At 38.6% G+C, this 59,921-nt stretch overlaps 2 protein-coding genes across 2 annotated transcripts; one reads left to right on the top strand and one right to left on the bottom strand.

The window, feature by feature from the left end:
• Positions 1-699: 699 nt before the first annotated feature.
• Positions 700-10,846, top strand: rab35b (RAB35, member RAS oncogene family b). The gene is made up of 6 exons (XM_079638604.1): positions 700-1,048; positions 4,168-4,218; positions 6,071-6,194; positions 7,719-7,843; positions 8,840-8,964; positions 9,861-10,846. Exons 1-6 carry the CDS (start codon positions 997-999, stop codon positions 9,987-9,989), a joined length of 606 nt encoding a protein of 201 aa, XP_079494730.1. The 5' UTR covers positions 700-996; the 3' UTR covers positions 9,990-10,846.
• A 7,859-nt stretch (positions 10,847-18,705) lies between these two features.
• bicdl1 (BICD family like cargo adaptor 1) lies at positions 18,706-59,460 on the bottom strand. The gene is made up of 10 exons (XM_079638603.1): positions 58,660-59,460; positions 56,001-56,216; positions 39,755-39,871; positions 31,656-31,802; positions 29,782-29,961; positions 27,793-28,011; positions 27,571-27,714; positions 26,093-26,223; positions 24,848-24,968; positions 18,706-20,104 (listed from the first exon to the last, which is right to left on the bottom strand). Exons 1-10 carry the CDS (start codon positions 59,053-59,055, stop codon positions 19,937-19,939), a joined length of 1,839 nt encoding a protein of 612 aa, XP_079494729.1. The 5' UTR covers positions 59,056-59,460; the 3' UTR covers positions 18,706-19,936.
• Positions 59,461-59,921: the final 461 nt, after the last annotated feature.

The raw sequence follows: 59,921 nt of genomic DNA, 5'->3' as shown, positions 1-59,921 counted from the left end.
CAGGATTTGCTGTTTGGATTTAAATATGCAGATGACGTGTTATCTTATTTAATATACATTTTATTTCTATCACGAGGTATCAGTTTTTGGTCAAGATCTTGTGGTGTCAATGCAAGAGTCCAGCACTCTGTAAAGTCTCCTCCAGCACATCACAAACACTTTCAGTGAGGAGCCGATTCATGTGTGGAAATTATTCTTCATGCATAATCACTGCAATAATGATCCAATCAAATACTCTTAAGCATTTGCCTATTTAAATCCAAGGCAACTCTTTTTTTTTTCTTCTTCTTTTTTTTGGCCGGGCATATAAGGGTCGTTCACAAATAAAGATGCGAATATTAAGCTAACCTCAAGAAAAAAACGTTAAAAATATTTTGGAAATATTATGCATTATGTAAACCAGGAATAAAGTATTATTGTTGTTGTAGCGTAGAAAATGTTAACGTTTTGCAAATTAAAAAATGACATCCTGAAACTCATTCTTTTCAATTAAATTAAAAAAACAAACATTTTTACATATTTTATTCGTCATTGACCTATTTTATGTTTTTATTATCGCGACGCGGGCTCGTTGTCGAAAACGTTTTTCAAAAGAAAATGTACATCCTGTTTTAAATTAAACATAATTGTGGATACCTTATTTGTCATTGACCTATTTTATGATTTAAAATAAATCATAATTTAATGAGCGTGACTGACATCCTTTGATCCTTTGTATATTTGGCTCGTTGGCGGCTGATACGTCATATGGCGTCGGCGCGCTCTGATTGGTCCGTTAGCCGCGCTGGTGCAGGAGGAGGAAGCGCCGTTTCCGGTAATGAGCGACTGACTGACTGACTCCTGACACCGACAAACCCGCTGCTTTCGGCATCTATCGGGGTGAAATTGTCCGCTCTTCTCCGGGCAGGACCTCAGACGGGTTCCAGCCAAGCGTTCGGCTGGAGAGAGGCGTAAAGCTGAAGTGAAGGCGCGGGGTTTGAGCCACACTCCACCGGCATGGCCCGCGACTACGATCACCTCTTCAAGCTGCTGATCATCGGGGACAGCGGTAAGAGACGCCGGGGCTGCGGGACGGGAAGCGGGCCGGGGCGAGGCTCTGTGGGGGTTTGAGTGTTTCATATTCGAGCTGTGAGGTCCGACGGGCTGTAAATGAGCGCTGGTCTGATTTAATGGACAGATGAGCGTGTTTATGTCACAGTGCCGCTGCTTTATGTGCAGATCGGGCTGATCACAGCAGACAGGCCCGAGATCCACAGTCTGATCTGCTGCTCATCACTCTTGCTTTACCATCATTTATTCAGTCCTAGAACAGAAGTGCATTGATGTAAGTGACCACAGAGAGCACTTCATGTCACACTTCATGTGTCTGAATCTCAGTGCATTATTAGATAACACGATATCAAAGCAAAAGAGAAACACTTTACAATCAAAACATTTTAAAAATGATACAATAGTAGATCTAGTTGAAAATGATTATGTGGCACTTGATGTGGCACACATGTTGATTTCATACATGTTCATATTCAAGGCTAATGAAGAAAACTGAAGGTAGTGGAGGGAAATATTCCTGCAGGATTTGAGATGCTTCAGACATGATAAAGGGGTGTCCCTGATCTGAACACTTCAAGTGTTGCTGATTTTCACACAGAAATACTTGATTTGGTTGTGGTGTGTTTTATTGTGTGTTAGCTGAAGTAAATGAGATGATGTGATTGCTTTATTCTTTGCACTAAACCAGAGTTCTCAAACCGGTTCCACGGAGGGCCTAGTGTATGGAGGTTTTTGGTCTTTCCCTTCAATTAGTGCCCAATTAAGACCTAGACTACCAGGTGAGGGGAGATCTTAACCAATTAGTGACCTACTCAATCAGTTTGGTTCAAGGTAAAAGAGAAAACCTGCATACACTAGGCCCTCCGTGGAACCGGTTTGAGACAACTGCACTAAACTAAGTAAAGGCGAGTGTCCTGTTTTCAATGGACGTTTAAAAGCGCAGCAACACCTCACAGTGGTTTGAGTTTGTGCACCTGGCTTTGTGTGAAGCAGACACACACACACACAACCTCAATCAAGTTTGGATGAGCTGTATATTAGTATTTTTGATAATTTCATACATTTTGTTGAATTCTGATGTATGTGTATATATATACACACACATACATACATACATACATACATATACACACACACACAAACATATATATATACACACACACACACACACACACACACACACACACACACACACATATATATACATATATATAGTATATACATTAATTATATATATATATGTATTTGTTCATGCATTCACTGGGAATTGAACCCATGATCTTGATGTTGCTATACTCCTCTCTCATCTCTTTTTCTTATATATATATATATATATACACCACACACACACTTATTTAAATAGGTTTTTTTTTAGCTTAGTCAGGTAACTCATACAGAATTTCTTTACTGTCATGTTTTAATACTGACAATTTGTCAGTCAGTCACCACAGCTGTCCATACATGCATGAAGGATGGACGCTGGCACTGACCGTACAGTAGATGGACACACAGGCCTCAGTGTTTCTGTCCTCTGAGGGCTTTTATTTGACCTCTAATAAAGGGGCCGGGTGATATGCTGCAGATCTGTGGTCGTCTGTGAAGAAAGACAATCTGCTGTGTTCTTTGATGGAAGGGCTCAGTTTGGACACTGGTGATCTGCCATGTAATATAAGATTTCAGGTTTTAAACTATTTTACAATTACTATATTTAATAGCGGCTAGATTTGTTCGATTGTGTGGTCTTTTTTGAGAGAGTTAAAATATTTGTCTGCAGAATTAAAGTGCAGGTCGTCCACTGCAAGTTCATGTTTAAGTTAAAGGATTAGTTCACCCCAATAACTCACCCCAATGCCATCCAAGATGTGCATGTCTTTCTTTCTTCAGTGGAAAATAAATAAAATTGAGGAAAACATTTCAGGATTTTTCTCCACACAATGGACTTAAACCGCAACCTAATGGTTGAAGTCCAAATCAATGCAGTTTCAAACGGCTCTGCACGATCCCAGCTGAGGAATAGGGTCTTATCTAGCGACGCGATCGGTCATTTAAAAAAAATAAAAGATATATATATACTTTTTAACCACAAATGCCCGTCTTGTACCATCTCTACGCTACATATTACGTCATCACGTTGGAAAGGTCACAAATTTTTTTTATTAATAATAAATTAAAACCAAGATGTCGGACGATTTTGAAGTTGGAGGAGAAAATTCGATTAATTTTTCGCCCTTCCCTACCAGAGTTTTTGAACCAGAGGACACAGACAAATAACTTAGACAGATGACGTGACCCGTGACCTCTCCAACGTGATGACGCAATGCCTGGCGCGTTGCAGACCAGCACAAGATGAATAATTGTGGTTAAAAAGTATATATATATATATATTTTTTTTTAAATGACCGATCGTTTTGCTAGATAAGACCCTATTCCTCAGCTGGGATCGTGCAGAGCCGTTTGAAACTGCATTGATTTGGACTTCAACATGTTGGTTGTTTCCCTCAAAAATTTTTATTTCTTTTCCACTGAAGAAAGAAAGACATGAACATCTTGGATGGCATTAAGTAAATTATCAGGAAATGTAAATTTTGAGGTGAATAATTCTTTAATTATACTCATTCTCAGGAATATGTGTTGCCTTTCTATAGCTCTTCACTAAATAAAGCATGTAAACTCTTTTATCCTGTGTGTTTGTCATGAGAGGATGTTTGCTCGGTTTATCTTCCTTTCTGAGAGTCAGCGGTCGGTGTGTGTGTGTGTGTTGGCTGTAGTCTCACACGGCACGTCCACAGACCGTGATCTGTATTCCTCAAAACACTTATATATATGTCCTGTCCTGACACCCAGCGCCTGCAAACCCACGAGAGCTGACCAAAGTGACACGCTCCTTTTGCAGACGGTTCAAATGCTTGTCTAAATGTTCAATAATCTGCAGTCAGTGTGGATTGTATTGCATTGTTGGATTTGAAAGCTTTGTGAGAAACCACATGGTGAACAGACGTTAGCCTGTCTGGTTTAATGGAGCCAGTCTTTATCATATTCTGCTGAAATCTGCTGCATCATATGTTGCATCATTTCTTTTCTCATTGTTTGGTTTTGTTTGTTTGTTGATGGTTGCAGGTGTTGGAAAGAGCAGTCTTCTGCTGCGTTTTGCAGACAACACTTTTTCAGGTAAGATCAAGATTGCATGAACATGTCCAGTCATATTTGAGTATGGACTCATGATATTTTTTGAAGCCAGGAATGTGATAATGTTACAGATGTTGTTTGTGTTTTAAATTTTGTTATTTAATGAACAAAAGGTATAGTGGACAAATAAAAATACTTCCAAGTTCTTGTTTGCAGAGTTTATTTTCATGAATTAATTTATAGAACTTAACCAATTCAAGTAACTATATAATAATAATAATATAATTTTATGAATCATACACTACCGTTCAGAATTGTGGGGGTCAGTAAGACTTATCAACAAGGATGCATTAAATTGGACAAGTTGTTACAGTTAATTTTACATAAAAATATATATATATTTCAAATAAATGCTTTTTAAAAACTTTCTATTCATCAAAGAATCCTGAAAAATAATTATCTTTTATTATTATCTTAATATTATTATATATGGTTTGGTTTCCAAAAAATATATATATGATATTAATCAGAAATGTTTTTTGAGCAGCAAATCATCATATTATACTGATTTCTGAAGGATCATGTGACACTGATGCTGAAAATTCAGCTTTGATCACAGGAATAAATTACATGTTAAAATATATTCACATATATTTTATAGACGGAACCAGATTAGCTGACCCGTACACGCTCAGTCAATGATGGACGATCTGACAGGATTAACGTTAACGCTGCTTCCTGTCGAGTGGCCTGACTTCTACAGCGACCCGATAGAGAAACTGAGCATATAGAGAAACTGAGGGCATATACATCTTTAGATGCCGATGACTATGTGACTATGTGAATGGTCACGTACAAGACTTGTGTGGTACGAGCCGCAGTTCTGCCGAGCCAGCGCCAAGGCCAGAAGACGACAATGTAAAGAGTGACATTACGGTGGAATTTTAATGATGTGAATATTTTCTAGAAATAAAAATTCCAGATACAGCATATTAATTTTTTTAACTATGTATTTGATTACCCTTTCTTAGGCCGTCTGTCCACCAAAGCGTTTTTAGCCAGCTGAAAACGCTAGGCGCTCTGCTGAAAACACAGATCTATGTGCGCTTGAGAGCGTTTTGGCAGTGTGGTTTTTTTTCCAGTTGAGACGCTTCGTTGCTATGATACAGAATATCCGTTAGTCGGAGTGGTATTAGTCCCGCCCCTCCTCCACTGTGATTGGACGGTTGGGTAAAAAGTGACAGTGATGAGCGCTGCGTTTTACCCAAAGTTGAACATTCTTCATCTCGGCGTTCTGTAAAAAACGGCGAGAGCTTCAGCGTGAAAAAGACGCTCAGCGCCTCGTTATGCTCATGGCTTTTTAAAAAACGCGGCGCTCCCATTGAAAACATTTGAAAAAAATCACCAGCCGTGTGAAAAAAACGCTTTGGTGGACACACGGCCTTAGTCAGAATCAATCAAAACAATGTATAATCATAGATAATTCACAAATAATCACAATAATTTAGAAAACATGCGATAACATTTCAAATTGGAGCCTGTACTCGATTCTTGCACCCAACAACACAACGGGATGACATTTATTAATAATAATAATAATAATTTAAGCTCCTTATGTAGTCCTTATGTTAGTGTACATGGCAAAGAACATTTTTTAAAATATTTATCACTGTAAATATTAGTAGGGATTATTCAGTAGTCTCATAATTTTGATATGTTTTGATCGTTGTCATTTTATCAGGTCTCATATGATGTGTAGGCCAACAGTGTGCCTACAATTATTTTCTGTACAATATTTGTAGAACAAATTAAAGGGGTTGAAAAGCACAACCTAATCTATTAAGATAGATTAGTAGATGCATACATTGTTGATTGGTGTTATATTGTGTTGTAGGTAGTTACATCACCACTATAGGAGTCGACTTCAAGATCCGGACGGTGGAAATTAACGGAGAGAAGGTGAAACTGCAGATATGGGACACAGCCGGACAAGAGCGCTTCAGAACCATCACGTCTACGTGAGTCAAACGCATGAGCCGATCAAACTCCTGCCATAGTTAACCATAATACAAAGAGGTTTCTTTAAACATTTTCAGATTTCGTACTCCGCCTTCTTGAGAAAATATTGTATCGCCAGAACTGAAACATGCTTGATATTGTCTGACAGGAAGCTCTCAGTAATCAACCCAGTAGATATCAAACCAAACACTCGGTCCGAATGAATTAAATCTGGTATTTCTCTTTAAAAATGTATTAAAATAGTGCTTTCTCTTTAGCTTCAGTAATAACATGTTTTATTTACGAAAGTGAACAATGTTTCTTGACGACTGTTTTTCTGGGTGTTGTGTGTACGAGCGTGGCTCTTCACTAACAGAACACCTCAGGGAATCTGTTTGAAGTTTCTCATTAGTTGTGTAACGTTTTATAGCCGCTGTTTGACTGAGAATCCACATCTACCATTGGCACTCTGGGACTGAAGCTTTCCATGGGTTTTATTGCACAGTTCCTTCCATGTGGCAAGAGAATCCAATCATTTGCAAACGACACACTGGTGAAAAACACACCATTATAAACGTAATTTTTGTAGAGGCTTTCATACAGAAAATGCTTAAAAATCTGGAATCTTTAACCAATTGAAACTTTCAATCTATTTTATTAAGGCATTATTGGTAAAAGCAGCTTAAACTGAAAACATATGGCTTACATTAAAGTATTCAAAACTTTAAACTACATTTTTGCCCTTCAAAATGCATTTGCACTGTTGTTAATGTGGATGGTCATTACGTAGCTAACAAGAGAATGTACTTCTCTTCATTAGTGTCTCGTTAGTGTACATGTTCCTGCATGTTTATGTGCTTTGATCTGCTATGAAGGCAGAACTGTGATGGGATCGGCCAATGACAGAAGGGCTTGGTCACTACAGACCTCTCAAAGAGCTCTTTGTGTGCGCACTTGTCTTTGTGTCTGTGTTTGGAGACAGAAGATGGCCTGTGCTTTTAAGTGTTCCTCTGTTCACTGTTGGTTCCTGCTGGTAACTGAAAACTAAACTCTTACTTAAAGGGATAGTTCACTCAAAAATGAAAATTAGCCCATGATGTAGTCACCCTGAAGCCATCCTAAGAGTATACGACATTCTTCTTCCAGACGAATACAATCGGAGTTTTGTTAAAAAATTTATATTTTTTTGGAAGTCCATCAAAGTGCATCCATCCATGATAAAAGTGCTCCACAGGGCTCTGGCGGATTAATAAAGGCCTTCTGATGTGAAGCGATGTGTTCGTGTATGGAGAATATCCATATTTAAAAAGTAAACTTTATTTACTTTTATAATGGATGGATGTGCTTTGATGGACTTCCAAAAAAACATTTGACTCCCATTATAAAGCTGGGTAGAGCCAGGACATTTTTTTAATATAAAGAAGAATGTCGTATACACTTTGATGGCTTCAGGGTGAGTAAATCATGGGCTAATTTTATTTTTTGGTGAACTATCCCTTTAAACTAAACTAAAGTCTTTAATACTCTTGCTTTTCCATTTTCAGGTATTACAGAGGAACCCATGGGGTCATCGTAGTGTATGACGTCACCAGTGCCGAGTCTTTTGTCAACGTCAAACGATGGCTGCATGAAATAAACCAGAACTGTGATGACGTCTGTCGAATATTAGGTCAGTTCACCATTGCAGGCTCTACACAATACTCTACAAGTCCACTTCTATATTTTGATTTAATGTTATGATTGTTTTAAATCTTTGCGAATGAAATGTGGTGTAATTCATTCTGTCTGCGGCCATATTTTAAGGAGCTCAGGGTTATGTCATGTTATTACCATGATGAATCTTCTGAAAAACTAATTTTTTGGCATTTTAGTTTCAATAAATGGTCAGGGTGGACAGGGGGAGGGGGTGCAGTTAGTAAAACTCTTATTTAAAAAAAAAAAAAAACATCCAATTTTCCATGATATGAAACCTTTAGTACATTAATTATTAAAAAAGGTGATTCATGCTTTTATTAGTTTGAGGTTGGATTATTGTAATGTTCTTTGTTTAAATCAAAGCTCAATTTCACAACTTTTTAACAAGGAAAAAACGTTTTTTAACAAATACATCTAGGTATGCACACATCACTCCCGTACTCTACACTTTACATTGGCTTCCAGTGCAGTTTAGAATAGATTTTAAGATTTTGTTGTTTGTTTTTAAGGCCCTAAATGGCCTGGCCCCGGAGTACTTAACTTCGGTCGTTACGGTCTTCAAACCAACTGGTTTTAGAAGTCCCAAGGTCGAAGTATAAGCGATGGGGTGATCAGGCATTTGCAGTTTCTGCCCCGAGACTCTGGAACAAGTTACCCCCTGATATTCGTACAATTGCAGATAAAACTCATTTTAGGTCTAAACTCAAAACTCATCTGTTTAGAATGGCTTTTAATACGCAGTAGTGGTGTGACAATTTCCTTTTTCCTGTTTCTTGTCAACTTTTTATTTTCTTTTGTATTTATTGTATGATGTTGTTTTAATTTTATTGTATGATGTGAAGCACTTTGGATACCTGACGGTTGTTGTAAAGCGCTATGTAAATAAATGTTGATTGATTAATTAGTAGAACTGCCAAAGGTGACTTCTCTATTAACATCTCTCTCCACTTCTGTCATGTTCTTCCTTCAGTGGGCAATAAAAACGACGACCCAAACTCTAAGGTTGTAGAGACGAATGACGCACAGAAGTTCGCAGAGCAGATGGGCATCAGTCTGTTTGAGACGAGTGCAAAAGAGAATGTCAACGTGGAGGAGGTGAGTTCCTCAGGGGTCTGTCTTAGGACCATTCAGATTGTGCTGTAAAAACACTTAAAACACTCCTGACTCACAAATGCGCAGCTTCCAGGCCTGGAAAAATCACTGAAATGTAGTTTTGCTCTGTTCTAGAATATTTTATTTCACAGAATGACTACTTTAATAATAGATTACTTGTGCACATCCCTAGTTTAAAGAAAACTTGGCGCATTGAAATTTAACTAAACATTGAAATAAAATAAAACAAATTTTTGACTTAGATTTATTATTAATCCCCGAGGGGAAACTAAGGTGTTACAGCAGCAACAGAAATCAAGACAACATGCATAACAAAAATAGACGATACAATCAATCAATAATCTCAATAATCTGAATATCTATTAATTACAAATAGATATGGTTTACCATACAACGATATGGTACCATATGGTTTACTTAACATAACAAATTTAAAAAACGCTTCCAATTTCCTTACCCACATACACACTCAAACCCCCAAAACAATGCCACTCAACTCCTAGTCCAAGCAAAACGATAATATGGACTAAAATATTAAATATATTATATAACTTCTATTACATAAGTACATATACACGAATACGCAAACCATACAAACCCGTATACATCCCTATGCATATGTACATGCCTAAATATTAATTTCAATATTAATCATTAATATATTTCAATATTAATTTCAATGTTTAGTTAAATTTCATATATATTTGTATAGGCATGCGTGTGTGTCATCTATTCATCTGTCATCTACAGCGGCTTCCAACACGGCTCATCCATTCAGATTTTATAGCTGGATGTTGAATAAAGTGTGTTAGTGTTTATTAGAATCCGTGCTGGACTGTACGGTAACGTGTACGTGTGTGTTTCTGGTCTTTGTGTAGATGTTTAACTGCATCACAGAGCTGGTGCTCCGGGCAAAGAAAGAGTCTGTGGCCAAACAGCAGCAGCAGCAGCAGAATGATGTGATTAAACTCGGCAAGAATAGCAAACGGAAGAAGAAGTGCTGCTAGTGCACGAACAGACGTTCCTCTGCACGGCGGTCGGCACATGCGCGCGGACTGAGCGTCTCAATTACGATTTCACAAACACACAGGGCGGACAGAATGCAGTCCTTTCTGGACCGAGACAAACCACAAAGACTTTTTAAAAGAAAATGTACAGATTTTATCGGAGTCGAGGAGTTTCATGTGGAATTCGTGATATTTAATAAAAGATCCTCCTCCTTTATTGAAGGACCAGCAAGCTGACATGATCGCCAAACCGTGCAGGTTTCTGTATGCTTTCAGAATTACTCTATTATCCACCATCTCAGGAGTGATTTTCTTTTCTTCTTCATCATCTTCTCTTTCTCTCATTTTTGTGGAATGCCAGTGTTTTTTTCTGCAAGAACAATTAGGCCTTTTTTTTCCCCCTTTTTATTTTTTATGAAATCATGTAATTACTGACATTCACTCATCGTGGACTACACAGATGCCAACAATTTTTTCAGTTCTAGCTCATTTTTAGACCATATTAATCAGTGATGCGTCAAATATCAGTCTTTTGATTCTCTCACTTGATCTTTCTCCCCTCAAATCTGTTCCTTCCTTTCATCTCACAAAAAGAGCATGTCCATGTTTTAAATGTGAAATTAATTATATTTTGCATAAAGAAAATGAAGTATTAGACCAATACACTTAAGCGCATTTCCCCCCAAAATTCTCATTTTACACAAGTCATATTTGTAAAATATTTATACGTCATGATAGTATTTGTTGTACTGCCTTTAATACTTCTTTAAAATAGTATTTTTTTTACTGTAATGCATTAAAACATCTGGATGCGTTACAGTAATGAACATTAGGAAGAGGACCGAGTCAATCATTATCATGGGAAAAAAAAAATGGCCTTGTAATAGGCTTCATGCAAAATATAGTTGATTTTTTTCCTTTAGATTTAGGGCCGAACATGTTTTCATGAGATTAGTTATCTGGCTGAAGTCTTCAGGCCGAGCCTCTGACATTCACACGTCTCTTGCCGCTTCAGGCTTGTGTTTTCTGCTTTTGTGCTTCCCGTGAAGATGAGGGCAGAAGATACTGCCATAATCTCAGACGGTATCATGACAGAATCGCCCTCTCGTTCAGTGTTGCCAGACTTGTAGTCTTCATACGGACGCTGGAGTCGCATCTTTGGGTTTGTGGATGCACCGATTGAAGCTGATGTTAAGATCTCATTGTTGAGTGATGTAACACGTCCATACGAGGTTGTAACACATTGCTACATTGAGTCCTGTATGGAGCACAAGATCCTCAACACATCTGGACGCAGAAGACACTGATCCAAGCAAAGTAAAGAAAAAAAAAACAATTACCGTGTTTATGCACAGTTGCAAAGGGTATATTGCTAATATCAAATGTAATATGTTTTTATATGTGGACAGGAGATGTTATGTTAAAGTGTTTAAGCCAAAGGGGTGAATCTGTTTGTGTTCATCCCTAAACGGACACATTTCTTGAATTTCTTTTTACTTGACCTTTAAGAATTTAGTGTTTATGGCAGATTTAGCTTTGACAGAACCTATGAGATCTCCCATTGGCGGTCTCTATGGCGGTGAATCTCACCAAAACGTGACCGTGCCGCAATTCAACCCTAAAGAAAAAATTTTTCATGAAGAAAAAGAAGCCTATTTTTATGCAAATTATTCTTTTCTTTGCATTAAATTGTGAATGTTGTTTTATATAACGCAATTAGTTTTGATCTGCGTTAATGTCATTACAACAAATAGTATTATAATATATAAATGCTTCACAATTGAAATATGCAAAACAAAGAAAAAAAGATAGAGCTTCATTGGTGCATTTTTAATATCGAAAATGTAATTTCTTCTTTTGAGTTTGGCGCTCTTGAGCGTTTTTGTGAGATTCACCAATAGGAATACTTTGATTTATTAGTATTAATCCAGTAAGCCAAAACACACCAGAAGCCCTAGCTGTGCTGTGAGCCAAATTCAACCCAGTCATGTGACTTCTGTTCATCATATATATGTGCGTATACTTGCGCGTATGACATATTAGCACATGTCCATGCAAACTGTGCTGGTTGAAACACTTTTTTCAGCTGTGGTTATATTATACACTGGAGAAAAGAAATGTATTATGGACCTCCCCTTTATGAATTAAATCATTAATAAATATTTTAAAGAATTAATATTTGACACAAGCATTTTTGTCCTTGTCTTTATTAAGCATCTTCATGTTCTCAAGCATTCCTCGTTCTTCTGTCCTGGTGTTTCTTGCAGGACTGCAATGATTCCTCCGCTTTATTTCCGAAATAATTGAGAAACTTTTGCATTTGCATTTTTATTGTGATACATCACAGTGCGTTCCACGTCAAGACATTGGAAGCTTTTTAAACATGGACATGTTTATGTTTGCATTTGTATATAACTTGGTATTTTCAAGGAATCTGTTGAAAAAATAAGAATTTGATCATTATAAAAACACACACCGTATTGTACTTACTATGAGTATAAATAGCATACATTTATGGAAAGTATAAAATCTTCCTTATTTACATGTTTATCGTGATATTACTTACAAATGTACAGATAAATACACTTTTGTCTGCAGTCTTTGCCTGGAAGTGAAGAATATTACAAAAGACTTAATATTAGCTGTATTTTATTTTTTATTTTATTTTATTTGACACTGTTCTTTCCATTATGTTTCTTCTTTTGAGAGATCAGTAGCAGACGATTTAATCTGATGTTCTGATCGGCATGAATAATTCAAAACAATGAAAATGTAGTGAGGATCATGTTAACGTTTTAGCAGCCATTTTTTAAAAGAAGATTTACTGCAAAGAGAAATATATGTAGTTTTTAATTTACATTAATTTTCAGAAAGTGCATTTCGGGAAAGAGATGTGGCACTAATGAAAGGCTGTGAGAACAACTCATTTGAGCTTTATACAACATTACTTGACAACTCTCATCCTACTCTTATCAAATAAGTTTTTCCCCATTTTCTATGTAAAATAAGCTTTTTGGTTTGCTTATAACAATCAGATCAACAGGATCAGGACAGAATTGCTTAATACTCAATATTTCTATTAAAATAATCGTATAGAAGGTTAAGTGATTGTTTTTGTCTTATGAATGAAATCTACACAGAAAGACGTGCACATAAAGGAACAAGTGCGGCTGGTTTGAGTGACTGGTGACTTTTTCGAGAGATTGTTCTGGAAATGGGAGATGGCTGTGGGAAACACAGATATAAGACAGACTGGAGAGACTTGCAAAAACAGTGTTTAAATGGCAAAAGGACAGATAGTACAAAGTCAATGTAACATGAGACATATACATAACTGTGTAAAACGCAAGAAAAAACTAAAGAAATGACAGAAGAGACTCATTGAAATGTTTTCACACAAACAATAACAGAAAAAATAAGAGTAATACACTGAACGTGGAGCGATTCAGGCTGTGGCTGCTGTCTGGAAGATTTAAACCACATCAGTGATTTATGTTTGACACACTGCTAATCATACATGTTTAATTCATAGCTGTCAGTCAGGAGGAGCACTACAGGAGTCCATCAAAACATCAAAAATACGTTTTTGTTGTTGTTGTCATATACATTAGCATTAGTTTGTATCTGCAATTTTCTAAACTGGTATTTGCTTACACTGTAAAAAAAAATGTAACCTCTCCAAGTCAAAATATTCTAAAATTTTTAATTGGCCCAAGTGAAATTCTGTAAAATAAATTGAATTAATTGTTGCAATAGTCTGTTAACATTGGCTCAATGAGAAATAATATGTCAGACGAAGTGAAAAATGTAGATGTTATCAGTCACTAGAAAATTTTGACTTGGGGATGTATTTTTTTTTTACAGTGTATGTAGTCAATGAAATTCAGAGTAAATGTCATTGAGAAGCATTTTAACAAGAATGTTTATTTACATGCACATATGCATGTATTTAGTTAAAGGGGAACATGGTAACTCTAGCCATTTCTTCGCATTTCTTCAGTTTTGTTGTGGCATGTTTTCTCCACAGCTGTGGGGGGGCGTATATTTCACAACACGGCCGTAAAGAAACTCGTTCGCGGCGCCCTCCTGCTCATGTGCATTCGTCATTACCAACTTTATCGTGTGGAGCTATGTCTATCGAGGTGGGTGATACCAGAGTATTGTGTCTAATAACGGGAGAACGGCCACTTTCAGTAAACTTCCGGCTTCTGAACTGGTTGCAGTTCCACTCTGGTTCCACATGAGGGCGCTCACAGAATGAATGGCGGTCTATGGAGCTATACCCCTCAAAATCCACTTTTCTCAGGATATCATTTTTTGTCTAGTAATTTGAATGTTGTATTCGAAAGGAGATGCAAAGAAATGACACATTGCTGGGTGTTAGATATTTTTAGAGTCATTATTTGCTTTAAAAAGTCTTTTAAAATGTCAATGACGTCATCGTACGACCAGAGAAACTGCTTTACGGCAATCTTTCAGTCACTTTGGTGCTTTCGCGCACTTTCTTTTCTCTCGAGTTGTCGAGTTGTTTCTCTCTCAAGCATGTTGAACTTGCAAAACCGACAATCAAATCTGAGATTTCTCAACGGCAATCGGGTGAAAGAGACAAATTTAGCCGTCTAGCTCCATAGACTCACATTAATTTTGCACTCGGGATCGCCCCCAGTGGAACTCTGGTGGAACTACAACCAAATTTCGGTACAATAGGACTTCCCCTACAATGGGGAAGTCACCATTTTCACCAGAACAGGTTATTTAACCATCCAAATGATTTCTAAAGGGTTTTATTCAGTTGAAATAGTTGCAAAGTTCCCATTTAAATAAAAATGCTTAAAGGTGCACTATGTAACTTTGTTCAAAGTCAATACACCTTCAATCCTTTTTCCAAAACTTGATTTTGTCTTCACTATGGTAAGGCTATTATAAGTGTTTATATTTTAGATCTGTCAGGATGGTTTTCGTGGGAAATTTCGTACATGCGTCGCTCGCCCGTGTGTGTCTCGTCTGTAAATAGAGAAAAGTTACTCCGGCTGCTTTGAGGTTAGTCTTCACAGCGAGCGAGAAAGATTGACATGGAGCCGCTAAATCTCCAACATCCAGAAAATCACCCGTTTAAACAAACGCTGAACAGACGAGAGTCTGCTGGAGAACGAGGCCGATCTCGTAATAAAACAAGAATCAACATTAGTTTGGCTTTTCAGAGATGGAGAGACCCGAGGGATGTGAAATGTTGTAAAAGTGATGCTAAAATTGTGTTTTTATTATTTAACAGATCAGTAAGGTGTTTTATTAAATAAAATAAAATATTGAATATACAGATAAATTGCCATATGTATCCCTCTAACAGAGTTCATTAAAGCATCATCTGTGAAGGCTCGTATCCATCCGCACAGAAGCACAACCAGAACAATGTTCCTCCACAACATGCAGTTTTGTTTTATAACTGCTAGAAGGCCAAAAGTTACATAGTGTACCTTTAAACACTCGAGTAGATCACTTCTGTTATAATATGCTTATTTTTGGTGCAAATTTAGTAAGATAATGCCTAATTTGCATACTGAAAATAGTCACTGTGTTTAATATTCATGACTTATGACAACAAAACGTGTATTGTTCACCTGTCCTGTATTACCTCTCCAGACTTCACATTGCTCTGGATCGATGATGTATTGAGTCTGGATTGAGAGTTTCGGTGGGTTAAGATGGTTTACATTCAACTCTGATCAGACAGCAGAACAGAACCGGACCCGATCAATCAATCCTCCAGAAACACACATAAATCAGACTGCACGACAGACACACGCTTACATGAAGAGTGTTCTAAAAAAAGTGTTGATTTATCATTCAAAAGTTATACATTTACAAATATATTGATTCCTTTTCTTATTCCAAACCTATTTGTGTCTTTGTACGTATAAAAAAAATCACTCTTTGGGTTTCTCCAAACCAGAAATCACCTCTGCGAGAAAGAAGACAGCTGCATAGCTTTGCTCAAAACCTGCCCAACTTTCACTGACTGAACATCACACACACACACACACTGAACACTTCTGAAAGACAGAAGACACACCCGATTACAGCTCACGATCAGGACACAAGTGCTCCCTTCGTTCTCATAGGCTGGAATCTCCACATGCCCGGTGGCTGGAGGAAGTACACACTATAAATGACCCGACAGCGTTCAGAATACCATACTAGCACACGACTCGTACTATACCTGCTCAATGACCTAATACTGTTGCCAAAGTGTGCACTATCCATATACAGCATATACTGCATCCCACAATGCAATGCACTTGACTTGGCCCTCCATTTACAATATGACATAAACCAGAAGTAAGAAAATAAAATCTCTATTAACATTTTTGACTCATTTGATTGGATTATCAAAACTGAATTAAAAAAAAGCTTAATTTCTTAATTTTTGTGACTACAACGTAGCATACTGCTCTTTTAAATACTGTTATATCATACAGTGTCACACTGTTTATTTTAATAATATATATTTTGCACAGTATTCTAATATTGCATTCTGAACACAGCCGCAGTTTCAGTGCATCTCGCAGGACTGCTATTTTCTAATGGTGAGTATTCAGTTTGGCGTTTCTCTCTGATTTCTACTGTGTGTGTGTGTGTGTGTGTGTGTGTGTGTGTGTTTGTAAGTGTGTAAACGATATTTTCAGTTCCCTAAATTACAGCTCAACACGTCCGCTCTTTGGTTCATTCACATCACAGATCGTGACACAGACGGCCTGAAGTTTCTTATCAAGCGGCTGAAAGCCATAATACTGTCCTGAACGCTTGAAAAAATAGCGTTAAAGGGGACCTATTATGCAAAATTCACTTTTGTATTGTTTTGAACATAATTATGTGTCCGCAGTGTGTGCACAACCATCCTACTGTGGTAAAAAAATCCATCCACTTTATCATATCTAATCACACATGTGATTTCTTTCCTTGCTGTTTACGTTCACATACATAGCCGACCGTGTTTATGTGTGTTTTTGACATAATCTTGTGTTTATATGACAGTTTAAGCGCAATTAGACGTGAAAGAGAACTTAGTTTAATACTCACGGGACGTTTGTCTTTTTGTGTGCGCGCTCAGAAAACCATATATGTGTTCCTGGATCACAAAACCAGTCTGGAGTCGCACAGGTATATCTGTGGCAATAGCCAACAATACATAGCATGGGTCAAAATTATCCATTTTTCTTTTATGCCAAAACTCATTAGGATATTAAGTAAAGATCATGTTCCATGAAGATATTTTGCAAATTTCCTACCGTAAATATATAAAACATGTATTTTTGTGAGTGAATGCAGCACATTCGTGAACATAAATGCACAACTTTAAAGGAGATTTTCTCAATGTTTCGATTTTTTTTGTACCCTCAGATTCCAGATTTTCAATAGTTGTATCTCTGCCAAATATTGTCCTATCCTAACAAAACTATACATCAATGGAAAGCTCATTTATTCAGATTTAAGATGATGTATAAATCTCAATTTCAGAAAATTGACCCATGTGACTGGTTTTGTGGTCCATGGTCACATATCAGAAGTTTCGACTGATATGGCTTCAAAACACAAGCAGATAATAAACTTTCATGATGATGCAGAACTGCACTGTCATGTAAGTGTGACCGCGCTAGAGATGAAGATCGAAACCAAACAGATGTTTTAGTTTCCGAGTGTCCGAGGCACGAGGTGCTGAATACATTTTGTATTGAAACATGGTGCATGTTTTTCCTTCCACTCTATAACGGGTAATACTCACTCAACGTGTGTAAGAAATGATCTGCGGGTATTTTGAGCACATTCTGGGGACACACGAGACTTATATTACATCTTGTAAAAAAAGGCATAATAGATCCCCTTTACTGGTTTCCTTTTGCATTATTGTTTTCATGTTGCGTGCTTTTTATAAGGATCTTTTTCATATAATAATATAATAATTGTTAGACCAAGTTAATTACATTCACCTGTGTGTGTGTGTGTGTGTGTGTGTGTGTGTGTGTGTGTGTGTGTGTGTGTGTGTGTGTGTGTGTGTGTGTGTGTGTGTTAGCTCTGTGAATGAACCTAAGAGCAAATGACTGTTACTAATTTCGACTTAAATGTTGCAGCATTCAAACATCATCTATAATCAGGCCAACATGGAATCTGTGTCCGAAAATGAAATTTTCAAAAATATATGCAGATATATACGCCATCCACGTCATGCTACACATCCTTTAAAGTAATCCTGTAGTATATTGTCTGCTCCGTACACGTTTCATCCGTCCACAGATTCCACCCGGGCCTGTAACTACAGCATGACGCTGAAAACATTTGTCCTGAACCGTTTGAAGTCTAGTTCATCCTGAGTTGAGTCTCTAGCGGATCCCGTGATTTGTCGGTAAGCGGATGTTCCTCCGTCAGTCTCTGGCAGTGAGGTGAGGACGAGCTCTCCGAGGCACTCGCAGGGCAAACTGACCTCTGATGGGACTGGAGGATTCTGGGAACCCTGTTGAACAGACCCTTATCAGAGCGGAGGACGGCGGGAGATTCCTGTTCAGCTCCGGGAGCTTTCTGAGTGAGGTTTGCGGGTACAGATAAAGTGCAAAGTGGCTCAAAGCCGTCAGAGGACTCGTCTGTTAGCGCAGTGCTTCTCAACCACTGCGTCATGACCTGAAAAATAGCTCCATGTCTTTGCTTTTACAGTGAATGTTTGGGTGTTGAGAGCTTAAAACTATCTATGTGTATTTGAATTGCATATAAAATGTAGATTGCCGCGTTTCCATTACAGATTTGCGCAAAACTTTTGCGTTTTTTTCTAAATATCGATAAAAATAACTATTGCGAAATGACGGCGTTTCCATTGACCGATGTTATGCGACTAAAACATCATTTTTTCCTCTCGCGATAAGTCATTTAAACAATCATGGCAACGGACGTTGGTAGGTTTATATATCACAGCCACCGCACTGGCCATTATTATTATTAACGGAAGGAGACGCGTGTGTGTTCAAGGTTTAGACGTTTCTTTGAGGTTTAGAATCCAGTATTCCTGTAATTCTTTTTTTCTTTTATGAATTTAATAAACAACTCTGTCTCGTATTCTGTCCGAACACACCGCGCATTCTCAGGTCAGGTGACTGTAAATGCGCAAAAACTGTTTCCATTGCCGTTTTGCGAAATATTTCTTGTTCGAATTGCCTGAAAAACGACTTCATGCGAGCGTAAAAACTTTTTTTGCGATAAACGGGAGTTTTTGCGAAATTGACGTGTTTCCATTGAGCGTATTTTCAAATCGCAGTTTCAATTTGCGCAATTTGAACGGTAACGGAAACGCGGATACTGTTTCAACAAAGTCATTAATTTAATGTGATGCATATTTGTCAGTCATACAGTACATGGATGAAACTGAGATTTCTGCATGGTGCAGTTTATTTACTGATTTTAATATTTTTTTGTTTTTAATGCAATTATTCAAATTGCTTGGAATCAGCATAAATCTGTTCACTGTGAAAAATGTATTCAGTTAAAAAGTATGCTTAAAATATGGCTAGCTGTGGAACAAGCAATATTCAATTCATTAAATTTATGAGATTGAAATTTGGATTTATGGATAAATGTGGTTATTGTGCATTTCAAACATTCAGTTTATGAGTACTATTTTAAGTTGATTAGTTCGTAATTCAAATGCATGGGAATTTTATACGCAATTCAAACACACATAAATCGAAATATCTTCATTTATATAAAATCTAAATTCAGGCCTAAATATTTTTCCGAGTGCATCGATCAAGGCATTTTAGTATTATTTTTTTTTTAAGGTTTGTACGATAAATGAGCAGCACCAGTTGAGAAGCACTGATCTAGAGATTGAGGCGTTCTATCTTTCGTTTGTTGTACCCTTCTCTCGTGTCTGTTCTCACTCTCTTCCTCCATGTCTTCAGAGAATCTCAGTTCTTCTTGAAGAATGAAAAGAGGCGCTTGTCTCTGTCCGAGAGGCGATGCCCCCTTCTGGAAGAGGCTGCTCCTCGCGACCCGCTGAAGGAGAATGGAGGATCCTTCCACTCCTCCTGGTGTTTATCCATCAGTTGTTGATCGATAACTCTGTGCATATCATCCTGAGAGAGAGAGAGAGAGAGAGAGAGAGAGAGAGAGAGACATCAGCACGTGACTGTAAGACAGAAAAGAGGCCACAGAAGACGGTTTGAGGTGTGTGTGAGGATGGATGAACATGAGTCCTGTGTGAGCGGCGGGCATGAAGGATGTTTTCACACACTGTTCCCTTCCAATGTTGTTATTGGTAACGAAATTAAAACTATTAACTCTTTCCCCGCCATTTACGGAATTTTCCGGCTTTCCGTGTTTTCACTGTTATACGGTAGGGGGCGCTATTACACATCTACTGAAAGAGTCCAGAATCTCCTGATCAAAACACAGGTGAAGAAGAAGCAGAAACAAGCGATAGCACATGTAGAAATACACGATCATCAACATTAAACAGCAGATACATCAAAACTGTCTAATGTTACTGAAGGAAACGTGGAGCAGGACGAGCTACAGGACCGTGAAGCTTTGAGTGTGTCGATGGACTACATCTGTGTTTTGATCATCGCTCTGAATCCCATCTCAAAATGTTGCTTTTTTATTCAACTTTATACCCACATTCATGTCTTGATAATAAATAAAAAGAATGCATGAAGCTAGAATAAAACAGTTTTGTTTAAAAGCATATATATTCTTTTGATATAATGTATTGCATGTTCAGATATTCATTAAAAAATATTCTGGGGGCAAGTAACATTTTCAAAAATGCTGGTTGTGACTGGCGACTTTTTTCGAAAACGCTGGCAGGGAAATAGTTAAAACATTTTCAGCAACTGAAATCAAATGAAATATAGATATTAGATTAAAATAAAATATGAAATGAAAAACATGGATATTAGATTAAAACTTTTGGCCAACTAACTGAAATAAAGGTAATGCTTTATAATAAGGTCTTATTTGTTATTACATTAACATGAACTAACAATGAACTATATACAGCATTTATTAACCTTTGTTCATGTCAGTTCACAGTGTATTAAATAACATTAACGGATGCAACTTTTGATTTTAAAAATGTCTGAGTAAATGTTGAGATTAACAAAGATTATGTAGTATTTTTCATTGTTAGTTCATGTTAACTAATGTAGATGAACTAATGTTAACCAATGAAACCTTAATGCAATATGTTACCAAATAAGTACTAATGTTATTAAAACTAAAGCTGGAATAAAAAATAAATGAAATGGTATATAAATAAATGTAATAGCTAATTAGAAATATATAAAACAAAAATTAACACTTTACAATAAGGTTAATTACATTAGCATAACATGAACTAATAATGAAAAACACCATTTATTAAACTTAATGTTAATTTCAATATTGTATCTGTTAATAAATTGTATTTTATATTATCTAATGTTGACAGAGACTATTGCTCATTGTTAATGTTAAATTAATTAAATAAAATGACAAAAGCACATAACAAAATGACTAAAACTGAAATGGAAACTGAAACCAAAACTAAAAGTGTCCTCGATACCACAGTCTCTTTTCACATAAGCATTCACATGTTCTAGTGTGAAAATGCCCTGAAGAACAACATCACAATGACATGAACGGCGACCTCGTGACCTCGTGACCCGGGATGAACATGGAGACGGGGAAGACGGCGAACCCGAGCTCACCTCTAAGGCAGGAGGGAGTTACCGTAGGGGAGAAGGGGTCTGTATGGAAGCTGAGAAAGGCCACTAGATCAGAAACCACAAGAGCCACACAGTGAACAGCCCTGAGGAGGCAAACTGCAGGCGGAGAGAGAGAGAGAGAGAGAGAGAGAGAGAGAGAGAGAGGGGAAGCTAAGAGTTAAACACACACACTCACACACATTCACGGGATACAGGTGAGGCAGAGCGACACAACCGCTGATCTTTGCTTTAATATGAGGAGAAGGACGTTCATACACTCAAACAGACATACTGAGAGTTAAAGTCAACATGAAACTGCACTCACAACACATTTTACATCCGTAATGGAGCTCGGTTCCTTTTAAATCTACGACCGGAAACTGATTTCATCCTCCAGAGAGCATTAACACGGACCCTTTTTCAAATCTATTATTATCTTATATTGCTGTAACCTTTATAATGGAATGTTATCTGGCATTCATTTACCATTAACTACTGATTATATTTCCCAACTGTTGTCGTGTGCAATAGTAAAAAGTCATGAAACAATGATTTCATAAAGACTGACTTTTTTTTAACCATTTTTATCACAAGTGCATCGGCAACACTTCATAATAATGTTTCATTTGTTGACTTTAGTTAATGCGTAACAAACATCAACTAACAATCAGCAATATATATATTAGAGCATTATTAATCTTATAGTAAAAATGTAATTGTTCATCATTTGTTCATGTTAGATCACAGTGCATTAACTAATGTTAACAAATACAACTTTTGATTTTAATAATGTATTAGTAAATGTTTACATGAACTAAGATGAATAAATGCTGTAGAAGTATGGTTGTTCATTGTTAACTAATACAATCTCATTGTAAAGTGTTACCAAAGACTTTTATAGAGCTGTACATACAACACTGTTCAGTCCTTGAATTTTGAAAGGTGAATTTTATAAAATGTTTGCATTTTTGTTGAATGTTAAGTCTGTATCTGCCCGTAAAGCTGATATAACAATACATTTAAATACAACCAACCAACATCATGTACAGTAATATCCTGAAACAATGACTAAATACATATTTGACTTCTGATTAACATTGACTGTACAGTCTAGGTGACAAAAACAAAACAATAGAGAAACTGTTTTAGTACATTTAGATTTTTTAATATTACAAAAACATTTGAATTTTGTTAAGATAGTATGCATTAATGAATTGTGTTCAATAAGATCAGGAACGTGTGGTAAAGTAAATAAGGGCAATGTTGACTTCATGTTGACTTTAAGGATAAAGGGCCAAAGGAGAGAGAAACAGACAGAGAGAAAGAGGCTGACCGCTGCCATTCACTACAGTTTAGCATCACAAAAAGCTCATTTACTGTGTTAATGAATGTATAGCATGTAAATCTCGCCAGTCTTTTCACAGAACGAGGGTTACCATCACGGCAGTGGTGAGCATTCGCAGGATGGAGTTGTTTTATGGATAATTGTATCCTGAATGTCTAATATGGCATATATGGCACACATATGGTCATCATCTGACCAGGTTGAAATCTACAGGATTTCCGGGAGACGTGTGTGTCGCGTTCTTAAGCGGTCCGCCTGGAAACAAAGCTGCGGTGATGCCAAACCCCCTCATGGAAAAAGCAAACCGTCATGTTTAAATCTGTGACGATGAGCGCTCATCAGGATCAACTAAATGCTGGACTTCACAAGTATGTGAAGTTCATGTTCATAGACTCTTTAAAATACGTCTAAGAGTTTTGCATGCCTTTCTGTTATTGTAAGGACATCAATGTTACATTTTCACACCTCTAAACATGATGCAGAACAAAACGAACTGTGATTGGTTGCCAGTCAGTCAGCTCCTTGGCCAATGAAAGCTGCGATAGAGTCTAGACCTTCTGCCGTCTGAAGGTCTGGCTACGCGAAACTAAGTGTAACCCCACGGCACCACTGTAACCCGTCCCTGATAACAAGCACGTTAAAGACCACAGTTACATTGGTGCCGTGACCCGGATGGGAGTGAGGTTTATGGGGGGCCAGCTAGTAAGAGTTGTGCGGTCTTTAGCGTCTTTGTCTCACATTCAATTCACCTTTGGCTAAGCCCCGCCCCCCTTAGTTACTGTTGCTACGTCCGTCAACTTCATCTGGGCTCTGGTTTGGTATCAACATGGCTTATGCTGTGACGGCTCTTCCGGCTGAAATTTGATCAAACTTTTATAAAGCAGCAAATAAAGTGTCCGGTAGAAGTAGGCAAAAGGAGCTGCAGTGTGCGTTCGAAGGCTATATTCAAGACATACGGGTGAAACGCAAGCAATAACAAGGCATCCAGATAGAGGCAAAAGCATAACGGTCACAGTCAAAAAATGACCCACCGCATTTCCTAATGGAGACGGAGACTGGGACTCACAATATCAAGAGCAACACTGTTCATGCAAAGCTGGATAGGTCTCTATACACTTATATAATCGTTATTACAAAGCAAACGGACTACGCGAGTATAAAGTTGTATTTATTAGCAGCGTGTGCTAGCGTATCAACAATTGGGGTTTAGAACCGAAATCATAACCTAAACCAGCATAAAACTGTCTAACTAGTATAACTTCACAGTAAGGTTAATAGCAAAATGTATCTTAGAGCACAAAAGTGAGCTTGTTGATGCTTGAGGGGTTTCGCTGACTGAGGACGTCCACACAGTTTAATCCAAACACGACACTTGTCAGGATTTGACTGGTTTTGGGAAGGGAAAAAAACGGACACCCCCCTCCAACCTCTCTGGGAAACGCGTATCTGTGTTACAAATGCCCCAGGCACAACGGTTAACCATATTTTTGATAAAACAACGACGGTAATAGCCTGCCGAGACCAAAAATATGAGACGCCTGTGTTAAAGTCAATGGAGCGCTGTGAACAAGTGTCGGACCTCTGTGAGAGCTCGTTCTTGGCTGCGCTGTGATTGGTCAATCTACATTCTAGGGCGTGGCTTAGCCAAAGACGAATTACATAATTCGTATTGCTTCATTGGATGAATAGTTTATGTGTTCCCCACAGGTTTTACCCTTGCATTTGTTTGTAATATTTTGTGTCTAATAACACTCTGTGATGCGATTCGTTGAGTGAGTGAGACTGACCTGCCAGGCTTCTAACTGCTGAGACAGGTTGAGTTTCTGCTGTATCGCGTCCAACAGCTGACTGTTCAAAGACATGATGTCTATCTTACACTTCGCCAGCTCCATCTCCACGGCTTTCTTCCTGTAACGGGGAAGAGGAGCAACACAAGAGTCACTGAACTGGATCTGCATCTCGGGTTAATGTTGTGATTGGCAGAATGGTGTCACGGGCACAGGCTGACGAAACACGGTGCTCGGAAAAGTTTTTGGTTCGTTGCTTTATGCAGTTGCAAACTGCTGGTCACTTGATTTCAGGAATTAGTCACATCTATTGGACACATTTGTGAAAAAGAATTGCGCTTCATTGAATTGAATTGAATGTGCACTTGTAGTGTACTTCAAATCTTAAAAGTATATATTTTAAAAAACTTTACTTGCAGATAATACAATGTTAATGAAATAAAAGGCCACTTATTATGTTTGCTTAGAGTACTTTTAATGACTATGATTCTTAACACACTTAAGTACACTTTTAAAAAGTGCAATTTGTAATAATGTCAAATTAAAAGATTATAATTACAAGTCGTGCTTTAAAGTACAATCATTTTGATGTGTTGACGAACATACTAAAGCACTTTATTCTAACAAATAAAATACTTGATTTTACATTTAAGGTTATAATATATTCTAAATGTACTTAACTGCAACTTCATCATTGCGAATGTGTATTTATTTACATATATACAGTAGTCCACATTTGAAGTGGATCATAAAGGTTTATCATAGTTGTCCTAAGACAAGAACAGGCATTGTTCAAAATTCATGTATAACTTTGAAGAAAGTTTTTTGATCCAGTTCAAATGTTGACTACTGTATTTAAATGCATGACATACAACTACACGTTTCAATAGAAATGCCATTAAAATACAGTTTAGTTTAACATAAATACATTCGGCAGTACACTTTAACTCCTACTTAAGTGGTTCAAAATAAGCAGCTAATTGCATTTAATATAAAAATTATACGATAATTAATTTAATTTAATCGCAATTAACATGCAATTAAGTGTCAAAAACATTCAGTTCACACTTATGTACACTCTTTAAAGTATAATTGTTGTAACAAGTAGTCTACTCTTTTTTTAAAGTATGCTGAAGTATCCTTCCTTACAGGCTGAAGTTGCAAAAAAAGTTGAAGTGGCAAAAACCACAGATTTGCAGGAAGTCTCTAAACATGAACATGTGTGTCACTGTCAGTCATATTTACTTGGCAATGGCTTCATCTCTGTCTCGTATAGCGCTCTGTAACCGCTCGCTGGGTTCGTGGACTTCTGCCATCGCTCTCAACCTATCGTTCTCTTCTCTTGAAGAAGAAACTTCCACCGAGAGCAGCGCCACCTGCAGGATCCAAAGGAGAACCAGATGAGTTGATGAGCTCAGGTATTTATATACGGCTGCGTTTAAAGGGACACTTCACCCATTTGCATTAAGCTTTGTATCGTTAGAAACCGTCATATTTTTGAATTGTCATGCATTATTCCCTCATTTTCCCCTGAAAACGGAGAAATAAGGATTTCAGTGTTGCAGGTCCTGCTTATAATGATGTAAAAATAATAATTTGGAGTTGGATTTTATGGTAATACATTATATTTTCGCTGTATTTATAATCCATTTATTCACTTTTTGAGCATAGACCTGAAAATTTAAATTTCCAACTTAAACTGTCGTATATCTTGAATGCTTTAGAGCAATGACTTGAGTTAGATCTCAATTCAAAGATGACACTTGGCTGATTATTGCTGAAGTGAAAAAGGTTTTAAAAATTGAACGTAAAAAAAGTGAAAAATTTGTTATACATTTTAATATAAAATATATATTTTCAAAAACATGTTTTACTCTAAAACTGTGAGAAAATCAAAACCATAAATCTAAACAAGTTTTGTTCAAAGAATGAGCTTTCAGTAAGATTTGATTTGGCCGCAGTACCAAAAGTTTTCACTAGGTGAAATTCGTCTCCCATTCATTTCCTATGCGGTAATTTTTGACGGCGAAGAGCACAAGTGTGACTATTTTTTTTTAAGGACCATTTCGAATCATGTCCATAATTTTTGTTTGTGTGTTCACACAGCAAGTGCCAAAACGTTTACCAAGTTTAGTACCATTCCGATGAAGAAGAAAAAAAGTTAAAAATTTCGGTCAAAAATGGCCGAAGAGCACCAGAGGGAACGTAAACGGCTTGGAGAATATCTGATGTGTGTCAGATCCGTGCATTTGGTCTTAAAAGTGACAGTAGCTTAATATACTGAACATGCTGCTGTCTTGTCACTAATTAAAGAAACAAACAAAAAAAGAAAATAAAATATGCCTTTGACTGAATAACTTCTTTAAATATATTAATTTAATATATATTTAATTTAGACAATATAGTATTTCGTAGTGAAATACCACGACTGTCAGAACCCTTGCAAGGGGTGTAAATATAAAGCCCTTGATCACTTGTGGGTAAATTAAGTGTGAGCACTGCTGTTGTGACATCACAATCGTGTTGCATTGTGGTCTATGGATCTGCTTGAAGTTGGTCAAAGTCGAGGGGTTGGGGCGATGGTCTGTCCAAATAAACTTCCCTCGTTTACTTGACGAAGTTGGACACAATTCAAAATGGCAGCGGGGATTCCTCCGAGAGGAAGTGCTTAGAGAGTGTATGTCTAACAGCGTAAGTGTGTGTGTGTGTGTGTGTGTGTGTACCTGATTATGGAGCTGTAGCGCCTCCTCCTGGCTGTTGTGTGTTTTTTCCTGCTCGTGTTCGAAAAGTTCTCTGAGTTCCCGCAGCTCCTCGCTCAATTTCCGAACCTGCTCTTCTAGAACCTCCTCGTCACTGCGCCGTGAGCCCTAAACACACGCAACACACGTTGAAGAATGTGAATTTGACCGCATAAAACGTTCAGATTTGGATGTGGCGATTGTTACCGTAGATTCATTGCCGTCCAGCAGGTTTTGTGTGAGTCTGCGCAGCTCCAGGAGGTTAGCGGGCAAACTCCCCACGGGGACGTCCTTTGCCGACAGCGTCTCCGAAGACTCGTCCATGGAGGAGTCTGTGGATAAGGCGGAGTCTGTGATGTCACTTCCTCTCAGCTGTGAGCAGATGGACCGCACCTGACAGTAAGCCTCCCACAGCTGCAGCCGGAGCTACAGGGATGGAAAGAGCACTTTTTACAGATCATTTTATAGAAATGTGTTCATGCAAAAAGCAATTTTAGTGTGTGAAATATTTAAGAGCTGAGCATATCTAGAAAAATTTATATATTCGCTATATAGACTACTATATGCATCCCATGAATTTTTAAAATGTTATCAATTCGAGGACTGCTCATTTAAAATTCCCTGATATTTCTATTAAAGGAGACCAACGCCTGATCATTTTGCAGGGTATTTATACATTTGTTTGTTTGTTTTTAATTTTAAGAAAATATTAAAACATATTTAGCATTGTTTTTTTTATTGTAAAAGTATTTTTAAACATGTTTTTGAAAGCTCTTCTGCTCACCCAGGCTGCTTTTATTTTATGAAAAAAATACAGTGAACTATTGTAAAATATTATTACAATTTAAAAATAACTGTTTTCTATGTGAATATCTTATTATATAAAGCTGAATTTTGAATCAGAATTTTGAAGCTGAAAAAGATCTACACTAACATTCAAAAGTTTGGGGTTCAGACAGAAGTGTCTTCTGCTCACCAAGCCTGCATTTATTTAATCAAAAATACAAAAGCAGTAACATTGCGAAATATTATTACAATTTAAAATAACTGTTTTGGAATTTGAATATAATTTATATTGTAATTTATTCCTGTGATCAAAGCTGAATGTTCAGCATCATTACTCCAGTCTTCAGTGTCACATGATCCTTCAGAAATCAGTATAATATGATGATTTGCTGCTCAAGAAATATTTAGGATTACTATCAGTTGAAAACTGATTCATATTTTTGCAGAAACTGATGCATTTTTCAGGATTCTTTGATGAAAAGAAAGTTCAAAAGAACAGCATTTATTTGAAATTTGACTTTTTTAACATTATAAATATCTTTACTCTCACTTTCTAAAAAATCTTTACTAAATAGAAGTATTAATGTATTTTATTTTTAAATGTTACTGACACCAACCTTTTGAAAAGTAGTGTACGTGATTCTGTACAATGAGTGATGTCATTTCCTGTAATTTCCTAATTTACAGACCAATGATTTGTGATTAAAATGGTAAAATGTGCACATTTAAGCACTTTACCACTCTACAGATAAAGCGTTGTGGAAAATTTGGTTTGCGTACCTACCCCAAAGTGATAAAATAAAATAAAATTCTGTCTAAAAATGTTTAAGGCCAGACAAGTAGTTTGTTAAGGCTTGGTTTGTAGGGAATTACAAACCTGCGCACATATATTCAAATGCTCATAATTCTATAATTAATTCTTGATGCGCACGTGAGCGCCATCAGCGTTTCTCACAGGTTTGCGTTTAAAGTCTGTGTAGAGAGAACGGTGTCATCTTAGCGGCCTCTAATTTAATAACTAATGATCGTTGCGACGGAAGTGAATCAATCAAAACTAACTTTAGCTGTAAAATAACATTACTCAAGAACCGCTATAAAGCCAAAACAATCTCTGTTACCTTAAATTATCAATTTTTGAAACAATCTACATTGTTAAAAGCGCTATATAAATGAAGATGACTTGACATTTAAAAGTGAAATATTTAACTTTTTTTTTTTTTTTTTTTGCTTGGCCCATTTTTTGTATGGATATTCATGGGTGGGGGCAACAATTATGGCAGTTGTTTTGTAGAAGTACCCAAAATATTGCGAAGCAGCAAGCCAATCAGATTACAATCTCTAATGACTGAGTGACAGCCACTAAAAGCCGCTGTATGTGTGTCGTGTCCAGAGGAGTGTGTGTGTGTGTACCTGCTCTCTCTCCTGCTCCAGCTCCTCCTGCTCCATGCTCTGCTCGATCTCACAGAGAAGACTGTGTGGGTTTGGACTGAAGCCCTGGAGACTGTGATCCTCCGTCAGCTCCTCCACACGAGCGCTCAGATTCCTGTGGGACACGCGCACCTCCTGCAGCTCCAGCTGGCTCTGCCGCAGCTGTACCAACACACACACACACACACACACATCTGAGGCCGGGTGCTAAAAACAGGCTGGAGGCCGAGGGGTGTTTAGTTGAGGTAACTCTAAATCTGTCATTATGCAAATACTCGTATTTGTCACCTATGAATCATTCATTCCACAACCGGAAGTGTCTGATAATAGAAATAAATCAGTGTTTTTAAAGTAGTGACTCATCTCTCAATGTCATGCTCTATTTTTGACCAATGATATGACTGGAGTCTCATGTCATTAAACATTACTTTAAGCCTATTTTTAAAAAAGCAGTATTCATTTATTTAGAGGTAAATCTTTTTATTGAAGCGATTAATGACTTTAAACACATCGCGTTCAGTAAATCTAAAATGGACCGTACACTCTCAGAACAAAAAGGTACAAAAGCTGTCACTGGGATGGTAGCCTTTCAAAGGGTTATAATATGTGCCATTTAGGTACTAATATGTACACTTTTGGTACCAATATGTACCTTTGTGGTACTAATGTGCACTCTTTAGGTACAAATATGTACCTTTTGAAAGGGTACCACCCCAGTTACATGCAGCTTTTGTACCTTTTTTTCTGAGAGTGAGAGCTGTAGTGACTCAAACTATCAAACACATGCAAAACAAGGAACTACTAAATCTATAATAGCACTGAATTAAAGGGAACGAGAGACTATTTTTCTTTCTTTGTTCTCCTGCTTCATATCTCAGTTATCCGCAGCTTTTGTCTGCTGAGTTTTCACAGATTTCAGGTGCAAATCAATCAGAATAAACTGCTCATCTTAATATCATGTTGCGTGGACAAAACCTGTCGAGATGTACTGGGCCAGTCCAAATTAACTGTACCATTTAAAGAGAAAAATAAAAGATTATATTTTGCTGCAAGAAAAATAAAGGCTATTTTAGGACCATTAAGAATTTTTGCATTATTGAATTATTATTAATAATTAAATAAGACACACTGAAATCTTTTCACTTTTTTATGGCCAGAAATTCTAAGCATATTCAATTTCAAATAAATGTTGTGAACAGTGTGGCTTCATGAAATATATTTAATATAAATTTAACTTAAACCTTCAAATATCAAAATATATTACAAAGTACTTTAAGGGGCAAGAAAATACATTTCTAAATATTGTTTATAAATCCAGTTATATATATATATATATATTTATATATATTATACAATTCTGTATAATATATATAAAAACATATTTATATCTAAATATGTTTATATTGTCGGGAAAAATTTGTGTGTGTGTATATACACACACATTTTTCCTGATAATATAAACATATTTAGATTGACATATTGATACAAAAATATATAAGATACCTGTAAATATATTTAATGCATCTGACTTTTTCCCCAAATGGTTTTGCAGTAAAAATATATAAACAACAAGGTACATTTGAAGAAGTTAAATATATTAAGAGTTGTTTTCAGAGAAAATTATATATATTTATATTATAAAATAATGTTTTACTTTTATAATATTTGTATATTTATATATATATTTAAAAATAAGTATTCTTGTCATGTTTGAATTGTTTTTAATCTATGGGATTTATGTCATGTATGCTTATTAGTGTGCCAGTCCAATCATATACAGTTTTGCATATACTCGTGTTGTTTAGTGCAACCCGCTGATGAATAACATGTCTGTTCTGCGCGTAACAGCCGCTCACCTGTGAGTCCTTCTCGTGACACTGTTTCTCCAGCACCAGCGTCCGCTCTCTCAGCTCGTCCACCGTGCTCTGCATCTGCTCGTTCTCCTCCAGCATGGCGGTCACACGTCGCTCCAGTTCCTGCTTACGCTCCGACAACATCTGTATCTGCCCAACGAGAGCGGGAAACAATCATCATTCTGAGATATTCTGACCTAAACATCTGCAAACTTTTAACATAATGCTTGTCTTAAAGAGTGAAGATCTAACAGTCTTGATCAGGTTTTCAAGGAAAGCTGGTTTAGTGGATTAGTGTTGTAGGAATGCTGTGTTGCCAGGCTTCATCGGTAGGGAGTCACGGACACCTCCACAGTCAGGAATGTGCGCTTGATAACGGGAATATTTCTGTTCAAAACAGACCCGTGAAAATGCTGTTGCTCAGAAGTTGTGTTTTAAGTATCATTATCGTCTCACTGGTTTCTCCTACACTGGTGCAGAAACAATTTTCACACAATTCGCACAACAAGTAACACATTCATTAATTGAAATTGAAATTATTAGTATCATGCTTTTCTTATTAGTATTTTTGTCTTTCTCCAGTCCAAATATCTAAAAATACTTAAATCAAGATGCAATTACTAGACAAGTAAAATAATAAGATATTGTCTCTAAATGAAAAAAAAAAGAGTTCTGCTTAAATCAAGCAAAATATCTGCCAATGGGGTAAGAAAAAAAGTTAGTTTTAGGCAAAACAACTCTTAATTCTTTCATAAGACAAGACATAATATCTTTTCATTTTACTTGTCTAGTAAATGCATCTTTATTTAATAATATTTAGATATTTGGACTGGAAACAAGAGAAAAATACTAAGTAAAAAAAGCATTTTTAAGCATTACATAATTAGGAATCAGTATTTTAGTTTTTATTTTAGTTTGATTATAATTGTATTAATATTCTGAATTAGCTTTTGTCATTTTATTATTATTATTTAGTATTGCTATATACGTTTAATTTTTCTATTTTAGTTTTAGTTAATTTTTGTTTGAATGTTTTTCCACTAAAATAATTTTAGTCCTTCAACTTAAACGTATTTCAGTTTTTTGCCAAACAATATATACTATTTTTTTTCAACTAATATTTATATTTGATTTTATTTCAGCTTTATTTCAATTAACAGAAATGATGAAATAGTTTCAGCCAACAATAATAACCCTGATGTGAATCCTCATTGAGAACTGAGAGCTGCATTACACTAATGAGAATTTGAAGAGGAGAATGTGTTTAATTGTCTTAATGTCACGATGCTACAGACTTAATCTGACTGGTCCTAAAATAGGTTTCATTTACTTTCGGCTACATATAATGTCTTGTTTGTTTGTATTATGGGGAAATGTGACCTAGACAAGGTAGGTCCCTAGAAAAGTACCTCAAAAAAGAGTCCTGATGTGTGTGTGTGCAGCGCATGAAACGATCATGAGCAGAAGGTCTGGTGTCTCTCCCTCATGTTATGACCTAGATCTGCTAACCTAGTTCAGCAGCAGCACTGTGGGATTACCCGTACGCCACACCTGGACATTTCATGCATACTTCTGCTCATCTTCAAACTTTAACTTGAAATCAGCCGAACTAGACGGCGACACTGGTGTATTTATGTCCTGGTCGGCCCAGAAGCGTCATGGATTGGAACAGACGCCCGTTTCTCACTGTCTGGCACTGGCGGCATTTTCGGGAACACCCAGACATTGCAGCATTTGCTCTTAAAATAGAACAGAAGTTTTACCCCGCGCTCGAGTACACACACTTCACATGGGAGAATTGCTACTAAAGAGTCTTTAGTAGTGAACTGACAGGATGATCCATGCTTTCATGTTGTTTACACCAAATTCTGACCCATCCATCTAAATGTTGCAGCAGAAATCCAGACTCATCAGACCAGGCAAAAATTTTTTTTCCAATCTTCTATTGTCCAGTTTCAGTGAGTCTCTCAGTTTCGTGTGAATTGTAGCCTCAGTTTTCTTTTCTCAGCTGACAGGAGTGTCACCGGTGTGTTTCTTCTGCTGCTGGAGCTCTTGCTTCCAGGTTTGGTGTGTTGTGTGTTCAGAGAAGCTCTTCTGCTTCCAGGTTTGGTGTGTTGTGTGTTCAGAGATTCTCTTCTGCTTCCAGGTTTGGTGTGTTGTGTGTTCAGAGAAGCTCTTCTGCTTCAAGGTTTGGTGTGTTCAGAGATGCTCTTCTGCTTCAAGGTTTGGTGTGTTGTGTGTTCAGAGAAGCTCTTCTGCTTCAAGGTTTGGTGTGTTGTGTGTTCAGAGAAGCTCTTCTGCTTCAAGGTTTGGTGTGTTCAGAGATGCTCTTCTGCTTCCAGGTTTGGTGTGTTGTGTGTTCAGAGATGCTCTTCTGCTTCAAGGTTTGGTGTGTTGTGTGTTCAGAGAAGCTCTTCTGCTTCAAGGTTTGGTGTGTTCAGAGATGCTCTTCTGCTTCAAGGTTTGGTGTGTTGTGTGTTCAGAGATGCTCTTCTGCTTCAAGGTTTGGTGTGTTGTGTGTTCAGAGAAGCTCTTCTGCTTCAAGGTTTGGTGTGTTCAGAGATGCTCTTCTGCTTCAAGGTTTGGTGTGTTGTGTGTTCAGAGAAGCTCTTCTGCTTCAAGGTTTGGTGTGTTGTGTGTTCAGAGAAGCTCTTCTGCTTCCAGGTTTGGTGTGTTGTGTGTTCAGAGATTCTCTTCTGCTTCCAGGTTTGGTGTGTTGTGTGTTCAGAGAAGCTCTTCTGCTTCAAGGTTTGGTGTGTTCAGAGATGCTCTTCTGCTTCAAGGTTTGGTGTGTTGTGTGTTCAGAGAAGCTCTTCTGCTTCAAGGTTTGGTGTGTTCAGAGATGCTCTTCTGCTTCAAGGTTTGGTGTGTTGTGTGTTCAGAGAAGCTCTTCTGCTTCAAGGTTTGGTGTGTTCAGAGATGCTCTTCTGCTTCCAGGTTTGGTGTGTTGTGTGTTCAGAGATGCTCTTCTGCTTCCAGGTTTGGTGTGTTGTGTGTTCAGAGATGCTCTTCTGCTTCAAGGTTTGGTGTGTTCAGAGATGCTCTTCTGCTTCAAGGTTTGGTGTGTTGTGTGTTCAGAGAAGCTCTTCTGCTTCAAGGTTTGGTGTGTTGTGTGTTCAGAGAAGCTCTTCTGCTTCAAGGTTTGGTGTGTTCAGAGATGCTCTTCTGCTTCCAGGTTTGGTGTGTTGTGTGTTCAGAGATGCTCTTCTGCTTCAAGGTTTGGTGTGTTGTGTGTTCAGAGAAGCTCTTCTGCTTCAAGGTTTGGTGTGTTCAGAGATGCTCTTCTGCTTCAAGGTTTGGTGTGTTGTGTGTTCAGAGATGCTCTTCTGCTTCAAGGTTTGGTGTGTTGTGTGTTCAGAGAAGCTCTTCTGCTTCAAGGTTTGGTGTGTTCAGAGATGCTCTTCTGCTTCAAGGTTTGGTGTGTTGTGTGTTCAGAGAAGCTCTTCTGCTTCAAGGTTTGGTGTGTTGTGTGTTCAGAGATGCTCTTCTGCTTCAAGGTTTGGTGTGTTGTGTGTTCAGAGATGCTCTTCTGCTTCAAGGTTTGGTGTGTTCAGAGATGCTCTTCTGCTTCAAGGTTTGGTGTGTTGTGTGTTCAGAGATGCTCTTCTGCTTCAAGGTTTGGTGTGTTGTGTGATCAGAGATGCTCTTCTGCTTCAAGGTTTGGTGTGTTCAGAGATGCTCTTCTGCTTCAAGGTTTGGTGTGTTGTGTGTTCAGAGATGCTCTTCTGCTTCAAGGTTTGGTGTGTTGTGTGTTCAGAGATGCTCTTCTGCTTCAAGGTTTGGTGTGTTGTGTGTTCAGAGATGCTCTTCTGCTTCCAGGATTGGTGTGTTGTGTGTTCAGAGAAGCTCTTCTGCTTCAAGGTTTGGTGTGTTGTGTGTTCAGAGATGCTCTTCTGCTTCCAGGATTGGTGTGTTGTGTGTTCAGAGATGCTCTTCTGCTTCAAGGTTTGGTGTGTTGTGTGTTCAGAGATGCTCTTCTGCTTCAAGGTTTGGTGTGTTGTGTGATCAGAGATGCTCTTCTGCTTCAAGGTTTGGTGTGTTGTGTGTTCAGAGATGCTCTTCTGCTTCAAGGTTTGGTGTGTTGTGTGTTCAGAGATGCTCTTCTGCTTCAAGGTTTGGTGTGTTGTGTGTTCAGAGATGCTCTTCTGCTTCCAGGTTTGGTGTGTTGTGTGTTCAGAGATGCTCTTCTGCTTCCAGGATTGGTGTGTTGTGTGTTCAGAGATGCTCTTCTGCTTCAAGGTTTGGTGTGTTGTGTGTTCAGAGATGCTCTTCTGCTTCCAGGATTGGTGTGTTGTGTGTTCAGAGATGCTCTTCTGCTTCAAGGTTTGGTGTGTTGTGTGTTCAGAGATGCTCTTCTGCTTCCAGGTTTGGTGTGTTGTGTGTTCAGAGAAGCTCTTCTGCTTCCAGGTTTGGTGTGTTGTGTGTTCAGAGATGCTCTTCTGCTTCCAGGTTTGGTGTGTTGTTTGTTCAGAGATGCTCTTCTGCTTCCAGGTTTGGTGTGTTGTTTGTTCAGAGATGCTCTTCTGCTTCAAGGTTTGGTGTGTTGTGTGTTCAGAGATGCTCTTCTGCTTCCAGGTTTGGTGTGTTGTGTGTTCAGAGAAGCTCTTCTGCTTCCAGGTTTGGTGTGTTGTGTGTTCAGAGATGCTCTTCTGCTTCCAGATTTGGTGTGTTGTGTGTTCAGAGATGCTCTTCTGCTTCCAGGTTTGGTGTGTTGTTTGTTCAGAGATGCTCTTCTGCTTCAAGGTTTGGTGTGTTGTGTGTTCAGAGATGCTCTTCTGCTTCCAGGTTTGGTGTGTTGTTTGTTCAGAGATGCTCTTCTGCTTCCAGATTTGGTGTGTTGTGTGTTCAGAGATGCTCTTCTGCTTCAAGGTTTGGTGTGTTGTGTGTTCAGAGATGCTCTTCTGCTTCAAGATTGGTGTGTTGTGTGTTCAGAGAAGCCCATCTGCAGACCTCGGTTGTATCAAGTGTTTATCTGAGTTACTGTTGTCTTTCTATCAGCTGAACCAGTCTGGTCATTCTCCTCTGACCTCTGGCATCAACAAGGCATTTTCTCCCACAGAACTGACGCTCACTGGATATTTCCTCTTTTCTGACACGACAAGTTCAAAGTCACTTAAATACACGATGCTCAGACTGAACTTCAGCAGATCGTCTTGATCATGTCTACATTGAGTTGCTGCCATGTGATTGGCTGATTAGATATTTGTGTTAACGAGCAGTTGAACAGGTGACCTAATAAAGTGGCCTTGTTCTCATTCACTAATTCATCTCTGCTTCTTTATACTGTATGATGTCTGTAGTGATCAGAGAGAGAGAGAGAGAGAGAGAGAGAGAGAGACTGAGACTCCTGTACATCAGCTCTGGTCTGACGGACAGCACATCCCTCTATCGACTACTAATCATGGGCTAATTACCCTGCGTGAGTAAACCCTGACACCGTAACCTTCAGACACTCTTCATCTCAGTACTGTGTAGATCTCTATAATCTGAACATCTTCTGAGTAACTGTGGTGGCACCATACATCGGCGATGAATCAGATGCTATTATTACGGTACTTTGATATACAGTGGGGTCCAACTTCAATCTGTATTGTGAATTTTTTTGTACACTTTATTTTATTTTTATTTCACATTTAATTCAATGTGTTGCTTGTCGTTTCTTTGTAATTATTGGTGAAATTGATTAGCAATTTCAAAGTGAAAATTGTTTCAAAGTAAATCCTATACCAATTTTTTAAACCCATATCTGATCAAAATATAGTTGAAAATATTTAAAGAGACAACATGGTTTACACATGCATACAAAACCAGACATGCATTAGATGTGGATGTACCGGTACGTATGAAGAGTGTTTTCTCCCCTCTTTCTGCATTTAATTTTTTCTCCTGGGCATTGAGAAGGACAGTAGGTGGTTTCTTGCTCCGGAATAGTTTGGTTTTTCATGATCGTTTTCGTTCCTCTCTCTGACTCTTAATCAGGCTGGTTTTGCTACTGTACCTTTAAGACATCTCTGCATAATTTATGTTTGTTATTACTGGCTAACCTTTATATTGTTGATCATCAGGTTGGTCCAAGTTGCTGAATGATGAATAGGTGTTGATATGTAAATGTAGGTGCTCATATGTTAATGAGCTTGAGCTCTAGCAAATAAAACACTCTTCTATACATTCAAAGAATATTTACTGAATCTTAATATTAGTTATTAGTAGTAGCTGAAGTTTTAATATAGTTCTACTCATTAGTCCTGCATTACTTCCTGCATAGTAACATATTAATATTAATGATGGACTATTATGCTAAAGTCTTACCCTTGTGACTATAGTTGTCTAATGATGCTTTTGGGAAACACACCTGGATGAATGTTTTTACTGAGCTAGCTTGTCGCAATGCATTCTGGGATTGCCTTCTCTATGAAGCACATCCTGTCCTACAAAGAACAACTCTGTGTTGCCTTGGCTTTTGGCTTGCTTAGTTGGAGACAATTAAGGCGAGACACGGCAGGCAAAAACATTGAGTTTTTTTTACTGGTCAATTTTGAGATTTTTGGATATTTGTCTTCAATAACTCGTCTTCTTTCAGACTTGTGGTGAAAAAAAGTCCAAAATACACATTTAGGTCTTTATATTACTACACTTTGCCTGTTTGCGTCTGTAGATTTCTCATAAATTCAACAAAAGATGGCGTTATAAATCATCCGCTGCTCCGCGATTTCTGTCTCACCGTCATCACACACACCGCTGGAAAGCTCTCTCTCCTGTACAATGCTGTCGGATCCAAATATGGTCATTTCCTTTTTATCAGCAACCAATCGTGAAAGTAAAAGGGCTGAATGCGCAATCTCATTGGCTGATGATAAATCTTTAAAGCCCGTTTTCTCAAAATGACTTTTCTCTCATTCTCCAAGTCTGAAATCATCACTTCAGTCGCACCGATATACACCAAACTTTCCAGTCTTGTACCTAGTTATTTTATGAAGACATTTACAGAGGGAGTTGTAAATATGTTATTCCTAGCCTGATTTATATAACATTTTATTCCAAAAAACATGGCGAATTTTTTTTTTTTAAGGCTATTGACAGTATATTCTGATTTACAGGATAACAAAAGATATCCATAAATCCCTCTGTAATTTTCCCCCAATCCCATCTAATATGTAAACACAATGAAAAAATAAATTTTAACCTGGCTTTATCCAATACTCAGATTTAGTTTTTTTTAAATATATATATGCAAATTAGTGCATATTTAATTAGATAGTGCCTAATTTGCATATTTAAACATTAAATTACAGAAAACTTGTAATACATGTTTTTCTCATCTTAATGTAGGTAATCAACTGGGAAAGTTTCATGGTAATATCTGCGAGTTAAATTTTTTACCCTATTCACCTGTAGTGTCTCGCCTTAATATTCAACTACGGTATATTATTGATCTGCCTTACTTAAGGTGGACGATGATGCAATTTTCCTCTAGAAACAACTTTGTTGTATTATTTTCATGTTATCACTGTGAAGCTGCTTTGATACAATCTGTATTGTAAAAAGCGCTATATAAATAAAGATGACTATACTTGACTTGACACAAATTGCTAAATTGATGCAAATTGCTATCTTGTCAGGGAGATCGCTATAGGTTTTGAAACAGAGCTAATCTACAGATCCACATTTTTCCGCATACACAGTTTCCTCAGTTCAGAATTGAACGAAGCTTGATTTGAGATCGTCCTGATGACGGCCCGTGAAACTCAAGCTGGCACTGTTTGTCCTGCGCTGTCACATCAGAGACTCCAGGAGCCAATTACATGGCCGTCTTTCATTGAGTTGGCGAGAAGTCTGACGTAACAAAGCAATCAGGATATGATCCAGCAGCGTTTAGCATCGCACAATGAGATCACACCACAGAACACACACACACACATCCAGAATGAACATGCAGAAAAGAGGAAGCGGTTTCTGAGCACTTACTTCAAGCCCTTGCTGTTTAGTGCATGACACAAATAATCATTTGAGGAAGGAAAACAGAGGAAAGCAGATTTTGAAATATATCGTGGTGTCATTACTCTCTGTAAATAAATAAAGATCCAGATCCCATCATGCCTCACCTCGGCCTGCAGGGTCTCGAGGCGCATCATGTGCTGGTTGGTGGAGATGCTTTTCTCTTTGAAATCATCCCGTAAAGAATGAACCTGAGTAGACAACTGTTTCTCCACCTCGGCGGCCTGTGGACACAAACACACACACTTCTGTTAGCTTCCCACACACGTCTAGTCTATATGTATGTGCACCATGTATACTGGGATATAAATTGCCTGTATGAACGGATTACCAGGATATTTGCCGTAATGTGCAGTTCACAACCACTGGATGAATTACGGTAGTGCTTTGTATTAAACTTTGCAGCCAGTGTTTGAGATATCCCACAATGCAATGCGCTCTACCCTTTATTTCCAGTGTCTTTAAAAAAAAAGAAGATTAGGCACTGGGATGATTCTATGATCGGTTTTTGTCTCACTGGATTTAATTTTTTTTTTAGATATATATATATATATATATATATATATATATATATATATATATATATATATATATATATATAATTTACTTGGCTGATGCTATGACCATTTCTGATACTTTTATTATTTTTAACAATTAATTTAACTACTTTATTTATTTATTTATTTATTTATTTATTTATTTATTTATTTATTTATTTATTTATTTATTTATTTATTTGATTGATTGATTGATTGATTGATTGATTGATTGATTGATTGATTGATTGATTGATTATTTTAAACCTTACAAGGCACTGAGCTGATACTATGACCATTTTTGTAATTAATTTAAACTACTTTATTTATTTATTTATTAATTTGATTGATTGATTGATTGATTGATTGATTATTTTAAACCTTACAAGGCACTGAGCTGATACTATGACTGATTTTGAGCCACTTTATTTAACAATTTATTTTATTTATTTATTTATTTATTTATTCATTGTTGGTTTACCAGATATCCAGCTGATACTGTGGGTGTTTTTGAGCCACTGGGTTAGCTAAAGTTTGCCAGGTTAATGGCATTATGTTATAGGTTTGTAGGCTAATATAGAAATCAGTAGCATGTTAAATAAATAAATATTGCTTGATGACCAGCTGAGCCTGTTACAGGAATTAAGAGTTGATCTTTTAATTCTTCTGACTATCTTCATAATGTTATCACACACTTTCTTAACAGTAAGCCTGCTAAAGTAATATTTTTTTCATACAGAAATGTATATAAAAAAAAAGAAAAAAAAAAGAGTCTGTTGCTGCCCTAATAATCTGAGCATGAGTCATATTACAGAGAAACCCCACCTACACACACACACACACACACACACACACACACACGCACGCCCCCAGACTCACACCCACACACACACATTGATCACGCTTGGCATTTTGCAGCATCTGTAGCAGATTCCAGCAGAGATCCCTGTGTGTGGATTGGACGTCTGCGATCAGGCCACTGCCGCTGTGAAACACTCATTACCATCAGCAAGACTGCAGTCGCTAAACTGACTCACATCATCGTGCCTGTCACCACGGCAACCCACGAGTCCCGGCTACGTACAAACACAACAACGACACTCGCGAGTCACGACCGTATGAACTTTGCTGCTGCAATATCTCGCACTGCACATGTTTTCATCTGGAACTCTACCAGATTATACACAGGATCCAGAAACCTGCTGTACACTGTGATTTAACTATAGGGCCGTTCACACAGAATGTGTTTTTGCATTCCACAGTCCACTGCACTGCTTTTACAACCTTTTTCTCTGCAAACATGCTCTAGATAGATGTATTTCACCATTGTGACAGTCAAAACAAACATTAAAAGAAGTTCAATTGAAATGATCATATATCATAATCATTTAGGTTTCAATTCAGAATTGAATTATGAATGACTCCTGAATTCCAATGAAATTCTTGAATTTGAATTAATGTCAAAAACAGGATCTAGAATTACAATTCGAATTTGAATTAAATGAAGCAGAATTGCAATTCAATAAAAAATCACTAAGAAATTCATATACATATTTTAAGTGAAGTGTTTAACAATGAAGCTTTACAGTTTAGGTCATTCGTATGAATTCAGTGAGGTCGTATGAATTGGTACGAATTAGCCACCTCGTAAAATTCGTACGAATTGCCGTGAGATCGGGTTGGCCTGACATATACACAGGAATGCACGTAGTCACGTAGTTAAAAAAAAAACCTCCAAAAGAAAATTGGTTTTGAATGATAACCTTTATAAACTGAGCTACAAGGTTGTTAATCCATGGTATTTGCTTCTGGTGAAGCCGTCAGCCCGCATTTTTTCATCTTATTTTTAAAATAATAGTTTAACAGTGGAATTCCTTTTGAAAAACTACATGATGCTGTACATAAAATTCCACCAATCAGAAACACCAAAAAGTTAGCTCCGCCCACTTTACATCAACGTTTGTAGTGCTGCGATGCACCTCGTATCTGATTGGCTTGCTTCATGGCTTATACTTCTTTAACCAAGACTATTTTTAAAATGGGAATCAATCGAAAATTATTTAATTCCGACTGAAACAGAAATTGTCCATTTAAACGCGGCTACTGTTAAAGGAGAACTCCGGTCAATTTTAACATTGAGCTCAATTTTTAGTAAATTTGGAGTGCTGTTAATACAGAGAACAACGACAAAAATCGGTGTTGCCTACACCGTGTTATCCTATTTTTAAAATGTACACCCTATTGACTTGAATGGGGCAAGTTTTAAACTTAACCAGTTCTTAGTCTTATCATCCTTGATGTGTCATTACAAGTGCCCAGCCATGTTAAGTGATTCCTTAAGAGTGAACACGAGTGAATCTGACTGCAGTAGATGTGAAAGATATGAATAAAAATGATGTTATATCAGCCAGCGCACAGACCTGTATTTAGTTCCTGTTTTCGGTCGAAGTCCAAAGTAGTCGATTGTCGAGTTCACGCGCATAGGTTTAGTTACTATGATCACGCGCGTGAACTCGACAATCGACTACTTTGGACTTCCACCGAAAACAGGAACTAAATACAGGTCTGTGCGCTGGCTGAATTAACATCATTTTTATTCATATCTTTCACATCTACTGCAGTCAGATTCACTCGTGTTCACTCTTAAGGAATCATTCAACATGGCTGGGCACTTGTATGACACATCAAAGATGTTAAGAGGATAAAAGCAGGTTTAAAACTTGCCCCATTCAAGTCAATAGGGTGCAAATTTTAAAAATAGGATAACACAGTGTAGGCAACACCGATTTTTGTCGTTGTTTTCTGTATTGACAGCACTCCAAATTTACTAAAAATTGAGCTCAATGTTAAAATTGACCGGAGTTCTCCTTTAATATGTGAAATCAACCCAAATAAACTCATTGCTCTGCCCTCAAAACACATGAACAAGAGTGGGTCTCCTTATCATTGCTAAAACGAAGCAAAATAATGCGAAGATGACGAATGAACGAACGACAAAAAATGTACATACAGAATACAAGATTATTTACAAGCAAGACAAACAGACTCTGGACAAACAGACACACACAACTGTCCTGTTCAGAGAGCTAACATTACAACAACAGGTTCTGTGAAACACAGCAACAGTGTTACTCACGTATGGAGTCTGTCTCTCAGCGCTGGAAAGCTCTTCTAATGTTAAAGGAACCGTATGTAAGAAATGTATCTCAATTAATCATAAAATGGCCCTGATATGTCAGTAGACATTAAGAAATCATGTTCATTTCAAATACTTATATCACTGACAACAGTAGTCCGGCCAGGATATTGTCATTTAAAAGTGAAGTTGCAGCCCTCAACTAGTGTTGATGTTGTCATGTTGTGTTTTGGCCTGAAGCGCCACCCTCCACCTATCGACCAATCACAAAGTCACTAGTGTTTCGGCATCCGGGTTGCCAGCTCTGCTCTAGTCTTGCCATTGGAAGCTCCTTGTAGCAGCCGACGTTCCTGCTGGATCCGGCAGTCTATCTGGCAACCTCGAGTCAGGGGGGAGGGGGTCATTTGAAAGTGATTGCAGTACCGGTTTTGGCCACAATCTTACATACGGTTGGTTCCTTTACAGTTTTTCTCAATTGTTTACACACAAATACTGGTACTTGAGACACAATGACCACAACATGTAACTCATGCACCAACCCCCTGAACCAATTCTGCTAAACTACAAGCACAATTCCTGCTTTACACTCAAACTGCAGCTCTTAAACACACTTTTTTCAAAACACTACACACATTTCTCTGCAATTTTCATGCAGTTTTTTTCTCTTGTTTTCACAAGGAACACACTGCCATTCAAATATGCACACTGACTCATCACATGATCAAACACCGTCACACAGTTTTACAGTCAGCAATCAGAGCTTTAGCATAAAAGGGCAACAGGAGCTCTTCAATGGAGCAATGGATGCCAACATTGGATTTATTATTAATTTTTATTTTACTGTAACTGTGTACAGTAAATTCTTCTGTTGTTTTGTATGTTGACCACTGTATGTGCAACATTGTTGGGATGTACACTGTGTACATTGTTTTTGTGGGAAAAATTAAATATATTTTTGATACCGTGTATTTGTGTGTTCTGAGTATAAAAACAATATTCTCAAATATACAACACACTTATGTGTGTACTGTCTGTAGTAAGCTGTAAAACTGAACTAAAAAGGTCATTATGATGAATGGAGAAGAAGTGTTTTACATTGAGCACATCAGTGTTCACCTGGTTCTTATAAATGTCTATTCATATGATGGTTTGTGTGTGTCATTTGAAAACAAAATACCATTTTGAGAAGAAATAACATTGCTTTGAATGTAAAGTTTCATTTTGCAGGAGAATTGAGGGGTTTTGCCCATTGTGTGTGTGTGTTTTGATTTGTGTGTCGAGTTCTGAGAATATGAGGCATGCTTTCAGAAAATGTGTGTAAACAATCGAGAAAAACTGTAACTACACTTTCAACGGCATCTCTCAGAAATCACTAACTGCACCTTTAAGGATTCGGACAAGTGACAAGTACCACTAAAAGTAAAATGTTTGCACTTTTTTTTCTGACAGTGTGCATCACAAAATGTCAATGTTGTAGAATCTTAACTTTTATTTATTCACTGTTTTTTTTTTTTTTTTTTTTTCTGACAGGAGGAATCTCCAGATAAAAGAGTTTTTTCTAAAACAATACTCAGCGATTTTGAGAACAAAGAGGAACGTGTTCAGAAAACGTCACCCATCTTGACCTTGCACTCAACTTTCTGTTGGCACAGATAAGGACTCGAGGCGGATAAAGAAATGTTTTAAGAAGCAGGTTTTCACTTGTAGAGTCCTTTGACTGATATCAGATTGCTGAACTTCTCGTTAGTTTGATAACGTTTAAGGTTTAAGCCAAAAAACGTCATCAAGAATATTTTATTGCTCGGCTGATTCATGAAATGACAGAGAAGCAGGGAGGGAATTTGAGGGTAAGGTTATTTTAGTATTATGTATTAATATTTTGAATTAGCTTAAACTTTTATATTTTTAGTTTTCATTTTTCGTAAAATTTTTAGTAATTTTGTAACATGCTTGTCATTTTTATTATTATTATTATTTTTAAATATTATTATTTAGGATTAAAATTTTGTTTTATTTCAGTTTTAGTTTATTTCCAGTTAGTTATTTTAGTGCTTCAACTTATTTAGGTTAGTTGCCAAAGCAACATTTCTAATTTATGTTTAGTGTAGATTTCTTTTTTTTCTTTTTTCAGTTTTATTTCAATAAACAGAAATGCTTTTAATAGTTTTAGTTAATAATCCTGGTTGAAAGGCACAATTCATCATTGACCGCTTATATCTCAATGTGGTGTCAGTGGTGTGAGATTTGTTACTATGTATGTTTTTATATTTTATCTTTAATTCTTTTTTATTTTAATGTAAAGCACTTTTAGCAGTGCTATATAAATAAACAAAGAAAGAAAGAAAGAATCCGAGATCCAAAAATGACTGGCGTCTTTTGAGAAGAAGAGATTATAGTCTTCTTATAGTCTTGACCAAAATAAACATCTGCTGGTTTGTGGATAAACAGGAAGAACAGTAGTATGAATCTTCCAGTTTATATGTTAGTGATTTGATTTTTTCAAGTTTGCATTAAACTGAGAGAAAAGTGGTCACTCAGGAGACTTAACTTATTTGGAACTATACGGTTATCCGGACCACACAATGGCCTACCCCTAACCCCGCCCCTAAACCTACACATCACTGGGGTTAAGACCAATCATACGATGGCCTACCCCTAACCCCGCCCCTAAACCTACCTGTCACTGGGGTTAAGACCAATCATACGATGGCCTACCCCTAACCCCGCCCCTAAACCTACCCGTCACTGGGGTTAAGACCAATCATACGATGGCCTACCCCTAACCCCACCCTTAAACCTACCCGTCACTGGGGTTATGACCAATCATACGATGGCCTACCCCTAACCCCGCCCCTAAACCTACACGTCACTGGGGTTAAGACCAATCAGGGATGGCCTACCCCTAACCCCGCCCCTAAACGTACCTGTCACTGGGGTTAAGACCAATCATATGATGGCCTAACCCCGCCCCTAAACCTACCTGTCACTGGGGTTAAGACCAATCATACGATGGCCTACCCCTAACCCCGCCCCTAAACCTACCCGTCACTGGGGTTATGACCAATCATACGATGGCCTACCCCTAACCCCGCCCTTAAACCTACCCGTCACTGGGGTTATGACCAATCATACGATGGCCTACCCCTAACCCCGCCCCTAAACCTACACGTCACGGGGGTTAAATAGCCTACCCCTAACCCCGCCCCTAAACCTACCTGTCACTGGGGTTAAGACCAATCATATGATGGCCTAACCCCGCCCCTAAACCTACACGTCACTGGGGTTAAGACCAATTAGGGATGGCCTACCCCTAACCCCGCCCCTAAACCTACCCGTCACTGGGGTTAAGACCAATCATACGATGGCCTACCCATAACCCCGCCCCTAAACCTACCCGTCACTGGGGTTAAGACCAATCATACGATGGCCTACCCCTAACCCCGCCCCTAAACCTATCCGTCACTGGGGTTAAGACCAATCATACGATGGCCTACCCATAACCCCGCCCCTAAACCTACCCGTCACTGGGGTTAAGACCAATCATACGATGGCCTACCCCTAACCCCGCCCCTAAACCTACCCGTCACTGGGGTTAAGACCAATCATATGATAGCCTACCCCTAACCCCGCCCCTAAACCTACCCGTCACTGGGGTTAAGACCAATCATACGATGGCCTACCCCTAACCCCGCCCCTAAACCTACCCGTCACTGGGGTTAAGACCAATCATATGATAGCCTACCCCTAACCCCGCCCCTAAACCTACCCGTCACTGGGGTTAAGACCAATCATATGATGGCCTAACCCCGCCCCTAAACCTACACGTCACTGGGGTTAAGACCAATTAGGGATGGCCTACCCCTAACCCCGCCCCTAAACCTACCCGTCACTGGGGTTAAGACCAATCATACGATGGCCTACCCATAACCCCGCCCCTAAACCTACCCGTCACTGGGGTTAAGACCAATCATACGATGGCCTACCCCTAACCCCGCCCCTAAACCTATCCGTCACTGGGGTTAAGACCAATCATACGATGGCCTACCCATAACCCCGCCCCTAAACCTACCCGTCACTGGGGTTAAGACCAATCATACGATGGCCTACCCCTAACCCCGCCCCTAAACCTACCCGTCACTGGGGTTAAGACCAATCATATGATAGCCTACCCCTAACCCCGCCCCTAAACCTACCCGTCACTGGGGTTAAGACCAATCATATGATGGCCTACCCCTAACCCCGCCCCTAAACCTACCCGTCACTGGGGTTAAGACCAATCATATGATAGCCTACCCCTAACCCCGCCCCTAAACCTACCCGTCACTGGGGTTAAGACCAATCATACGATGGCCTACCCATAACCCCGCCCCTAAACCTACCCGTCACTGGGGTTATGACCAATCATACGATGGCCTACCCCTAACCCCGCCCCTAAACCTACACGTCACTGGGGTTAAGACCAATCAGGGATGGCCTACCCCTAACCCCGCCCCTAAACCTACCTGTCACTGGGGTTAAGACCAATCATACGATGGCCTACCCCTAACCCCGCCCCTAAACCTACCTGTCACTGGGGTTAAGACCAATCATACGATGACCTACCCCTAACCCCGCCCCTAAACCTACCCGTCACTGGGGTTAAGACCAATCATATGATGGCCTAACCCCGCCCCTAAACCTACCCGTCACTGGGGTTAAGACCAATCATATGATGGCCTAACCCCGCCCCTAAACCTACCCGTCACTGGGGTTAAGACCAATCATATGATGGCCTAACCCCGCCCCTAAACCTACCCGTCACTGGGGTTAAGAACAATCAGGGATGACTATACGGACTATACGGGACTAAAAGACACACGTGTGGTCCGTATAACCGTATAGTTCCAACCGTATAGTTCCACATTTTTTATAATTTTTTTCCCTTAAAAAGATAAATGAGACATAATTATTACATTAAATAATGTGGAGCAGCTCAGATCATTCAGTCTTGAAGAAGCTGATGAGAAATGTATGAAATCGACTTTTTGATTGTAGACTTGAGACAAGTCTATTCCCCAGGACTAAAATCCGAGAAGCAGGAGATTTAATTTAGCATCTCTGCTGATTATTAATTGTGATGTTTTTTTCCTTCACACAGGATCTAACATCATTCATAACGGCATTTAAAACTGAGATAAATACATTTGCATCACCTTCACGAGTGATGATCAAAGAGCCATTCGTCATGTTGGTGTGTGTCCGTTCAGCAGTGTAATCTCAGTGTGAATCGTGTCTGATGTTGTCAGATCGACATGACCCACGGCAGACGCGCGTCTCACACACTCACTCGTGTGTATTGAGCTGCGGGCGCGTCACATGGCATGCTGTGAGTCTTTTATGACTGCGGATCCGGCTCTTATTCTTCCATTTCTGCCTCATTTACATAACAAAGAGTATTGCTGAAGGAAACTCCTTTTTACACTCGTTTAGAGTGTCTTATTCGTTGAATCCGAGGTTGGGGGGGTGGTCACGTTCCCATGGTAACACATGGATTTGAACATGACACTTGAGGTTGCCATGGCGATTCGTGGGAATAGTGATATAGAGGTGCTGAGACATGCCTTAGTCATACTGTCAGAGGAGGATACCTGTGACATTTCTGCAATAGAAACTGGAGACACTCAAGTTAAATATGTCAGACTGCTGGACAGTTCACACACTGAATCGCAGTGATTTTACCACATTTAACTGGTAATGGGGGGGGGGGGGGGGGCAGTTCAAATTGCTTTTATGTACCTGTGAAAAAAGATTTTGGGTAAATGACTAGTTTTGTCTAAGGTGAGCATTACAACTAGTGCTGATAGTGATGTGATCGAGTCTCTACACTATTAGTATTGAGCCTGTGTGTCGTCCTGCGGCATTATCCTTTTCAAACTAGACAGGGAGAAACCACCTAGCAACCACCACAGAACAACGCCCTGGCAACACCCCGGCAACACCCCAGCCTCATGGCAGTGAGGCCCCATCCACACTACTGCGTTTTCGTTTAGAAACGGAGACCTTTTGCTATGTTTGCACCTCCCGTCCAGTCTACAACGGCAAAAACGAAGACCTAAAACGGAGAAGTTTAGAAACGCTGCCGACCCCGTTTAGCGTTTTGAATCTCCGGAAGGCGTTTTAGTGAAGACGGTCAAAACGGAGGACTTTACAGACGATGACGCAGAGGCTCACACTCGGCTCTATGATTGGATGTCATCAGTCATGGCGTATCCTTCCCTGATTCGTCAGCCACCCATCACATGACCCGTCCCCGGGAAGAAAACATACAAAAACAGCCTGGACCACGTAACGTTAGTGACTGCAACATGGATAACGAATTACAAGCGTTACTGACGTTGATGTCTTTGCTAGCAGCTGTTGTGCAAGTAAATTCTATATTTTACAACGCTAACTGCCTACATGCGCCTGTTTACACCGGCACGCGCATGCCCAGTGTTGGTGAATGGTCACGTGATCCACGTTTTCAGTCGTTTTAATGTGGACGGAGATCAATTCTACTACGCAGCTAAAACCCTGGTGTGGACGGAGATCGTATTCGTTTTATTTCTCAGTTTCTAAACTAAAACGCAGTAGTGTGGATGAGGTGTAAGTTTACTGTAGTTTTAATGGGTTCTTGACTCGTCCCAGCAGGGTTAGTCGTAGAGATTTTCTTGCCAACCAGTGAACATATAATCAATAGGATAATTTATAAAACCACTCCATCTTGATAATGAAACGTGAGATTATTTTGTTCGGTGTCCATCTCTCTCTCTCTCTCTCTCTCTCTCTCTCTCTCTCTCTCTCTCTCTCTCTCTCTCTCTCTCTCTCTCTCTCTCTCTCTCTCTCTCTCTCTCTCTCTCTCTCTCTCTCTCTCTCTCTCTCTAAACCTTTGTAATGTAATTAGTCAAATGCTTCTCACTGATCAGATTAGGCTGCTGGGGTTCTGGCTTTTTTGACAACCCCCTGCCTCCAGGACTGGCAGACAGACGTGTGTGTGTGTGTGTGTGTGTGTGTGTGTGTGTGTGTACGCAACAGAAAGCATCTGTCCAACACAACACAATATGTTCAGTACATTAGCTAAACATTAATGCTGTCTGTATTTGCTAGGCTTTACCTGCTTGTTAAGCTCTCCTTCATTATCTAGTTAAGTTGCCACAGTCCCTCCAGAAGAAAATATCTTATATGTACTTATACTCTTATATTGTGTCTCAGATGTTTGACATTTTACAGTAAGGTCCATTAGTTAACATATGCATTAACTAACAATGAGCAATACATTTGTTACAGTATTTATATATCTTTAATGTTAGTGATTAAAAACATAACTGTTCATTGTTAGTTCATGTCAGCTCAGGTCCATTACATAATATTAACAGATATAACGTTTTGAATTTAAAAATGTGTAAGTAAATGCTGAAATAAACATAAATCAATGAAGATTGATAAATGCTTTAGAAGTATGTTTCATTGTTAGTTCATGTTAACTAAAGTAGTTATTAATGTAAACGGTAAAACTTTACAATAAGGTTCATTAGTTAATCTATTAACTAACATTAACTAACCATGAGCAATACATTTGTTACTGTATTTGTTCATCTTTGTTAACATTAGTTAATAGAAATACAGCTCTTCATTGTTTGTTCATGTTAGTTTGCAGTGCATTAACTACACTAAAAAATGCTGGGTTGTTTTAACCCAATTTTGGGTCAAATTTGGACAAACCCAAATGTTGGATCAAAAATGCAATTAAAAAATGTAACCCAATGGCTGGGTTTGTCCATATTTGACCCAAAATTGGGTTAAAACAACCCAGCATTTTTTAGAGTGTAATGTTAACAAGATTTTTCATAAAGTATTAGTAACTGTTGAAATTAACATGAACAGAGATTAATAAATGCTGTATACGTGCAGTTCATTATTAGTTAATGTTAACTAATGTAGTTAACTCATGTAAACTAATGAACCTTATTGTAAAGTGTTATCAATGTTTCTCCTAAAAGTTCCTTGAAAGAAATAATTAAAAATGCAATTGTTGCTTACAATAAAAGTACAGAGCTATGTCTGAAAATTCATATTGATGAAGTTTTCTCTTCTGAAACTCAGGAGAAACCTCTACTGTAAGAAGCAGGAGACTGTTTTCCTAAATAAATATGTATGAGATATTAATAAGATCTCATTTGTGATTTTCTTTCAATCAGGTTGTTCAGATATGTAAGAGCATACGGTTCTTGCTGTCCTCACTTGCTCTGCTTCAGTCGGCTGTACCTAATGCTGCCGGTGAAGGAAAGAGGATCTGGATTAACCCCTAATCCCACCTGAGTTCATGCATGAGTCACTCTGCCTTATGTCACTTCCTGTTGCTTGTCCCACTGAAGGAAGGTCATCTGAGTCTGAACTCTGCAGCAACAGATCCATTAGCAGAGCCATCTAGTTATCTCCTATCCAGAGCCTCTTGCCTCAGAGAACATCACCATCAGCAGCCAAATAGCTTCTGGGTTTAATTACTTAAACAAATTAAAAACACCAGGGGAACTACTGATGGTAAGGTCAAACCCAACCTTGACCCCTAACTATATTTTGCTGGAATATATTACTATGTAGTAAAAACCTATGAACCAATGAGGTTCATTCTCGTGTTACGCATCACGTTTGAGCTTCAGCAAGAACCAATGAGGTTCATTCTCGTGTTACGCATCACGTTTGAGCTTCTCAAGAACCAATGAGGTTCATTCTCGTGTTACGCATCACGTTTGAGCTTCTCAAGAACCAATGAGGTTCATTCTCGTGTTACGCATCACGTTTGAGCTTCAGCAAGAACCAATGAGGTTCATTCTCGAGCATCAAGCAGGTTCGGTTGAGGTTCTAGTTATGTTCGCTTATCAATGTTTGTATGTGAATAAAAGTCCAAATTCAGTCTGTTCATCATAAAAAGCGATTGAGTCTCTTTAGAATATGTGGACTAAACCGCTCGATTCTTATGGATTAGTTTTACAATCTCTTCATGAACTTTTGAAGCGTCAAAGTTGTAGTTGCGTAGCTGTCAATGGAGGGCCAGAAAACTCTCAGAATTCATTTAAAAAAATCTTCATTTGTGTTTAGAGGATGAATGAAAGCCTTACGGGTTTGGAGTAATTTTTGAGTTAACTAACCCTTTAAAGTGGCAGACGACAGTATGCGCTTAGAATAAACAGAACAATATTGTCCGCTTGTGAGCGCTAATATAGTTATAGTTATCGTTTATTTATTTATTTATCTATCTAAAAAATAACCACTATAGTTCTGGTGTGAATGGACCTTTTCATTCTTTTCTGAGAACATGTTCTGGTTTTACTGGTGTTATTGCCCTCAGCTGGAAGACCTTGTGCTGCCAGTCTTGATTAGTTTATTATTATCAATTCTTCTGCCATTATGTGTGAACATTAATAGAACGACATGTGGTAATAGGATGTGTGTGTATTGTGTGTGTGTGTCGGAGTAAATTAAATTGACTAGGATTGACAGCATTAAGGCATTATGAGGCCTGAGTGTGAGTGTTAGGGACAGCTGCAGTAAATCTGAACGTTAAAAACGTTAACATCAGTCTGTCAGGGGGACGCTGGTGTTTAGATCCAGGAAGAGATTGTTGTGTGACCTCAGCAGCGTCATTGCCACAACACCACAGCCATCCTGGGGCAAAATCAATGAGACTCAATGGCAATTCAAACGCGTCTGTGAACAAGAGTTGCATCACTCTAAAAAATGCTGGGTTGTTTCAACCCAATTTTGGGTCAAATATGGACAAACCCAGCCGATGGGTTACATTTTTAACCCAACGTTTGGGTTTGTCCATATTTTGAGACAACCCACCCCATTACTAAAGCACAAACTAAACTCAGTGTGGCATTTAACCTGCAAATCTCAGTTTCCTGCCAAATCAATCAACCCCAGTTTCCCATCATTCCTCAGTCACTGATTTACAACGATTAACCGTAATATCTCAGAAGGCAATCATTTTAAATTCCATCGTGTTTAGAAGTGACTTCAGCCAGTGTGATGCAAAAGACACATGGGATAATGTAAATCCTATTTTGTGATATCAAGATATACAGTGAATTTTGATGTCAACATTGAAGGATATAGTAAGCATTTTCTACTCGATTTTAAAATAATTAAATTGTTTATTAACCCTAATATTTGTTTGTCCTACCTATGCATGATAATATGGCTTATTACAATACATTATTTGAATTTAGCATTGTTTCTTCCATTGTTGTTTTTCCTGCTGTCAGAATATATACAGAAAAGATCAGTAGTATATTTTTGGGTTGCCCAAAATCCGCCATCTGAGAATTACTGTATTAAACTAGCATACATTTTTAATTCAATTCAAGTTTTTTTTTTTGTGTGTGTGTGTGTGTGTGTGTGTGTGTGTGTGTGTGTGTGTGTGTGTGTGTGTGTGTGTGTGTGTGTGTGCGCGCGCAACAGAAAGCATCTGTCCAACACAACACAATATGTTCAGTGTGTGTGCGTAACGCTTTTCGCCATACAAATTGTTTTAAAGCAGCTTTACACAAAATAAGTCATCAAATATTACAATCAAGAAACCAGGTGGCATACAGTATATGACACATGCAAAACTCACTGCGTTCTCTCACACAATGCATTGTAGAACAGATTTTGTCAGCTGGCCAAAACACATTCAGGTTCAACAGTAGCAAAACTGCAAAACTTGCAAAAAAAATGATAGTCAAACACGAAACATCCACAAACATCGTTTTTTTTTCCTAATCTGCCTCATTCATTGGTCGCAAGTAAAGATAAACTGCAGTGAAATGTCCCGTGCATCTTCAAGGTTGCCCTGCTGGACTGTGAAAACAGAATGAGTGTAGTGTAATTTTGATGAGTTGGCATGTGGTCGTGTCTCATGAAGGCGAGGGACACCCTGTGTGCCGGAGCCATGAAATTTATTCATAGTGTGCATGTTTTCTCCACCTCCCTCTGTATGGATTTCCAACCACAATAATCAATATTTCAATAAAAAGACTGACCATAATAATAATTATGGCTTTTTATGAGAACAATGTGTGGTGTTTTGGCAATGATTTTCTGGTTTGATCTCCGTAAGGAACGAGCCATGAGCCGAATACTTCACCTCTAAATTGTCTCTAATAACTTCATGGTACTAATCTACATTTGGTAGATGGTTTTATCCAAAGCTGATTGTAAAAATACAACGGTTAATTGCTGGTTCATGTTAACTCAGGTCCATTACGACAACTTTTGATTTTAATAATAAATTAGTAAATGTAGAAATGATCATTAACTAAGATTAATGAATGCTTTGAAGTGCCCCTATTATGCTTTTTCGAAAATTACCTTTCATGTAGTGTGTAATATAGCTGTTTGTGAACGTAAAATGTCTGCACAGTTTCAAAGATCAAAGTACACAACAAATAAGGTTATAGTCTCCTAAAAGAAAAAAGTATTTTGACCAATCAGAGCAGAGTTGACCAATCAAAACAGACTGGGCCATGTGACCAATCAGAGCAGAGTAAACCAATCACAACAGACTGGGTCATCTGACCAATCAGAGCAGAGTAAACCAATCATAACAGACTGAGCCATCTGACCAATCAGAGCAGAGTAAACCAATCACAACAGACTGGGCCATGTGACCAATCAGAGCAGAGTAAACCAATCACAACAGACTGGGCCATGTGACCAATCAGAGCAGAGTAAACCAATCACAACAGACTGGGTCATCTGACCAATCAGAGCAGAGTAAACCAATCATAACAGACTGAGCCATCTGACCAATCAGAGCAGAGTAAACCAATCACAACAGACTGGGCCATGTGACCAATCAGAGCAGAGTAAATTAATCACACCAGACTGGGCCATGTGACCAATCAGAGCAGAGTAAACCAATCACAACAGACTGGGTCTTTTGACCAATCAGAGCAGAGTAAACCAATCACAACAGACTGGGCCATGTGACCAATCAGAGCAGAGTAAACCAATCACAACAGACTGGGTCTTTTGACCAATCAGAGCAGAGTTTTTTTTCTTTTCTTGGATGCATGTAAACCTATTATAGGAGACTTTAAGACTCTAGGAGAATTTAGAAACCTTTAACATAGCACAATAGGGGCACTTTAAACATATTTTTTTATTGTTAGTTCACATTAACTAATGCAGTTAGCTCATGTTAACAACTGGAACCTTATTGTAAAGTGTCACCAAGAAAGAAACAGTGTAAGATGTGTGTTTATAAATACCTAAATCAATGCTCTGAGCGCATCTACAGGAACAGGCTGCATTCTACATGTCAAAGCTGCATAGAAATAAAGCAAAATACTGATTCCTTCATCGTAAAGTGTATTGCCCTCTTCCGACCCATTGCAAACTGTAAGCACTTCCTCCAGCCAGCATCTCCACCTGTGTGAGTGCACTTAACAGAGACCAGCCAGTCAGAGCTGTGCGTGTAAACCTCACTCCCCTGGCCTCAAGAGACACACTAGCGACTGAAGGCTGCGTACTTCAGCGTCCTTCACACACACGCACGCACGCACGCACGCACGCACGCACGCACACACGCACACACACACACACACACACACACACACACACACACACACACACACACACACACACACGCACACACACACACACACACACACTCACCCTGCTGAGCTGCTCCAGCAGGCGGTGGTTCTGTTCCGACAGCTCGCTGATGGCTCGGCTCTTGTCCCGGTCCGCCTCCCGCAGCTGCACCTGGTGTCTCTCCAGCTCCCCCTGCAGGTGTTGCACATCTGTCTCCAGCTCAGCCACCCGGCCTTCCCATTCACCCTCGCGACTCTCCAAGCGACGCCGCAGCTCATGCTTCTCCTGCTCCAGGAGCTGGAAGACAAACAGGGTCACTGACATTTATTGCCAACGTTTGCCAGGTGAGATCAAATCTTTCACAGATATAGTTTTCTGTAAGACTCTGAGTGGCAAACAAACTAGCAAGGCAATAAAACTGAATGTTTTGTGAATGAGTTGAGAGTTGAGAACTGAATGAATTACACTCCCATTCACAAGTTTAGGGTCAGTGTGATTTTTTGTTGTTGTTGAAGAAGAAATTACTACTTTTATTCTGCGAGGATCCATTAAATTGATCAAAAGCGACAGTAAAGATATTTATAATGTTAAAAAAGATTATATTCAAATAAATGCTGTCCATCAAAAAAATCCTAATAAAAATACACCATGATTTCCACAATCATGCGAAGCAGCGCAACTGTTTACAACATCGAAAATAATAATTAGAAATGTTTCGTGAGCAGCAAATCATCATATTATACAGATTTCTGGAGGATCATGTGACACTGAAGACTGGAGTAATGATGCTGAAAATTCAGCTTTGATCACAGGAATAAATTACATTTTAAAATGTATTCACACAGAAAACAGTTATTTGAAATTGTAATAATATTTCACAATATTACTGTTTTTACTGTATTTTTGATTAAATAAATGCAACCTTGGTGAGCAGAAGAAACATTAAAATATCTTGCCAACCCCAAACTTTTGTATATTTGTGAAATAATCTGGACTTAGTACTTTTGGACAGACAGAAAACCTAATTAAACTTCTGTTTATCTGTATTATATAGCAGTATTAGTTCTAACTCTATAGTTCTAAGCTATTGTGGGATCAACTATTTTAAATAACCCCGCCCCTAAATAGAACAGCATGTGATTGGTCTTACATGTTGGTCACATGCTCTCTTCCTGTCTAAGTGGGGGAGAAAAGCTGTAATGCTAGTTAGACATGTGGATTTGAGAGGGTCAGGCCGGGTCAGTCCCGGGCACCTCAGAGAGCACTGGCTGTAATTGCAGAAAATGAAATCTGGCGCTGATTAAAGCCCGTGAAATCCACTGTGAATGCTATCAAACTAACTAACCGTCAGAAGTCATTTCAAAGCTGATTACTTGCTTTTGTAAGATGGTGTTAATATGAACAAATAAGGATTCCTCAAATGAAGGGCAATTGTCAGAAAATATAAGTAAAGAAAGAAATATATGAACTAGTGTAGGATGTAGATTAAGACGAGGGGTTTAAGTCAAAGATGTGGAGAGAGACAGCATGGAGAACTGCCAGGAACCTGTCGATGGCCCTCAGACGGCTGAGAGGAGCCAAGGCACATTAGCTTTGCTTGCGGCATCGCTGAATAGACCATCAACTGACTCTGAACGAGGTTCAACTCACTCAAAGTCTTCACACAGTCTACATTCAGTGACAGTAAACGCTTCTCAGATGCAGTCTGGGCAAACAGCAGCATGCATAGATGCTGTTAACTCTGCTTCTAGTGTTTTCACTATCATAGACATTATGACTGTATAAAAGAGTCTTATAAACCATTCGCATTTAAGATGTGTGGATTTATGCATATATTTGTGCAATTGTAAATAGTCTTGAGATGCAGGTGCAGTTGGGAACTCTTCAGGAGTTCAGGATGAGGAATAATGTTACACACATAGGAGACTAAATGTGTTCAAGTCATTAGAATGATTTGCTCCATCATGCTCTTAATATTATGATACATCCTGATTAATAATGAATGCAGCAGACTGACTACACACCCATGTAAACAACACATGCATGCAGCATCAATAACACTATGGTAAACAAAGTATTAAATTACACTCTTTAAATTGGTTACACTTTATTTTAATGTGATGTAGTTACAGTGTAGTTACTCAAATAAGTACTGAGTAATATTAATAAACAGCTTTAGAGTTAATGTTCGGGTTTGGTTTATGGTTAGTAACTTGTATTATGAATAATGTAATCTTATTAATATAGTAAGTGCATGTATTAGGATAATGTGTATCTACATCACTTTAAAATAAAGTGTTACCAATAAATTTACTTGATCACTGACATTTGTGGGGCTATTTTTCATTTTCTATTTTGAGTTGATTCAGTCCCCTTCCCAGCATGCATTGGGACATTAAAACTTACTATGGTTTCATTTTACAGTTTTATTTACATTTGTAGTCAAGTCTATGCTAGTAACTTTTCGCGGGTGAGGTCAGGATGATTTTGTTTTTCCAAAGAAAAAGAAAAGTGTGTGTGTGTGTGTGTGTGTGTGTGTGTGTGTGTGTGTGTGTGTGTGTGTGTGTTGAAACCCGAATTATAAAAATTCTGCAGAAAGCTAAACAACTTTAGGAATCTGACGGCAGAACTTATGGCATGTCAACTTGACTAATTAAGTTCCAGACTCTTACTTTTTTTTTAATGCAAACTGTTGGGCAGTGTATAGGCTACACCCAAGTGGAGTTTTAGAGCTCCTCACCTCCAGTTTGTCGTTTAAATCCTTGGTAATTTTGTCATATTGCTTTGTGAGGTCTTGGTTTCTTTCAAGTAGAGCTTTTCCCAGTTTAGCAGCGAGGACCAAGTCCTTCTCTTTCTGCCGGAAGAGCGACAGTAGATCAGAGTCCTGTCCGCTCACAGGTGTCTCTGAGGCGGATACCTCCAGATCGTCCTCCCGTTCCCCGGTGAGCATGGCCAGCTCCTCCTCCAAAGCCATGCCGAGCCCCCCGGGCGCGGTGTGTATCTGCGTGAGGGTCGGATATTCCCCGGTGTCTGGCGAGCTTTGACGGCCGGGATCGAGCGCGAGTTCCATGCGGTCGCTGTCCAGCTGCGGTGGTGCTGAAATCGCGCTGCGCAGGTCGAGGCAAGACGCGGACATCGCCGGAAAAACGACAGATTGAGCGCTTTAGACCCGGTGAACCCGCGTTAGTCCTGGGTCCGGGTGACCTGTTTGGCTCTGGGTCGATGATAACGCCATTGAAATGGGCAAATCGTTTCCAGTATGGTTATATGAGCTCTAATCACTGTCTTGCCTCAACGTCTCCAGTGACAATCAATCTATCATTTAGCCCAATAAAATCCATCAATCTGTGTAGAACACTCTAGAGATGGCTGACCTTCACGTTAACCCCCTTTATGATCACCGTCCAGTCGTTGTGTCCACTCCAGAGCACCGGGGTCCCGGTTATTCCCCATTATCGTCGCCCCTCGCTCACATCCCTGGCCTAGACACACAAATACACGGATTGCTCTCGTGCGCGAGCCTCCTCCCAACCCCGAGCGCGCTCTCTGCGTCCGTGACGTCAGCTAATCAACCTGCTCCTCGTAGTCACCCATTGGTCGATTGTGATAACGCCATATGCTATAGAAGAACTGGGTGAAAGACATGTGAATGTTGCTGGTGCTGGTGTGATGGGAAACACAGTCTGTTCTGGATGGTTATTGACCTCTCTTAGATAAGCTCAAGACTGATGTGGCCTTTTCATAATATACTGCATATTATTTGGTTTACCCAATACTGCTTCAGAGTTGTAGATGTATCAGCTGCACACACACACACACACACACACACACACACACACACACACACACACACACACACACACACACACACACACACACACACACACACACACACACACACACACACACACAGGCATCACAGAAATTATTCTGCATTTTAAAAATTGTAATACATTTTTTTAATGATTTTTAAGCTATTTGAATTACGAGCACTTATGAAAT

The sequence above is a fragment of the Phoxinus phoxinus genome, assembly GCF_949152265.1.
Source record: "Phoxinus phoxinus genome assembly, chromosome: 15".
NCBI classification, from domain to species: Eukaryota; Metazoa; Chordata; class Actinopteri; order Cypriniformes; family Leuciscidae; genus Phoxinus; species Phoxinus phoxinus.
The sequence above is the reverse complement of the archived record's forward strand: the minus strand, read 5'-3'. Positions and strand labels throughout refer to the sequence as shown.

Coding starts and splice junctions, on each gene's coding strand:
- rab35b (XM_079638604.1), top strand. CDS start 997: ATGGCCCGCGACTACGATCACCTCTTCAAGCTGCTGATCATCGGGGAC. Junction 4,219..6,070: donor TGCAGACAACACTTTTTCAG/GTAAGATCAAGA, acceptor ATTGTGTTGTAG/GTAGTTACATCACCACTATA. Junction 7,844..8,839: donor TGACGTCTGTCGAATATTAG/GTCAGTTCACCA, acceptor TTCTTCCTTCAG/TGGGCAATAAAAACGACGAC.
- bicdl1 (XM_079638603.1), bottom strand. CDS start 59,055: ATGTCCGCGTCTTGCCTCGACCTGCGCAGCGCGATTTCAGCACCACCG. Junction 31,803..39,754: donor TCGAGACCCTGCAGGCCGAG/GTGAGGCATGAT, acceptor CTCGTTGGGCAG/ATACAGATGTTGTCGGAGCG. Junction 24,969..26,092: donor AGAGATGAAGCCATTGCCAA/GTAAATATGACT, acceptor TCCCCGTTACAG/GAAGAAAGCCGTGGAGATGG.